This window comes from Pezoporus flaviventris, unplaced genomic scaffold (assembly GCF_033815535.1).
Source record: "Pezoporus flaviventris isolate CSIRO_AGI_PZ_B2104156 unplaced genomic scaffold, CSIRO_AGI_Pfla_v1 ptg000002l, whole genome shotgun sequence".
NCBI lineage: Eukaryota > Metazoa > Chordata > Aves > Psittaciformes > Psittacidae > Pezoporus > Pezoporus flaviventris.
In genome coordinates, this window is record NW_026892550.1 from 26,191,201 (window position 1) to 26,263,289 (window position 72,089).

Here is a 72,089-nt window from a genome sequence, read left to right on the forward strand (position 1 = left end):
CTTTCCTCAAGCAGGTGTGTCCTAGTTCCCACATTTTCCAGACATATGTAAACTTATTTGGACCCACAGGAGAGATTCATTGGCTGGCAAGAATTGTAAGTGAGAACTCATTAGCTGAAATGGTTATATTGCAACTTCATCAGTCTACATTATGGTAGACAACCATTTTAGAGGTTCTACAACCACAAAGGGAAGCATCTGACTACATGTACATGGCACATATGGTGTGTCACACCAATCTGGAGAGGAAGCAAAACTACAAAATGAGATATCTAAATTGAACATCCCAAATATTTGGGAGTTCCAGAACTAGGGCAGGTGGACATCAAAGATAGATCTCCATCTCCACCTCTCTGTCAGGACTCTCCAACATGTGGCTCAGCAGGTTACCTACCAATATTCTGCCAGTCTCAGTATTTTATGTCCATCATACAATAATACACGTAAGAACATTTTCATTAAAGATATTGGAGAATACTGGAAAGGAGGGGAGGTAAAGTTTGTAGCATTGGCTATTGAGCATACAATTATTGGCTAGACTCTTGCCTGGGATGCAAGATAAATATCAAATATATACATGAAAGTACAAGGCCTTCCTAGAAGCCCTTACAGTAGATTTATGAAACCTCTCCCATATTTTTCTACCTGACCTCCCAGTTCCTGCTTTCCTGGATGTAAAATGCTTCAGATACAGGAGAGGAATGGAGAGACATTTGAAGCTTGACATTCCACAGCCTTGTAGCTAGGATGTGCACATAGTGTGTAGAAGGTGTTAGTGCCATATTCAGACTGAGAAGAATTTAGCAGTGAGATCTCCCACTTACAAGAGAAGTGGTCTGACCATGCAGTATCCTACAAAGGTCTCGTTTCAAACTGCGGTGAAGTTGAATAAAGTCTGGGGTTTGTAGTTTAACTTCCCTTGATTTTTTTTTTTTTTTAATCATAAGCTGTTACAATACTTGAAGTCCTGATACCCCAGCAGTGGCCAGTCTTCCACTGAGAATGAAGGCCTGCACAGTGCAGAAGAGAAAGTCAAAAGGTGGACAACAGAGTGAAAAGGTGGGAGCTTTAAGTACAGATTTAAAATAAAGGTAGACATTGCTACACAAGAGCAGGGACAACATTTCAGTTGCAACAAGTGAGAGGGAAGAAATGCAAGTGGGAAAAGATGAATAAGCCTTTAAGGGAAACTGCTACTCCCAAGGCAAAAGTCACAATACAATTAGATCAACCATTCCCATTATTGAATATAATAAACTCCTTCAGAGGAGATTCGGTCTGTACAAGCAGTCTGTTTCTGTGCCCATTTCTCTGAAGGCACTTATTGCCAACTGCTAAAATCAGTGAAGCTTCTTTACTACAGGTAGCCACAGAAATGTTGATAGACCCGTACAATGGTATTAATAACTGGATTCATTAAATGGCACTTGAACTAAGTAGTACTTGACAAACCTCACTGTCAATAGAAAGGATATAGGAACATACATGTAAGAAAAGGAAACAGATCTACTCATAGCCCCCACCTCTGAATTTCCAGTCCCTTTTAATAAAGTGAAGTTTTAGCTATTAAAAGTTTTGTGACCCTTGTAACGCTACAGAACTCTGATATAGAATGTGACTAGTACAATAACATTATATAATATATATATTTATATTTTAATATATTACATTTATTTCTACATAAAGAGGCTATAAATACTGTATACGCCTTATATTCATGGTTCCCAGCATTTGACATTATAGTAAGTACAAACTGAAAAAAAATAATTATAAAAATACAAAAAAGAACTCAGTAGAAATAGCTTTACATTTTAAGATCTTGTAGCCGGCATTGTGTCTATCAGCAGAGCTCTGGTACTACAAGAGCACAGGTAAGAAGTTGTCCAACAATTAGGCACAATCTCACCACTCAGGGAAGATTGGAGCTGCCATGAAACCAGTCACGGATACCCAAGACTACATAAACCAAGATCTCTGCTATTGCAAACAGACTTTGAGTTTGCAAATTGAAAGAGCCAGACCTACATCTGAGGGAGGAGGGATGAGATGAGAAGGTAGGGTGCCTTTAGGATGCCCCATGAGGACCACAGGGCTCCCTGTGGTCCTAAGGTAGACTACATTGACTTTTCTGCCTGTTGCAGAGGCTGCCCTGGTGGTGATTCAGAGAGGGGGTACTTTCTGCAGCTGTTTCAGGCTAGCTCAGAAGCAGGCAGGCATGTGGCATGGGTCAAGGGTGTTGGGGACAACGTGGGCCAGAGCCATCCTCAGATGTGAGGCATGGCCCCTGCACCCCTGTCCCATCACTTGGCTCAGTGCTCTTCCTTTTGCCTACTGACCAGCCTCACCACACAAGTCTTGCAAGCAAACACAGCTCATGCTGCCCGGTACAGCAACTTTTTTCCTCTGCCAAGGACAGAGACCATTGCCCCCACCTATATTTAGCCCAGCCTATGTTTAGACTCAGGCCGTCAGCGACTGCCAGAGCCTTGAGCTGGAGGTTCCTTTTTTTGTTTGTGGAGGTACAAGCAAGGGATAACTCTGAGAAACAAGAAGCCAGTGCCGTGCTGTTTCCTTCCTGGAGTCCAGCCACAAGTGGAGAAACAACAACAACAACAGAAAAAGAGCAGGTCTGTGCCGTTATCTCGTACAACTAGAAACAGTTCGGTTGAACACCATGTCACCAGGGTTCCGAAGGCCACCATGCTGCCTCTGCCACTGGGTCGGCACAGCCCACACACTGCAGCCAGGGCTTTGCACCCTCAGCCACAAGCATCTCTTGAGGAAAGTGCCTCACAGCCCAGCATGGCGCAGTTTTGCTGCCAGATGCTCCTGCATCCTGTTCAGGAAAAATAAACGTCTTTTCTTAGTCTCATGGACGCCATCTTTCTGTGCATCAAACCTGAATACCACCGAGCTCAGGCAAGGAAGGCACATCGTGGGGGGACCTGGAGCTTCACCCTAGAGCGGTGGGGAGGCGAGCGGCACGGAGCTGTCATAGGCGAGCCCATGAGCACGGCAGAGCTGGGGAGAAGGCTCCCGGGCACACAAGAGTTCAGTCTCCTCGCTGGAGTACACGGTGGTGTCCATGTCATCCGAGTGGTACCCCGACTGGTACCCGCTCGTCTGGTTGGAGGCTTCGGACATGACGGACTCGTTACTCTTGCTGGGCACCAGCGTGCTGTGAAAAACAAGCAGAAACAGGACTGAGAGAGCTGTGGAGACTGTCTTCTGGAGGGCACTTAGCAAAGCTGGCTTCAAGCCTTTTTAAACATGCATTTGATTATAAAAGGGACCTTTTCATATGCCCTAACTTCACTAACACATGAAAAAGATATTTAATTTTATGGTGATACAAAGAGTTAGATTGTGAGCACAGATGAAATGGGCAGAAAACTTTGAGAAGCTTCACACATTTCAGCTGTGGTGCAGTTGTAACTGCAGTATACTTTTGTTTGCACTGAAGTTGTCCTGGCAAAAATAATTCCTGAGAAGCTCTCAGAGAGCATACGTGAGGCTTGAGCTCCATGAACGCTACTGTGCTTCCTGTGAACTACACAATGAACTCCCTGAACAATGCTCTGAAAATACACCCAGGTACATCCTGAAAACTCAAGAGTCAGCTTTAGAAAAAAAAGAAAGAAAAAGAAAAGAAAAGGAGCTCTTTGTCACTGCAGACAAGCCCTCAAAAATATGCTCAATTGTGTGCAACAGCTCAGTTCCTTTGAGTGGTGGTTGATGCTTTGTAGCTGACGAATACAAGTCCCTTCTGCATTGCTAGCCATTATTTCCAGTGGCTGCATACCTTTCCTCTCCTGGTACCAAATGCAGATGACCAGGGACACAGTGCACAATATTTCCTTGTGTTTTTAAAAATACAGTAAGACAATATTTTGTCTTCTAAAAAATTTAGAAACCAATCAGTTTTCTGACATCCTGTAAACAAAACGTCTTGTTCAAATCTACATGCAGCCTAATCCTTACCTAAAGGGTATTTTCACTTGTTTATCACTCTCTTCTAAAGTCTTCAGCTCTTCAGATGCAAGAACCATCCCACTATCTGTCTGGTTTTCCTGCAAAGGTGTTAGGAATGCATTAAATGCAAAGGGATAAATATAAAATAAATAAAATAAAATAAAATAAAATAAAATAAAATAAAATAAAATAAACAGACGGACAGAAGACATACAAATATCAGACAAACTCACCTCCTGAACAACTTTTACAGTGGTTACCAATGGGACATCTTCAAATGTTTTCACGCTCACAGGGCGGCTTTTTCTTTTGCTACCTTGTCGGTACTGACTGAAAAGAAAAGAAAACAAAACAATATTTTGTGTCCACTTTCCACAACTTGGCTGAAAACAGCACAATGATATCAGAATCCTTTTATCTCTCTACAGAGAAGTCAATCTTTTTGTTAAAACATGTTATGCAAACCTCAAAATATCCATTTATTGAGAAGGATGAACAGGCTAGAAAGTGACATGTTTCTGACCTTCTGCTCATGACAATCTTGATCTCTGAGCAAATTCTAAGAAACGGCTTAGAGAAAACAGCCTCTTTTCTCAGTTACACTGGAGGGCTTCACTTCCTGCAAGCTTCACTTAGAAGTATAATAAACAGAGGAGCCTGGAGCTCAGCTATGTGTCTCTTCCTTTGGACTGCACTTCTGAGACCCCTGGCTGGACCTAGGACAACAACAGCAGACTCAGCAGACTGCCGCCCTTAAACCGTGGGGATCAGGACAGGGAGTGCTACGTGTCTCTTGAAGGCTCTTCTCCAAAAGAAGCCCTCTGGTCAGGATGACATCCATAAAAAATATTGGACCAAAAAGCCTCATTACTTTCATGGAGGTACTAATACAGCAAACAAAACAGCTACCCTCAGCTTTCTGTCTTAACGGATGTGGAATAAAATGGATACTGTCCCAGTTAAACAGGACACATTTATGCTCCTAACAGCTAACGAAGAAAAAGCCATGGATTTAGAAAAGAAACCTGCATTCACCTGAAGCACAAAGCTGAAGGCAATTAAGAGCATCATTCATCCCATTTCCTAGTTTTGAGCCTAGCTATGCTGAGTCCTGCCTATCTCCAACAAGCACATATTTAAGCTGGTGGGGATTTTACAAGTTCCCTTTGTAGCCTGCCCTGGTGCTCAATCACACTTTAGAATGGTTTTCAAATATTAAACTCGAGTATTTGCTGCAAATAAAATTTGTCTTATTGCTAGGGACACAGAATAAACAATTAGCATCCTCTTTCAAGCAACTTTTCATTTACTGGAAACTGTTAATATGTTCCCTCTCCATTTGCTCTTCCTAGACTTAGCAAAACCAGTTCTTTCAAGGTCTCTATATTGAACATGTCTTCTACTCCTGTTACTCTGCAATGTTATCTAATCCACTCCCAACCCAACCCTGACAGGACCAAAAACATCTAATGGAGAATCTAGTCCACTTATCCTCCTGTACAACATCACCTTGAATGGTGATAAGTTCATTCACAACTTGCCTTCTTAGTCTGAAAGCTTCATGTGTGCTTGCATCTAATTGTCCACACAGTCACAGAACTGCATGGCCACGACTACAGTTACCAGGGTGAGGACTGGAAACCCCAGCCTCTTGATCTGAATAACCTCCCAGTTACGGAAGTCCTGTGTCTTTCTGCTCAACCCAGACAAGAATCAGCCTTCATGGACTACAACGAGCAAGATCCTCCTGGTTAAGCCAAGCTACTCTGCAAACAGGACCAGAAATAGTGTGCAGGCAGAGAAAGGCCACACGTGGAGTCTGACTCCTGCCCAGTGGCAGTGAGGGCTCAGATGACACACTGACAGTATTTCCTGACACATATTTGCATTTTATAATAGACTGTCCCATTAAAAAAGGGCCAAAAATCCCCCCGAGAAAATAAAACCCTGTCTTTCCTGCTATCCACCAAGCCAATTAATCTCCCGAAAAATGAATTGTAGATTGGTTTGACTTGATTTGTTCTTGACAAATCCATGCTGGCCATTTTTAGTTACTTAATTTTCTTGTAGGCATTTACCATTATTTATCTGATTGTTTAGTCTGGCATCATTCCTAGGATTCAGGTTAACCTGATTTAAGGTTACGCCTTTTCTGTTCTTTCTAAGAATGAAGCATTTACATGCATACCTTAAATCTTCCTTAAATCTTCTTTACCACACCTGACTGTTCTTAATGACAATCTTGCAAGGTTCAGAAATTACAGATCTATTTCCTAAGCTAAATACAGCAGCTATTAGGACGTCCTGCTGATTTGAATTTACCTCAGCAATGTAAATATTCTTTAATATTCTCTGTTTTCCCTGTGCTTGTTTTCTTCTTCCTGCTTTGATTTAGAGATTGTATTTTTCAGCCTTTCCTCATAGTTCAGACTTTTGTGATGATTGAAAAAGACATTACTGAACAGATCAATCTTTTCCACTAAATGTATAGCAGGATCCATGCCAACAAAATTGTTTCCAGCTACCAGAAGAATAAAGCTCCTAAGCATGTCTTAAGCTCCTCACTTTGCCTCTCCCAGAATGATTTCCACAAGTGCTTTCACACCCCTGTCACACTATAAGACAAGAGAAAGAGTTTCAAAGTCTTTTTAAAAGTTGACAGAGAGATTTTACTTCTGTTCATAACAGAAAATGGGGACCAGCAAAAATCATATAGGAAGTATTAGAAGTGGAAAAGTATGTGTGACTTTTCAGTGTTCAATCATGCTTTTTTGTCTTTTAAATATTTATATTTTGGACTGCCCCACTACTAAAACTCGGGGGTTGAGAGTTCAACTCTAGGACCACAAGTTCAACTGAAGTGTGAAATGCACTGTGTCTACCTAGGCTTTCCCAGGACCAACATAAAAAAGCCATCCTGTGGTACACAAAATAACTGGGAACTTTGTCTTTGGTAGATACAAGACAAACAGTGAGGGAGAAGGTTCCACTTTGTGGAAACCACGTGAACCCTGCCAACAGAGTCCTTCTCTGCTCTTATAGTTGGATTCATCTCCTTCTATCCTCCTCCTACTCCTGAGATTGCAGCAAGCAACCCAGAGCTTCTAGCATCCAAGTGGCTGAATTTGATCTTAGGCAGCACTGGATAAGAAAATACTTTTCTCCCTTACATCCCACACCTGAGGTCCTCACAAGGTCCAATGTGAACCCTTCTTAAATACACTAGTACAAACTCCTTACTGGGGAAGTCACCTCTGCCACAACACCAAACAGCATCTACCACTGTTGCTCCATCGTGGATGCCCCAACAGCCCACCAGAAACAAGCAGTGGACAAAAGAGCAGTGACAACATTTAGGTTGCATTCCCCTTGGCCATCAATTCATGACCCATTTACCAGCATGTCACTCTAGGAGGGGAAATGCCAGAGAGGTCACTAATGATAAATCTATTACCATTAATAATTTAGGCAGCTGCAATACAAGAGTGTGAACACAATTGTATTGGATCAGTAAGACTTTTTTATTCATTCTGATTCTTAAAAACTAACTTAAGTACACTTATGATTTATTTTTCTTTTTTTAAATGATAATACCAAATCTTGAAAGGGTAGTGAAAAAAAAAAAGTCATTGGCATTTGGGGAGATAAGAAACTAGTTTTTGCCTACAAAAGCTGTACAGATTCCTTCTTATCCCTGTGGAAGAGGTTAAATATGGACCAAGCAGCTGAAGTCTCTTCCTTTCATTTTCCCTGCCCCCAGCATGAACAAAACCTGCCCAGAGGCCCCAGTAGGATGTCCACCATATAAAATACCTAATTCCTGCTGTGTTGTCATAATGGAATTTAGGATCACAGACTTCCTCTTCCTCCCTACAGGAAGCAGGTGAAGTGGGGAGAGAGAGACCCGAGTCCTCTTCCACATTCAGCGATACTGACAAAGGAAGGACAACGTAGTCTTTACCGTCCTGCAGAATGCAGTGAAAAAATGCAAAAATTAAATTGGCTACAGAGATACACTGACATAAACAGTTACACACACATGTACATGGAGAATGCATCAGTCCAACAGTAATACCGTGGCTGCTTTATTAAACTATGAACATTATATCACCTTTGCAGAGCAGCTACATTAAAAGAAAGAAACTTAATGAGAATCACTGTCAAGTAATTTTAGATTCAAAAATGATGGTTTTATATGACATATTGTAACATAAAGAATAAACTGAATGTTTTTTATTGATGTCTTTGAAATAAAAATGTAGGGTTTAGGAATGTTTGAATCTCAATGACACAAAGAATATGAACCTGAGGAAAAAGATTACCTTAAAATGAATTAGGCTATGGAAATTTCTGGTATTAACCAGAAAGACTAAATTAAGTATAAGAAGTAAATTTAATTAAAAAAAAAAAGAAAAAAAAAAAAGTATTGATGGAAATTTTCCATCAACGCTTTGACATCAAACTTGATGTGAATAACAAGGATAACTACTTTTTCAATTTCTTCCACTTGCTTATATTTTTGCTCTAAAATAATAGAAAAAATGGATTATGCGTCCTTCAGTGCTGCATATCTATTTATAGTCCCAAGAGAAATCCTTTAGTAGATTTTCTAATCTAATTTTTTTCTTTTTTTTTTTTTTTTTTGCATCTATCTCTTTTGGATTACAATATGACACATACATATTTAGCTATTCGTTATCAGATAGTAAATCAGATTTATAGTCACAGTACACAATAGTTTATGACGAGAGGGTCTAAATCATTAGCAATCCAACCATATTAGGTTATAGGTAAATAACACAAAATATGTTTTGAACATACAAGGAAACACTTTTTTCCTGTGAGGGTGACTGGGCAGGGGCAGAGGTTGCCCAGAGAGGTTGCGAAGTTTCCATACTTGGAGATATTCAAAAGCCAATCTGGACATTGTCCCGGACAAAGAGGTATCAGTGGTCCTGCTTGAGCGGCGAGGTTGGACCATATGACCTTCAGAGGCCCCTTCCAACCTCAGCCAGCCTGTGGTGATGTGATACATGTGACACAAGCTGCTCTGCAGAAAAGTGAAGAAACGCTCCCCTTCCTGAGTCTTGGTATGCACAGACACAATAGTTTGGAAGGGCAGGTAATTCCTATTGTTACTAATAGGTCAGAAAGGGAGAACTTGTCTAATAGGAGAGCATGTGGCCAAATGCAGCCTCTCTCACCCAATGTGCTCACATCTGTTGCTCTGGCCTTGTCGACTTCCATAGTACATTAAGAAGGAGCCACAAGATGGAGAACCTGGGAGGGAGGCCCATATCGCTCACCTGGACACAGTGGGCTCCCTTACCAAAGTGCCTGCACACAGGACAAGTCTTAATACACTTACGTGCATTGAGCTGCTGACAGACAGCAAAACACCTGCATACTCATTTTCCATAAAAGTCATTAAAAGCATTGCTGCCCACATGCTCACATATGCCAAGATACCCATCTTTGGCACAGTAAGATCAACAGGGGCTACCTGCCGAAACGCCTCTGTACTATGCAGAGAAATCAGCAGCAGAGCAGCGAATTGAGCCCATGATGCCACTGCTGTCTGGCTGGTGAACAACTCCCCAGCATACCTACAACTCCCAGCCAGACAGCTAAGTAACAGCAGCGGAGGTGTCATGGGAAGCCCTTGCTGGCAGGGCAACACAGCTTTTGGTTACCATAACAGACCTCTGCAACCTTTCCCCAACTATGCCAGTCAGTAACTGAAGGGGTAGAAGAAGCCCAGGCTCCCCCACATCCCCAGTGGACAGTACCCAACTAGGAGATTTCATGGTGGCTGTCAGGATAGGAGGGGTTCAGCTGGTGGGTTTAGCAACCAGAGAATACATTCCATGTACCTGACGGACGTTGGCTTGCAGCAAATTTCCCAGGTGCTCCACCAGCTCTGAAAAAGTTGGCCTCTGCTTAGGATCCCCATGCCAGCAATCCAGCATTGTTTGGTACCTGGAAGAACAAAGCCCATTAAAATATCAGCATGAAGAAAACAGCACCTACTGCTTGCTCCAGCACCTGCTATTATTGTGGGGTAAATGCAGGCAACTGGAAGAACAGTTTCTCACATTTCAGGTGTTGTATAGTCTGGTGCTCTCATTCTTGTTCCTTCTTTCAGTCTTCTGCAAAATTCCTCATCAATTTTCACTCCTGGGTATGGTGATGCACCTAAAACAAGAGCAAGAGTAATTTTAATGCATTAGACTCTTAAAATCTGGGATTGATTTTCAAACAGATAATTCGCTATGGCCATGAGTTAATAAGGTAATCCACTATATTTGGATGTGCAAACAATTTAGATTTATGATGGAGCAGATGAAGCACATCATCACCTACAGAAATTGTATGAAGAAGCATTTCAAGTCCATGTTCCTATATTTGCATTTTGAAGGAAATCTGAGTATTTTATTTTGATGGAGAACATAAACAGGAAATTTTCAAGAAGTAAAAAACCCAAAATGCTACAGAGGATCCAAGAACACTTTGACTGTTTTCTGTTTTGACTGCTTGACTCTGTTGTTTAACATTTAAGAGTAACATTTAGTAAAACTAAAGTGACTTACCCAATGAAAATATTTCCCATAGCAGAACTCCGAAGGACCATACATCACTCTGAATGGTATATACTCTATCAAAAATGGTTTCTGGTGCCATCCATTTTAGGGGTAGTCTGGCCTGAAAGCATTTTCATCAACAAAAATGTATCACAGTTTAGCAAAACAGTTTCCAGAAACCCATTTAAGGGGGGTGGGGAAAGGAGTCCGGACTTGATATTAATTCTCTCTGAAACAGAGAATCTGAAACTTACATCTCCTTTCCTGACGTAATCTGGGTCTTTGTAGATGTCTCGAGCCAAGCCAAAATCACAGATTTTGACAACGTTATTGTCTGACAAGAGGATATTACGAGCAGCCAGGTCCCTGTGGATGCACTGCAAAGAGAAGTAAACAACTTCGTATGCTGCCTGTTGTCACAGCGCTGTCCACAGGGCTGATCTCTTTCACATATGTGCTCCCCGAGCCTCAAAGGCCAGATAATTCTTAAAACCTTTTAAGAAAAAGAAACCTCGGCATCAACAGTTACTGATTTTAAGTGTTTTTGTGATGGTCACAACTGATTTGGCTCAGGGAGACTTGTATTCCCAAGTCCAAACATACATCTGTTTATCCACTACGCAGAGAGGGCCTTTGAAGTTACCTAATTAATTATCCTAAGAAGCTGACACGAAACAGGTTCAGATCTGATTACCTTTAGATTTACTTAGGTTCACTCAAATCTGTGTGCTCTATGCTCTCTCTCTGAAAAACATACCGCACTAAAACATCTATTTGATTCCAACACAAACTAATCTTGACTACAGAGAAAAGTCCATGACTTTACATATGCAGAACAACAGCTTAGCCAACAACCCAAAGTCTTCAAAACTCAAGCCTCAGCAGCTTGAAGTAAAAAAGCCAAGCTCTGAAATTGGCTGCAGATATGCTTCTAGTATGGACTAGAACTGCAGATCGTTTGAAGACATGTTTTTACATATACATGCCAACCATGATGTATGAAATGTAGAGAAATGCATGTTTTTAGAAAGGACTCTCAAGTCTGGTTTTGAACTCCTAGCCTGCACTCTAGAACAGTTCTGTATTCCCTGCTTTTATTCCCTTTTCCCGTTTCTAAGTACTTTTTGTGTCTAAACAACTGCAGCAATTCTTTGCTCTTGCTGGAATTTACACCCTTTGAAACATGTGCTATACATATTTAGGATCAAACCACAGAAAGGCACTTCTAGAAAGTGAAAATGCAGGTGAGGTGTTACCAACTGCCAGGGTGTCTTTGGCAAGAGACTCTCCAGGGAGTCATCCGTGAAATTTCATAGATGAGCATCATCTCTCCTCACACTGCCTTTCCGATCCTGCTGCACAAGTTACAGGCAACCTCCTCAGAGAAAACTCCTTTACTCCTGTTCAGCTATGGTTACCAGAGATTTGTACCTAATTCCTTTAATCGTCCTCATAAGTCAGCTCCCCTCCTCCAACTACTTAATCATTCTTCTATGAATCAGTGACCCATAAGCCTTGTACATATCACTAACATTTGTGTCAATAAATGCATGGGCTGTTTCACTCTGTAGTATTAATGATTTGGTTATGTCTTAAAGCAAAAAGAAAATGCTGCGGATGACTGCTAGTCCAAAGATGAACATACTGTTTCCTTCTATAGACCTACAGCACTATTTCCTACAGTCAAATAAATAACATGCCACTCTTCCTGAGAAGTTCCTTACTTTGCGTGAAGCCAAGAACTCCATTCCTCTCGCCACCTGGAAGCTATAACAGATGAGGTCCTCCATGGTCAAAGGGTTCTTGCAAAGGTCTTCAGGACCAGCTGCAAAGAATCAGACAACAATCAAACATACCCTTTGTCACTGATTTCACCCATAACTGCTTCGTAGGTAAAAGTCCATCTTAACCTTATGCCACATTGAAATGGGAGGGCAAACATAATCCTTTTTTTGGCTGGATAGTTGTCAGTAACAACCCTTTTTACACGAAGTCGTGTGTAAAATAAACTTGGTTATACCCCAGCCCTCCTTGCTTATTTCCACAGTTCTCACCAGTGGAAAGATTTGCAAAACAATCCCAGAAGAAAAACAACCAAAAGTCAGCTCACAAGTTCCTAGGACAGGAAAGGCTTGCTGTGGTTTCAGCAGATGAATTTGGAAACCCATGAGAGGGAGGCCTCACCTAGTCCTTAGAGGGGAAGAATACGCCATGGGGAGAAAGGCTTGAATTTGGCAAAAAGCCCTGCTAATTTAAAGTGGAAGAAGCCTAACCTCATCCTCTAGTGACTTGGAGGAATAATACACTCAAGTATCCAACAAAGATACATAGGCATTTAGTTCCTGCTGAAACAAACAAATCAATGTCTTTACTCAGCTCTTGATTTTAAGAAGAAATCTTCCAAGAACTATAACACTGGTGGCTAAACCCCTCATCTCGAGGCCTCTTTATGTCTACATACTTCTTACAACATTCCAGCTCAGAGGGTCGGTTTTTACACCAGAGATGTCTGAGGACCAAAACAGCGCGCAAATTCATAAAGTGCATGCCTGACATTATTCATTAAGATCAAACTGAAACCACAAGATCATCCTCCCTGTTAGCATACTGATGTTTTTCTTTGCATTAAATGATTTTTAGTAGAAGTTGGGGTACAGGCAGTTGAGCTATGGCTTCCCTCTGGACCAGTCAGATCCCACCACTTGCTGCATTTAGCGGTCTCTGAAATATATTGGCAGCACTGAGCACTTTGTGCTGTCCTTGCCAAAGCTGAACATGGCAAATGCATCAATGAAACTGCTGCAGATGGTACGTATATCCAGGGGAGGCTTTGAATAGTGGTAATTCAGGTTTCCTGTTCCTGACAGACCACCTGCGCAGCAGGAAGGCAAATCAGCCTCTCTGCTAATAAGCTGATGGCATTTCATGATATTTAACTTCTGGGTAAACACTGAGGAAATTTAGTTAGCATCCTCTAACTGCACCCCCTCTGCACAGCCTTCTAAGTCTGTGCTCTGCAATTCTCCCTGAAGACAGTGGAGTGTAAAATAGACAGAAGCAGTGCACTAAAAATGCACCCTTTTAAGACAGGACAGTACCTTGGATTATGCTGAGGAGTTTGGGATGCTGAGCTAGATAATCCATAACTCAGGAATTTTGGTCACCCAGGAAATACCACGCACACAGCTTTGAGGAAGCTTTGGAAATCCCATAGTCCCCAATGTTCCTTATCAGCCCCCAGTAAAGACAGCTGTTCCAGCATGAGGAGAAGACATATCCTACCATCCTCCTCTTCCACATCACTCAGGGACCGCTCCTCCACAAAGCCAGAGCTTGCTGAGCTCTGGCTGCTTGTGATGCTGTCCAACCGTCGCTTCAGGTCTGCAGAGAGGTCACCAACATAGTTCTCCTTCCCCTGCCGGAATCTGGCACTTTTGTTCTAGAAGTGTGAGGGGAGGGTGGGAGAAATCAGAAGCAGAAAGCAGAAAGCATGCCACAGGTTTTCCCAGGAGAGGCAGTGATGCTCCCCGAAATCTGCCACTGGCACCACTGAGGGCAGGGAGGGCAGCACAGCACTTGCATGATCAGCCAGCTCTGGTTGTGGAACCCTAACTCATGGCCACATGGGCTCACCAGTTCAAGCACCCTCTGCCACTCCACAGCAAGGCTTTAGCCTGCTCCCATGGTCTCCCGGCTGCCCCCCCAGCAACATCTCCACACGCTTGGGGGGCCTCAGCCCCTTCGTGCCCACCATTTGTGAAGTACACACAGATGCTGCCAAACCTCCTATCACATACTTGAGCCTCTCTATACTGCTATGGCTTTACCTCCCACCATTGCAAAGGCCCCTCTGCTAAACCTCTGTTGGCCAAAGCCCTAGCAGCCCTAAAACTCTGATTTCCACCTTCCCCTAAGACACCAAATGCCTCTAGGGAGGATGCCAGCTCCACAGGTTTCCTCAACCACATCTCCATTTTCTCCTGCTTCAGTTTGGTGACCTTTCTCCCCTGGCAGGGCAGTCTTTTTCCACTGCCAATTCCCATCTCCACCACTTGTGCAAGGGTCAGCACCCTCATGAAACCCTGACTCTTCCTTCAAGGCCTCTCAGATATTTGTTTATCCTTCATACCTCACAAGAAGATGCAGCAAGTTGCCTTTGCCAACATAAAATAGTAAACAATGACTCCAAAGTTGAAGAAAAATAACCCCCTGGAGAACCAACAAGCAGTCTGAAGAAGCTCTGATCTAGGTACAGCAGCTGCAAGAAAACTCAGGTCTACCAGAGCGGCAGAGCATATCCCAGGGGCTTCCCTCTTGGCTGTGGGTGAAAAAGGATATGGTCCCAGGCATGATGCTCAGTGCTGGGTACGTGCAGGTACGCTCTTTATCCAGCAGTACAACTCTTGGAGGGGATGGATCCTCCCAACCCCTCTCCAGAAACCAGACCCCCTCTCAGAGGCATCCAGAAATGAGCTTGAATATGCCAGCCTCCAACTTCCCACTCCCTTCAAACTGAGGTGGAAAGAGGGGGTGCTGTGATGGAGCTCCCCTTTCCTAAGGACTTGGGAGGTACATAGCTCAGCATAAACTCAATTATACAAATGATTAACAGCAAAATATATAGCCTGGTTCGGCAATGAGCCAAGGGCATAGTGGAAAGGATAATCATGTGATAGAAGATACCTATGGATATCTGATGGATATGTGCACTAGGCAGGGTGTGCAGTTATTTAAGGTGGTCCGGAGCTTAACTAAGAAAGGAAAAAATTCAGGCTGATAATCAGAAAAACTTCCTGACAGATATGGCCAAGTGTAGAACAATCTGCCAAGGGAAACAGTGGAAGCCCAGTTCCTGTGCATTTTAAGCTAACAATAACAAAATAGCTACATTGCAGGGGCCAGGGGAAAGACTAGATGACCTCTGATGTCTTTGCCATCTCTCATTCCCATGGGAAGTACTAGATATTCAGCGTCCCCAAGGATCGCCACTTCAGTCTGCACTAGAAACAGAAATGTTGCATGTGGAAAAAACCCACCAGAACAAACATTCCAATGTAATGTCAAGTAACCTTGACTCCTTACCTTGTACGGGACAAACTCGCTCCTCCTGCTCCGTAGGTAAGCTGACAGATTTCCAAACTTGCAGTATTCCACAATGACCATGAGTGGGCCTGCAAAACACAAAGCCATTCCTTATTTAGACTATTTATATCCCACCTTATCTCAGAACAGAATTTGTGGCTAGAAATACATCCATTTCAAAAAGCATTCTCCTATCCAGAGGTTTTTAAAAATGCTAGTAATAAAAAAAAAAAATCTAATCAAAGCAGGGAAATGATTCCTTTTCTGCTGTATTAGGAAGGAAGGAAGAACACATGCTTTTGAAAAATCACAGGCCCAGTGTCATATGTGAAAATGTGCAGGGGCGTGCTTCTACTTAAAGTGCCAATAACTGCCTATGCTAATTGACATTGTAAGGATGAGACATAAATATCTGAATGAACTTCACTGCAATTAACCACTCCTTTGTGATAAAGTTACACACATGATTATCCATGCATTTTTCTGCAGGCAGTTTAAGTCCTAAAAATTTAAAACAGAAATCTTGGTTTCAGACAATGCCTTAATATACAGTGCAAATGTGGTATTTCACGCTCAAATTGCTTCATCTATATGCATATGTCAAAAGGATAGATTTCCATTCTAGGATCCAGATACTGGCCATCTCTATTCTATTATGGAATAAACAAGGTAAGAAATACTTATGGATTATGTTTCCCTCAACTACTACACTTCTGCCATGGAATTTACAAATTAAATTCGGACCCCACAGCAAGCCAACAAGTCAGCTTCCCTGAAAAATTATTACTGAGTTACTTTACACTGAATTTATTCCAAATTAGCATTCAGTGCTGGACTTGTTAAACAAAACATCTGTCCCCCATTATAAAGTAAGTATAAAGGTTCATCCACCCAGAGCTGGACTACAAATGGCAATCTCCCTTCCTACACACGCACACAGGCACCCACATCCCATCCAAAGCCAGAGAGGGAGGTCACAACTTGCAGTTTCACTGTACCCAGTGATGAGAATAAAACCAATTTGTTAAGTCTATTACTGGACTCGGACCCAAAGTCTGTCACACAGCGGGTGCCCACTATAAAAATGGATCTGAGATACAGAAAAGCAAAGTGATACAAAAACTAATAGATGGAGCTGGATGGAGAACTCAGGGCTTTTGAGCCCTTATCCATCTCCAGACCTGCTCACTCTTGTTCGAATATATTTTTTTAAAAAAGAAGACTATTTCTTACAGCCTTAATTTTGGAACTCAATTTTCTGTGCAGCAGAAACAGGGTTTTCACTAGCAGCTTCCACCCACTGAGAACTGACTCACCTCCTGGCTTTGTACAGGCTCCAAGTAAATTGACAACATTGAGATGGTGGCCGATATGAATGAGGATCTTCAGCTCTGACATAAGTGCTCTGTGCTCACTATGGGTTGCACCCTCTGCAGAGGCAAAACAACAAAGATGAAGAGCATCAAAGGCAGAAAGGTTTTCCCCTCCTCTGCATTTTCTCCTGTTATTTTTCCAGCTCATCTAGTGAGAAGTCTTGTTGGTAGCCTGGGTCAGTTATGCTGCACAGGACACTGATTAAAGCTGGGCAATTGCATGACAGGGTTGGTTTTGCTCTGCTTTTAAACATTTTCCAGTACACCAGAATGGGATCCAAACAATCCAGATTAGCAAACATCTTTTTTCCTACAGACCTTTTGAGCAGTTTGTACTCTACCATTTGACCTTTCCAACCAAGAAGAGCTAGAAACATTGTCCTAGAGCCACTGCTGGGGTCCAATGGGTCTAGGCGATATATGGCCAGGGCCAAACATGCCTGACCCTGCAGCCTCACCAAAAGCCTGGATATGTGGCTGGTGTCCTCATCTCACACAGATAGAAGGGGAAGAGGAAAGAGCTGAAGCAGTGGGGAGGAAGGAGCAGAGGAGGCAGCTCTCTGCAGGCTGCCTGAGCACTACGATGCTGGAGGGACAGGGCTTCCATGCACACCCATCCCATTCCAACCTGACTGCAACAGATATTGCCTGCACTTGTGAATGTTCACACTGCTCTGTCAGAAATCCCTGGCTTTCCCACTCTTCCTTCAGTACAGCACAGGGTGGGATACAGCCCCTGGATGCTAGCAGCCCCATTTTGCTGCCCCAGCTACATTGTCTTCAAGAACAGTATGCTTGGAACCACAGCTTACAACTTTTTTGTGGTGACTGCAAAGCACTATAATATGATTTAAAGTGAGGAGAAAGCTGTTCAAAATTACAACTCATTTTGGAGCATGCCTAAGCCATTGTCTGAGACTTGCAGAAAGCTCCCTACTAGGCTGCATGAGGCAAAAATGGACATGTGAAAATTGTATGCAGGAGCAAGTTCATATTCTGAACCTGAGTAGATATGTAAAGCAATGACTAAGAAACCACAGTTGATCCACTTATCAGTGAGGGAAAGGCATGTTTTTTTCCTAATCATTGCTTCATGACATCAACTGTTACGCTAAACTTGTTAATTACATTAACACATCACATTAACATTAATTACACCTTTGGTACAAATAGTTTGGTTTTTTTTCTCTTTCTACTGGTTATAGTATTATAGCTGTATTTATCCCTATATTCTGGATTCTAGGTGAAGTTTTAGTCATCATTTTTACCTTTAAGCATTTTGACTGCCACTGTTTTGCAGGTAGCAGTTTTGTCGATCCCAAACGCATCAGCTTCTATAACCTGGCCAAAAGCTCCACGCCCAAGAGGTTTACCTTGAAGTGAGAAGATGAACATACTCCGGTTTATTTCCCTGGCACAGTGGGCAAAAGATGCAGAATAAAGAGCAACTCAAAACTGAGTTTATGTATCAGAAATTAACAGAGTGTTGGTAATAAGGAGAGGATTTACTATATCCTACAAGGCGACAGAGACCATCCAGGGGTCCTGCATCAGGGCAGCCCCATGGCAAGCCAGGACCTGAAACACCTCCCAGCACAGGTATCACAAAATGCCTCACGTAATGAAGACACACCTAGCTTTAGCCGGTCTCTGGGAAACTCCCACTTGCTGGCATCATATGGCAGCCGTTCGCAGTGCTCATCTATTGGGACTTCATCAGGATCCATGACGATTGACAAGTACCCAGTCTTCATGTCTCCTCCGTTGGCCTGGAAAATAGTATTAGTTGAAGTTGCACAGATTTTTTGCTGGTGATGTGCGGGCAAAGTGCCATCTTCTCACTTTGTAGTGTTTCATTAGTTCCCAGAAATACCAGGCTACCATTTTACCCATTTCACCATGTCATCATGAGTGTGATCACTGTTAATTACTTGCACTTCTTTCTTTTTTTTTTTTTTTTTAATAAAACCAGCTGAAACATTTTTTCTCTTGTGAGGGCTTCTCAATTAAAAACAAATTTCTGTGCCCCAGGTTCCAGGCAAGAATGCTACAGCATGGAGAGAAAAAATGTGTCTGTTGATTTAAGAACAATGGAAAGAAGCAACACAAAAGAACTCAAGTCAGCTCTCATTTGTCATGCAAGACCAGTGCTGATAGGACAGTACAAGAATTTTTTCATTACCCGCTTAACGGTTCGGAGGATGATTACAAGAAGCAACCAGAAGAACATGGCAATCACTGCAGTGCCAACGAGGATAATGAGCTCCAGATTTGTTTTCTCTTCAGCGCCTGGGAAGAAATAAATGAGTATCTGAGTGATAGTTGGAAGCATATTTGTTTTGTTCATTCATTAAAGTAGAGAATGGAGGTCCTTGTTCTGAAGGTTCATTTTAAAAGTGCAACATGGAGCAAGGAAACGAAAGCAAAACAAAACTAAAAGCTTGGGGTTTTATTTTGGGATATTACACTTTGTTTTGTGTTGTTTTATGCAGCACCCAATTTTTTTGGCATCAGCTTTGTTCTAATGACAATATATGGACCTTTGGAAAAATATAATAAAGTGAAATCTCACATTTTACAAAGAAATCATTGTTTTAGAATACTCAAAATTCTTTCTCCAGAAACCAACAAACCCCATCATATAATAAATAAAGTACTGTGAGGATGACCCAAAGAACAGTCTCTTTCTTGTCTCTCTATATTCTTCAACTTTTTGGCACCAAAAAAACACAGTTCTACAAGAACCGTGAAATATGGTCTTATTTACAACAAAATAAGGTCTTATTTACAACATCCTTTTTCCAGTAAAATAGTCTCCAGCAGATACCACTCAAACATCTATTAATGTAGAAGTTTCAACTCCTGTTCATCACATCATGCTCTTGTATTTCATCCTTTGCATCATGCAGATTTTCCTACACAGTAGCACACTTCATTGCATGACCCAAATGAGCTGCACTATAAACTTCTTGGAGTGAATCAGTATGTCCTACACAGATTTCCAGCTTTTACAGACATGCCCCAGCCGTGTTTATCACATCAGCTGAAATCTGCATTGATGTCAGCTGCAAATAATTTCCACCCCATGTAAACATATTGGCCAACATCTAAATATCCTAATGGGTTCTATGAGAATAACAGGATACTGCTTTAATTACCTTAACGGAACAGACAGAACAACCACCCTGACTTATAAGACAGACATTTGTGCAGGATTCAGTGACTAGATTTTGCTAATGTACTAGCATCAAGGGCGAGGAACTTTTAGCCCAAGGCTTCTCATTGCAGCTCTTGATGGAAAGTCCATCACAGCTGCGGCTACTCAGACTGCAGGTTAACCTCTTGTTAGGATTTATTGTTTATCATTGTGAATTACATTTCAGTGTGCCACAATAGGACTGGAACAAGTGAGAGGTAAGTCTCGCAAATGCTATATCTTCAGAGCTTAGTGGACTAAGGCTGGAGTCCCCTAACCCAAAACTGCTAACTGTTCCTATCACTGAAATGCGATGGCAACCATAACAGACAGCACAAAGTCTTCACTCTGTTTTTCTTAGATGATGTGACAGCAATGACATAGTTTAAAAAGTTACAACTGTTAAAACACATACAATGACAATTACGTTACCAAGACAAAGAAATGCCCCAGGATATCTGCAGGTTTAGGTAGGCTCTATAGGTTTGCATGTAACATAGACTTGGCAGAGTTTTCTTTGCAACCACAAGTAAGATAGATATAGTTTTTCTTGAAAAGCACTGAACAACAATGTGGAGAAGAAAGCGCCAGTCTCAACAGCTGGGATTATGATGGCTATGATGGCACTCAATTTGAGCTTGATAGAAATGGTGAGGACTTTTCACAAATCTGATGGTATATTTTAAGATCTCCAATCAGGGTAGCCAGTATATTTTCCTTTTAGTAACTATAAAGATTTCACACACAACCTAGAAAGAAGCTAACACTAACCTTCCACTGAAAAAAAAGCCACTGCTTTTCTGCATCCGAGGACATTGCAGGCAAGGCAGGTGTACAGCCCCCCATCTTCTTTCCTCACTCGACGTATGGTTAGTGTTTTGTTTCCATCTTTCAAAACAATACCTGGAAAAAGACATAATTCTCAGTTCTGCTATTTTTATGCCACTTTGTGTTGAAAATTAAACTCTTTATGGTGAAAATCAGCAGTGAGTCCCATGAAAGAAAGCCCTTCAGTGATAGAAAACTCATAGCAAAGGAGCAACCATCACCTGAATCTTCGACAAGGGTTTCATTATTTTTAAACCACATGATGTTTGGAGGAGGAATGCCATTCGCTGTGCATGACACTTCTATGGTTTCACCTACGTTTGTTGTTTGATTTTCCAGATTTCCTAAGAGTGTGGGTGCCATGGGTTCTGTTGGTTAGAATATACAGCAAAATTACTGACAAGAACATTGTCAAAGAGCAATTACATTACAGAAAACATCAATTTTTTTGTTGTAACAGCACTTGATGGCTCAATAACAAAGTCTCAAATTCTTTTATAATACAAACAGCCACAGCATCCATGTTAAAATCATAGTTAAACTTCTACATGACATGAAAAAATTATAATAGCCAAGAAAATTTTAACAGTATTGATGCAACCTGCTTTAGACGGTTTAATGTGTGACTGGCCAGGCTGCTGAGGGAAGACAGAATAGGTGAGAAATTGCTTTCCTCACTTTTCTCTTTTCAGAGTCATTATGAAAAGTCTGATACTGCAGGTCCATCAAACGTCCGTTCAGAACAGCCCATGGACATAAACAGGTATTTTCCTGAATCTGCCTAATCAGCTTAGACATCCAGGTCCGAAACAAAGTCATCACTATTTGTTTGCAAAGCTGACTGATTACCAGCTTGCATTGCCTGTATCTGAATGCCAGCAGCACTTCATGATAGTTTAAATTACAGGCAACTTCAGACAATTACTTTAAACTCAAGTCAGTGACGCAAAGCAGTATCATCAATGCTATGAATACACACATGCATATACAGCTAGAGGGAAAAATGTGCTTTGAAAAGTAAAACTGAGAAGTTATTGAGCTAATTATGTGCTGTTACTTGTGCAAAAGCCAGACTCATCCCTTTGCACAGCACAATGGCCCCGTCAGTGTTTCCTCACTGGTACTAATGAAACAGTAAGACCCTACTGCTCAGACAAGCCCCAGACCTGTGTGTTAACAACAAATGGTCTGAATCTATTTAACAGCGTGCACCATTAACCCAACACATGCAAGGCCTGGAGGTACCAAAACCTGACACTGCTGCAGTTATTTTTGTGTACAACCACACATTTGGTTCATAATAAGAGATCTGTACCTTGAACAGTGAGGTGCTTCACCAGACAGTGCTGTGTTTTAGCCTTTTTGTCCTGAGCAATGCAAACATAGTCCCCTCCATCCTGCAGGGAGATGTTACGGAGGATGAGCTCTAAGGTGACATTTTCACCATTGGTATTTGAAATTGTAGCATTCAGCCTCTGGAGAGCATTTAGGTTCTTGCAGACAGGCATAGGCAGCCCTCCAAAGGGAGTCTGTGAAGCGTGAGCACTGAGTTTGTACCATGATAGCTTCTCAAAGGTGAATTTGTCTGCCGTGCATTGCAAGGACATATTATCTTTCTCTGTGAGCTGATTCCGAGGCTGGAGATTAATTTCAAGACCCCCTGCAAGTTAAAAAAATAAAACAAATTCCTATTAGGTATCACATTTTGTGGCCTTATCTTATCCAATTGTAAATAAGGAAACAAAACAGTGAAAATCAGTCAATCATCTAAACAGCACAATCCCATTAAAAGGAAAAGGAAGGCCTGTGTAATGAATACAGTAACTACCTGTGCAGAAATTTACAGCAACTTCAGCTGATTCTTAGAGTTACTTATAGCCAATTTTTAGATCTGGATTAAAATAATATTTCATCATATGAATATGGAGACTGATTTTTAAGAAGACAGAAGCTCTTTGACACTGTTTTTCAAAACGTTAGTCTTAGCTTTCACAGTACATCCTTGTTCTTTCTGCAACTCACAATTTCACTGTAGCTCTTTTAAGTGACTGCAAAAGTAGTCACTCTCAGGACAACAGTGCCCATTTTGCATTATTTTCATGGGTCCACCACTCCACAGATGCCAGCACAACTAATTATTTCGCTGAAGTTAGGTGGTGAATTTAAAGGCTGCCTTAGGAAACCTTAAGTGAACCTAAATCCTTAACTATTAATGGATTTAATAAAGGATAGGGATCAGACAATGGCACTGAAGAGCCTGTCATTAGCAAAACAGACAAAATAACAATAATTTACCATGGCTGTCCTCAACAGGATATACTTACTGGTCACATGAAAGGAGATAACTCTTTCACTTGACCCAGCTCTGTTTGTGGCCATACATCTATACAAAGCAGATACATTTGCTGCTTGAATCACAAGGGTGCTCACAGTCTGCAAAAGAACAATCAAGCAATTTCATATTGTGTCAGTCCCAAAGTACATACTTGAGCCTGATCACTCCAACAGCCTAGCAAAATGCTCTGCAGGTATTTGCACAACCAAAAATCCCTCAAAGCACAAATCCATGGCACGGCAGGAGCACAGTCACCTCCTGACATTTACATTTTGTCCTTAAGTGTGTAACAATCAGGCAAAAAAAAAAAAAATCCAAGAAAAAGCAGCCTCACAGAAGGCAGATTTTGTTTTATGTGTTAATAAATGCTGCTTCCACATTTTTCTGCTCTTCAGCCTCTACAGCTTCTCCTCATTACAGTTAAATAGGAAGTTTAACCCATGTGACTTCAGACTGCTAAAAGGTAAGCACTGAAATCTAAGTAGGTTGTGTTCTTCAAAGGAGACTCACTTTGGGTCCGTGTCTAACGGACTTGAAAGTGTGTATCTCTGTCCGTTGGCTCTAGCAGGAGTTTGCACAACCAGCTAAGAGTAGATCCATAAGTTTAACGATAGGTGAAGAGAGTCTCATCTCTAGTGATACATTTCCAGATATCTGAACTGCTTAACAGGGCCAATCATTCCCAGCCAATAGAAAACAAAATCTGCTCACCTTTGTTTTCCCAGCAATAGTAACAACTCGGTGCTTAATTTCAACCTGATTCCCACCCTTTCTCTCTGAGATCACTTTCCACTTCCTGCAGGCATATGGATTGGATCCTGAACGAACTTTCCTGAGGTTTTAAGTAGAGATATATGCATTAGATAAGATGAATATTCACCCTTCAAGAGAGTGGTTTGTGTTTTCTTTTTAATATGAAAATATTTATCTATAAATCAGATGCATCATCAGCCACAGCCTGTATCTGGGAGGGAATTCTGAAAACATTTCTATTAAATTGCACCCTATAACCTTCTAAGACCTTTGTGCTCTGTAAAATAAGGAACCCCAGAGCCTAAAGGTGAATTTCCTAATTAATCTGCCTGTGTCAGCTCAATCAGGATGCTTGGAGGGAAGCAGCTATTCTGGGAACAAACCTCCATTCATAAATGGATGATTCAAGTTAATTTAGTTCAAAGGAAGACAGACATAGAAATCGCTGAACTCCCTACAAGAATTTCTTGAGGACAGTAGCCATTGTGTAAGAAGCAACCAGGCACCAAAGGAAGAAACTAGTGGAAATCACTTTAAAAACAACAACAGGAAAGAAGAATGCTTTTTGTTGGTTGCTGGTTGTTGTTTTTTTTTTAAGGAAATCTGGGCTTATGGCAGGCCCAGATAAGGGAAGCTGCGTGAATCTCAGTCAGGCACTCTCTCTATCATTCCCCAACATCAGTCAGTGCACTTCCTCTGAGATACACTTTCACACAGATAAAGAGCATGGTCACACTCAGCACTTGAGCATACAAAAAAGCCACCACAAGGAACCGTAATTAACATAAACAGTAAATTTCCTCTGTTTGGGATGGAGTTTTGGTCCTGCGGGCTGATCTGAGGGGAAGGCATGCAGACAGCTGCAGTTGAAACCCCAGCAAGCCCTTCAAGAAGGCATGAGAGCTGCATGCATGCACTGCCAGTTCCTTGCTGCGGATGGTCCTTACCCCTCCCAACAACAATGGCTTTGGCAGAGCCTTCCTGCAATGATCAGCCTATTGACCACAACAATCTTTTCTTCATTAGCCATTGGGTCTGCATTTAGTAATGAGCCTGGACAAGGGATGCACCCAAACACCCCAACCCAACCATCCCACCAGAGCTATGTAAGCTGCAGAAGACAGCAAGGACTTGGCACTCACTGAGGGCTGAAAGTGCACTCCTCCTCCAGCTGCCAATGCCAGAGGATTGTGGCAGGCGGTGGGACGGCGTAGATAGTGCAGGTGAGCACCTGTGTCGAGCCATACTTGTAGGAGTCGACAGGGGCCAGTAACGCATTCTCACCAATCTGGGGAGGGACTGGAGGAGAGAGCAGCAGGTTACGCCTCCCCAGCAGCACTGCATGCATGTGTTAGACCCACAGCAACTAATTTATGCTCTGCCTCATGTGCAATTGTAACACAGAGAATCTCTATGAACAGTCAGGGAAGAGGTGAACCTGCCCAGCACCATGAGGATCAGTCCATCAAGATGCAATGCTTAGGATCATCCATAATATTTCCATTACCCACTGGTTTAAAATGCAGCTCTTAGACTCCCACCACCCCTTAAATGTCTATGATTCCCATTGCATGTAGCCCCACTGCCCTTCCCAAGACCTGCTGTCTTCAAAGCACAGGGGCTAGGTGTTTTCCTGGGGAGAAGACAGAAGGAGGAAGAGGAGGAAGAGGAGGAAGAGAAGAAAGAGGCACATCAGTACTGCACAGGGCAGGTCAGAAGAGGAGGGACAGCCTGCGTGAGGCAGGAAGGATGGGTGAGGCGGGACAGGCCAGGATGAGCGGGGTGGGGAGGACTCCGGCAGCATGGCCAGCAAGGGGGGCAGGAAAAGAGCAGGATGCAGAGGTGAAGAAATAATATACAGACCCCCCTGCCCCCAAACACACACACACACAAAGTATCATCACAACACCACCACCAGGAGCCTGCAGCCTCTCAACCAGGAGAGCCAGGAGAGACAGGTCACCTCTGCCCTCCCAGGGCTGAGGTTCAAGTGCTCTTCTCCCAGCCAACCCCCCCACTTTAATCTTCATAGCAGTGGGATTAATTTAATCCTAAAAATGGTAATACAGCACATCCACATGTGAAAGAAGGTACTCCTGTGGTACACCGCTTACCATTCACAAGCAGGGTAAACGTATGTCTCTTCTGCAACTTGTTAGTAGGGTTTGTAAGGACAACAGTGTAATTCCCAGCATCCTTCTCAGTTGAATCGGTGATCACTAAAGTGTAGCCAAGTTTAACTGTATGATTTGCATTGATGGCTTTTCCATTTTTATACCTGAAGAAAAAATAGAGCACTTTGAATACTTCAAAGATTTACCTTCACTAAGAACAGCTCAGTTTTTCAAACATGTGATGTTCCCATTCTTACCATTTTGCCTCTGGTGGAGGATATCCTTTAAACTTCACAGGAATTTTGACTGTATCACCTAGTCTTGTCTCAACCACATTCTCCATTCTCTCCAGATGAATAAAAGGACTTTCTGCAAAAAAGAATGAACTAAATGGTCTTTCCATGTGGACAAAAGTGTAAGTGCTCTCCATTTGGGATAGCACTTAATGACAGATGATAAATAGGGGCCAGTGACAGGATGCCACTGGTGAAGCACAACTGGCTCCAAACAGGGCTCTGGAGAGACGAACCCGCCATGAAAACCCAGCCCTTTCCCTTGCAGAGAGGAGCAGCCCAATTCCCACATCAAGGAGCTCTGGAAAGCAGAGACAAGACTCAGCTCTCCAGACAGTGTGCCAACTGTCAGACCTAGTGTCAGACCCATATATGTGTATATACATACGTATATATATATACACACACATATATATAAACGTATCATGAAACCATCTCGATCTACTCATTACAGGAAATAATAGTATTCAAAACCACAGTGTGATACTTTCACAGTATTTCACTCAGTTAGATACGTTCAGCCTCTTCTCGAGTATGAATCTGAACCACTGCAGTCACAGAATACATTGAATTTATTTACATTACTCGTTATAAATTATAAACTTGCATTCAAACTAACACAGTGATTAGGCTTCTGACTAATATTTAGAATAGTATGGACTTAACATCTGGTACAGTTACTGCAGCAAGTGATCTTGGTTTAGCTCCTGAAGAGAAATACAAAGAACCCAGGAGAAAATTGTTACTATCTTGAATCACTGTGCCACATAATTAGTTTGAATGTTAAAAAAAATAGTCTCCTTCAAAATATAAACCCCTTTTTCTGACTCAGTGATTTATAATGGGCCATTCTCATGCTGGCAATTTTTTCTAGAAGTACTCCAGTGGAGCCACTGGGGCTGTGGCCAAGAAGGGCTTGAGAAAAGGCTGTAGGATGTAGCCTCATACTTATCTATGCACTTAGCCAAAGCTGTTTCCTTTTCATCACTTCCGTACAACCAAAACTTCACTTGATTCATCTATTCATACTGTAAAAGCTGAAAGTTTTATTTTCCTAGCTTCACTGATGCTGACCCAGGCTCCTGTCCTGCAGAACCACCAGAATCTAGCCTAAGTTCACCTGGAGTGAGAACAAAGCTACCTTATAGAGCTATCTACACAAATTCAGTTGTACAGGACCTCAAGGAGGTCAACACAGAAGAGGACCAGAGGGTTACCTCAGTTTATTTTACTGCCTATTTTCCTATGGGATTCTACAGCTTTCAGTAACATACAGAGTCCTTTAAAATCTTATCATTAGCTAAGCATGCGGTATATATATATTTATATATGTAGGTATAATCCTATAGTGGGTGCAAGAGAAATACTGTAGATGCAGCTTGATTCATTTCTGTTACTTGATTCATCACCAAGGTACCTTCTGCATCCCACTAATGAATCCTAAATTTGCAGCAGCCAACAAAACTGAAGCAGAAGTTGCCATACCATGGATAATGAAGTAGCTGCTGTTTTTCATGTTCATACGACCGCTGGATGCTGCACAAGTATATCGACCTTTGTCACTTAAGGACACACTGTCGATGGTAAGAGTGCTCACAAACTTCTTTACTTCTCCTGTAGTGGTTTTTAAATCCCTTATGGTGGCATGTTTTTCCTGTAACAGATAAAAGACACAGGTGTTTGGGAGTTCTATTGTTATTCCTCCTTTGCACACCTGTATATACTGACCATTTCTTTGTGTATTATCACCTGCTTTGTCAATATTATAAAGGTGGGAGTGACATTATACGTAAATTTATTTCATTGTGATATTGGCACTCTTAATTTATTACAGATTTACCTTGATGGAAGGGTAGTCCCATTTAAAATCAATTCCTACATTCAGCTCCGTCCTTACAGTGCAGTTGAGAACCAGTTTTTCTCCCACTGCCAGCTCTACTTGGGAGTGTGGGTTCATTGTCAGGTCATAAATTCTGTATCCTAGAGGAAGAGAAAGGCACACAGAAACCTGGGGGTAAGAAGAGGGTTCTTTACAGCACTCAGCACCACATTTCCCACAAAAATTCACCAAAACTCCCACTGAAACCCCAGCTACAAGGAATCCCCTTGGTGTCCCAGTTCAGCATGATGACGGGTGTAAAAAGGAGCCTGGACGGAAGGAATGCAGCTGCCCTGAGCATTTCCCATCCGAGACCTGCATCAGACAGTGGCACAGCAGGATGTATGCGCTCGATCAGAGTGCCCCCCAGAAGTAGGAGCAGGCAGGATATGGTGACCCACATGGTTCCTCTGCCTTAGACACCTTCTTCTTATCCTTGTGAGACCTGAAACTTAAGGAGGTATTTCCCCTTCCTCAGCAGTAAGAGGGAATTTATTAAGAATAACAGTCTGATAATAGCAAAATCATCCAAATTTTAATTTGTGCAATAAAATTTAAAATATTCCAATACAGAATATTCTGAATGCAAAAATTCTGAATATGCTCCAAATCAGAGTCAGGACTGATGAGCCTGGTGAAGAAGCAATTGCCTGCTGCACAAAGTAAAGGGTGGGGAGCCGCTATGCCTTCCTACCGAGCAAGGCAAGACTGCCTTGGTGCCATTTGGCCACTTGAAGTGGTTACTGTGTCCTCAGCCAAAAGGGAAATAGCTGCAGTTTTAGCTCAGGCTTAAGTCTCCACAGAGTCATCACATTATTTCTGAGTTTTGTTGAATAACTGACAAAATATACCAGGGAAAGCATAAATCTCCATGAGAGTCAGGACATAGATCTGAGGGAGAAGAGACAACCTAGCTCATAATGCAACCCTCAGATCCCCCATTGCCTTGGTACCCCCTCAGAGCAATTCCTTTTCATCTGCTGCTGATGGATGCCTGTCCCCAGTTCCCTCCAACTACAATCTGCATCCTGGATAAGCGAATAAAGTACATAACTGATTTTAGGAAAAAGGCTTGCATTGTCAGGAAAAAAAAAATCCTTGGCATCTATGTAAAACACTAAAATAGAAGCACTTTTCCCAGTGATCAGCCAGAAAGAATACAATACATTGCATTTAAAAGAAAAGTAATATATCTCACAACATCCATTTTGCATTAGCTGCATTGTCATTATTGAATAACTTAGAGTCCAACCAAATGTAATTGGTTCAGTATGTTGTAGTGAGTAAAAGAACATTGGCTATAAAGGAAAAAAAACTTTGGCTTACCTACAACTGCGACTATATATATCACAGACTGGTAGCTTTCATCATCTATTTTGGCTTCACAGAAGACCATGCCCGCATAGTTGATTAAATGGCTGGGTATAGTGAAGCCCTTTTTATTATTCCATGAAATTGATTTACCATCAGGGACAAATATCTTTTCCGGATATTTCTGTTTGGAACATTGATAAAATACAGTCAGATTTCAAAAAAATCAAACAACCCTGAATATTCAAGTCCAATATTTTCCATAACCGCAGGGTCCCAGTCTTAACATCCTAGCTCAGGCAATCTCCCTTTCACAGGCAATCACTCCGCACTTTGAGAGCGCAGGATCACGGATGAGTACAGTTACAGCACTCACCTTGTAATCACAGACTGCAAAGTTCCCAAGGATAGAAAGAAGCTTTTAAGAAATGCAGTTATACTTCAAGCAAAGTATTTACGTCACAGTGATTTCAACTAACTCTTAAAATAATAGTGGTCTTTTTCCTTACCGCATGTAGAGATACATTGAGATTTGATACGGTTCCAAGGCACGGCACTACCACAGTTTTATTCTTAGTGATGTATACAATGCCAAGCTGATCACTAACTGAAGTCACAAACGGAGATCTGTAATCTAGAAGAATATTCAGTTGGTAAATGGGTACTGTCACATTATTATGGAGGAAACTTTTCCAATTTTGTTCTGTCCCTATTTCTTCTCAAAGCAGTTTTATTCTTTTCTATGTGGTAAAACATTTAAATGATGAGACTAAGTAGGAAGTACATATTTTGACAGACATCCCCCAGTTTTACGATATAATTACTCTGAAAACAGTTATCCACAGCAGTGTGCACCTTGGAGAATAGCTTCCTGTCATCACAGTCTTTGTGCCGGTAAAAATCTGATTTACCCTAGTGTGACTTTCCTTGCATAAGTACTACAGGAAATATCAGTCAGAAGCAGCAGCACGCTACATCGGCTCCCCCAGTGGCAGCATCCTCTTTAAAGTCAGACCAAAAAAAATAGTAAGCTCATGATCTTACAAAACAAGCTAAGCCAAGTAGATAATAACGTCTCATTTTTCAAGATGGTAACTATAAGTTAAGAACAAAAGGAAACAGGTTGTATAAGAAAATGAGTATGAAACCATCAGTGCAAAAAAGGCAGATGCCTCAGTGTACACATTCACTGAAATGAATGTATACCTGAATGCTTTGCAGTATCTGTGGCGCTCAGCTGCATTGCTACCAGCCTGACTGTGAAAACTTAGCTCTTACAGCCTAAATAGATTTTGCCGTCACAATCAGCAAATATATGGAAGTTTATGTTTTGGAGTTGTTTTTGTTTTTTATTTTTAATGGTATCAGATAGTACAAATTGTAAAAGGGATCAAAACCTGTAATTTTTAATAAATATACAATCTCTGTAATCCTTCTCCTGAGGTCAGTAATAGCTCACAGTGCAAAGCAGACATGTATGTTAAGCTCCAGGTAAAGGAGAATAGCAGACCAAGTACTGCATATGGCAGGTTGCTTCAAAATTACAGGCACAAGGGCTTTTCTACTGATGGCAACTAGCATATTGGCATGAAATCAATCAACAATAAAAGAAGAAAAGTAACAATTTCACAGAATAAAAAATTCAAGGATTGATAGATTTTAAAGTCAAAATCGTTTTGAGATACTTTTTCTCCTGAGGCTAAGGGAAGAGCCACCTAAGAGCTGTGTAAGCACTTACCTTGAACGTAGACATAAATGGTTGTCGCTGCCTGGTTGTCCTTGTAAAGGCACCTGTAGTCGCCTGTGTCATTGCCAATGACTTTGAGAAGAGTAAGTGTCTTGCAGTAGGGGCCATCACTGCAGTTTATCACCGAGATACGCTTCTCAACACTGCTCTGGTTGCTTGGCCAGGACCACTCCAGTGGTCTCTGTCCACTGGGGAAGCAAAAACGTTGGAGAGGTGTGAGCATGTGATGAGCACCAGTACTGATGCTAGGGTGGTGAACCCCAGACTCGCTGGTCTCTATGGCATTGAGGGGAACAGGCTTCATCAAATCATGTGGAGCATCAAGCCATGCAGGATAAATTCATGTTTATCAACTTATTGTTAATACCTATATGAAAGTTATTTGAGATTTCCATTCTGCTAAACCTGAGTGACACAGCACTCAAAAGGGAGCTTCAAGAGCATGATTTCAGGAGCATGGCTCACCAGGCTGGCTCCATGAGGACCCAGCTGATGCTTCCTTCTCTGGGCCACCCTGTGCTTCCCAGATCTCCCTTGCTCCAACCCCCTAAGATCATTTCCAAAGTCTGTAAGGGGAAAGCAAGGTGAGGGTCGGGGGAGGAAGGGGAAGCGCAAAGGATGTGGGGAGGAAGAACAGGAGCAATGATGGGAGAGAGACTGAATCACCTGTGATTCTATGCAAAAACTCATAAATTACCCCCATCAAAATCTTGCTGGATCGATTTGCCCTTACCTGCAGGTAATATTTAGAGTGTTATTTGCAGTTATTGTGAGGACATCTTTTTGGATACTAAGGGTTGGCTGATCCAGAGAAATAACTAAACCTGTAAATAATAATAACAAACACGTATAAAGCCCCGTAAATCAACCCAATAGACAAAGTACACATTACTTAATCAGAAAAGCATTATGTACAGGAATATGCAGTATGTTTTAAGAGGACGCTTTCACATCATCTATTTAGCAGAGAAGAGTAAATAATGACGTTTCACACATCCCAGAAAGTTCAAAAACTCTGTCATAACAGGAAGCAAAGGCAGATGGTCAGGAGCTAGCTGCAGAGCACTACAATTCAGCCAGCCAGGGTGGAGTTCCTGTTTTCTTGCATTGCCAACTTCAAGGTCTAACAAGAGGATGTGGGACATTGAAATGAAGCGAACCTTCATCTGATGATCTCACTCCCTGGGGAAAGGGATTACTAACTTTTCTTATAATAAATTGAATATAGTTGAGTTCTTCGAGACTACCGATCAATGAACTATATGAAGAAACTATTTTAAGTTTGTCAGAAATTCGAAATCCCATGAATTTATTTTGCCCCATGATTTTCTGAGGTTATCGCTTTCCTCCTAAGCAATCAGGCAAAAGTCTATTACTACCAACTCTGTTCACAACAGGGCTTGCATCACGCCTAACCTGAGTCCTCCATGCTTGCGAGGGTTGTGATCTGGGTGCCAGTGTTGGCTTTGAGGCAACAGCCCAGCTTATGCAACATTTGGGAGTACCACAGGGAGAGATTTTCAGCCCGCCCTGGCTGCTCCCATCACCGTCAGGAATCCCGCCTCACCCGGGAGAGCCAGCAGCCCCAACCGGGACAGCTCGGACAGCTATGGCAGGCAACAAGAAAGCGTGGCCAGACCGGGACCTTCCCTGCTTCCCTAGTATTTCCCCACACTTTAATCACTGGCATCCCGAGCAGGCTCTTCGCTGATGACGGGTTTCCCGCATTTGGCTCCAGGGACATTTTGCTCTCGGAAACGATGTCTGATGCTGGAGCCAAGAGTGCAGGACACTATGCCATGGCAGGCAGCCCTGTCATATGGGCCAGCACCAGCCAGAGAAGCGAGGAGGGAAGGTGAGAGGACAGGACAGGACAGCAAGCCCGTAGTACTGGGCATCCCGTCCCACCCCAGGGTTCGCACTGCCTCACCGTACCACCGTCCCTGACAATCCCAAGTGAAACCAGCACCCGCGCAGTTCCCGACACCTGATCATACCCGCGCCGCCTCTCCCCGTGGCCCCGTGGGGCTGCCGGACCCCAGCGGCTCCCCGACAGGCCGAACCCCGGGCAGCTGGGGCACTCCGAGGGCTTACCGGGAGCTAGGCACAGCAGGACCGCCAGCAGCCGCGCCGCACCGTGCTCCATACCGTGGGCGCCGCGGGGCGCGAAGCGAACCCTCTCCCCGACGGCGCTGTCCGTCCGGCAGCCGAGCCGAGCCGAGCCGAACCGTGCCGAGCCGAGCCGAGCCGAACCGTGCCGAGCCGAGCCGAGCCGAGCCGAGCCGAGCCGAAGCGGGCCGCGCTGCTCGGCGCTGCACCGCACCGCACAGCACAGCGGGGATGCGGGACCCCGGCGAGCAGCACCGCCCAACTTGAGCCAGGGGGCGGGGCTTGCCGCAGAGGCTCTGCCCACCTCTCCTTGGCCCCGCCCCTCGCCCCTCCCCATGGCCCCGCGGCGGAGCCCGGAGGGGATGGGATGCTCTGGTTCTGGCACGCACCGGGAGCAATCCGCCTGCTTGGCAAAGGCAGGAGGGACTCAGGGGCATCAGCACTGAAACTTCGTGTCACCTGGGGCTTCACCAGGGGGCTCTTCAAGTCCCCTCAACCCCAAAATCATCCCTATGAAGCACACGTATGAGACACATCCATCTTCTTGCTCACTGACTTCAGCCAACTGGGTTGGAAGTGTCTGGTGGTATCAGTGCTAAGTTCATAACATGGGAGTCCCTGAATCATGTCGAATGTATCCACCAGCCTAACGGGCCACATCACATCTAAGGGGATCCAACCAGCCCCATCCTTCTCCCTGCTGGATGTTCCATTCCCCTCTCACACCAAAGGTTTGATTTTTCCCCAAATGACCCACTCAGTTGCAACTATACCTTTTAATCAAAATTATTAAGCAGTGGCTGTTGAAAGAGAAGTTCATGAGGAAGTCCTTTGGGAAAAATAAACACATGGTTATTAATGCTTTAACCATACACATGACCATAAACGCCCCGAGGGAAATAAATACATCCTCATAGACAGATGCATAGGTAAATAGGTAGAAAATCAGGTAGATAGAAATACACAACTATGCACATAACTATGCATACATATACATATATGTATCTTTACATGCTATGTTTTTCTCTTTCCCTGCAAGTCTTCATGTGAGCTTGTCCACAAACAGTCAACTAAGTTAATGAGGCAGTGATTTTATTTTGCATGCTATGCAGTTCCAGCTGGTTTACTGTACTGGGGGATGAGCTTGAATTTCAATTTCCTTTGAAATTACACCCCTGTTGCTCACAGAAAGATACAGGGAGTGGGAGAAGCCAAATTCCTATGCTGATTTTTCCCAGAGATCCAGTAAAATCCATGAAAAGTCAAAAGGACTCATGGTTCAAGAGGCAGCAAGTCAGCACTGTGCAAATTAAATGTGTTCTTGCTATTTTTATGGGCTCTTAAACCAGAAAATTAGTAGCCATTATTAATATCTCCATCTCCACCATACTGCAGGTCAGGTCACTGGTCTTTCTAAGTGATTTGTGGAACTTTGGCAGTGATTATTAAATAACCAACTGTTGCTGAGACTAGGCTGCACGTAGGGTTGTATGGTAGTGATAAATACCTAGAGAGAACCAAGGGCACCTACTGCCAAAGAAACAGTTCTGATAACTTTATTAGTTGCGATGCTTGTTTTGTTTGGTTGACTACAAAGAGAAAAAAACTGATAGGGAATGGATGACCCGCAAGAACTGTTTGCCTTCAAAGCAGCTGAGCTAGTCAACAAAGCTAATTAAACTATAGGGGTTAGTGGAAAAAACGTTCACATGAAATTATTAAAGGATCCATAAGCACAGTAAAATCACTGGTAGCTCACTCTGGTGCCTTCTGCATTCCTACATGAGCTTCCAAACATGCAATCACTAGAAAATATGCCACTATATCAATTCTAACAAGTGGTTTTTTTTCTGAAATGTAGTCAGAGGATGGGCAAATAGAGCTTACTGCAATACCACTTAGCTTCTGTATTCATGCACAGTTGCTACTATCAAGTGAGCGGTTTGGAGGGGGTTGGTTGGTTTCACTGTCAAAAGTTATTTTGGTGCCTGAGCTTTATGGAATGAATGCCCACTGTTTGCCCTAAGAATATCTAAGCAAAGATAGATAAATGCTAGCCCTCCCCAGGCTCTTTGGCATTTGCCATGTCCCCTTCCTCCTTCTCCCCTGCAGTGGCCTGAGGAAGGGGAAGGAAGGAAAGGCTAACCCCACCAGCACACAAACCTCTTGACTGGTCTGTGTGCATACACTGACCTGAGCAGCCAGCAGTGAGGAGCTTGCACGTTGCTGATGTTGGCCATCTACAGGGAAGTGCACATTTCAAAAGCACAAAGTGCTTTTATCTCCCTGAGTGATCCCAGTGAGATCTCTTACATCCTGAGTGATCCTGGTGAGAGTCTTTACACCATGCTTCCTAAATGGGGCACAATCCTTCAGTACTTTGCCTGGCTGCTGGTATAATCTTGTTAGCTAGAATAATACTGCAGGAACTGCTGCTTCACTGTATGAATTGCCATCCCTATAGCACCAGGGACATTTGGGATACCAGTGAGCAAACTGTAAGATAATTTCTTTACACTCCAGACACTTGAATGGGGCCCTGACCCTGTAGACATTTAAATACAAGAATAACTTTACTCTAGAAAGTCATTCTACAGATGGTGGCCTTTTTATCTGAGTCAGATTACTTACATACGTGATGTTGGTGGGACTATTCTTTTAGTATTACCAAGTGAAAACTGAAGCTAAGAATCACTGGAATGGTAGGTGTCTGGGAAAAGTGAGAGCTAGAAAAGATGTGAAGTGACTTTACCAACACAGGATGTATAGTATCGTATGTGTCTTGCTACAAAAAATCTTTTATTTTGAGCTTTGATGGGGCTTTCTCAAGTGGAAGATGTCATGAGGAACCTCTACAAGAAAAATCAGCCTCAGTACAGAAGCCACCTGAAGTCCAAGTGAAAGATTCATCTGAATACACCGCTACCATAACAGTTATGGGACAACCGATGTCTGTTGATAAAACCAAAACTTCAATAATTCCAGTGTTGGCAGCTTTCTTACCCAGCCTTTTAGGCTGTAATCTCATACAGCCTTTGTATCATCCTTTAGACTTGTAGAGTATCTATCATAGCCTCGCTCGCACCAGAGACTCTCAGGGCTTAACCACAAGGAGACAGTGAGAGAAGCCGAACATATTAATGTCATTGAGCAAGGAAGGAATGGGATTTCCTATCTCCCCAGAGACAGTTTCAACCTGGGAAACTTCCTGGGATCCTGAAAACAACATGCAATGGCTTCCAAACCTAGCCCACTCTCTGTCCCAGCACCCTCACCTGCCTTAAATAACAGGCAATCCTGCCAAGACATTTCAAATCTGGCTCAGTTCAGAAAAGTGCCACTGCCTTGGACAGGCAATACCAGTAAAGAAATAGGGGGCTGGAAGAAGCTCCGTGAATGTTCAGCCTTCCTACTGCACTAAGCAGACCTCAGCCCAGTGTGGGACCAGACTTGGAAGTTTGCAGGAGAGCTGGTAGCTGACAGACGGGATGCAATCAGATCACGTGCATCACTCCCAAGTTTTGTCAGATCAGTTCCCTGCTCCCACAGGATCTCCCGGAGCCCCTCGGAGAGCAGCTCCCATCCTGAAATCAGTGTGTTCCCAGCCCCTGGGGTTATTTTCTTCCTTCCCTGCAGCCTCTTTCTGCCGCAGCCCCAGTGCACGGGAAACTGTGCTCACGGATGGCCCCTGGGAACGGGCAGGGCAACGGAAGGGGGCACGAAGCCTTGCCTTGCCCAAACGGGGCCAGCAAGCTTTTGTTTACGCATCTGCTCCTCTGGTCGCCAAAAGCTCATTAAGAACAAGACACAAAGAAGCAGCAGAGGGACCGGGTAGCCCCCCTCCCCTCTCCCCCCTGACCTGTCACGACTCTCCCTGGCTCTGTCAGCGCCTCCCGGGCAGCCCAGCAGAGGAGCTTGTCCAGAGCAACTGCAGCAGCAGGAGCAGCCGGGACACCTTTTGTTTGCTTAATTATTCAAATAACCTGGGGAGATAAGGGCTGGAAACACCGACTACGTGCCTCCTTCCTCATGTAGCTCAATGGGTTTGCAAGTGGGCAATGTCCCACGTAGAATACATCTGGGATGTGGCAGCCGGCAGCTGGACCGACCCGTGGTCACACCTCTGTGCCACAGCTGGGGCTGCAAGCACCTCAGCATCTAATGAACGATGGAAGCTACCTTCAGTTCTGTCTGCATTGCAAACTGTACCACTGCAAACCTGCATCCTTGCAACAACACTGGAGCCAGGCAGCACGGCCTTAATGTGCCTTTCATCATGCGTGATTTGCTAACACACTGATAAACCTTGCTAAGGCAAACGTGGAAGGAAGCACATTCAAGATGCTGCTACCAGAAGAAAACAAGAAGGTATTCATTTAACATTGGATACCATTACTTTTCATATAAACCACATACAAAATCAAATATATATTAAGCATGATGCATACTCCATGTGTAGACCCCAGAAAATGTGTTGGTTCACAAATGACATTGAAAAGGACAAAATCTATCTTTCCAGCTAGAAATGAAATAACTGTCCCAGGTGACAACAAGCATGGAAGTAGAAATGAGAAAGCATAAAACCACTCATTTTCAGACAGCGTTTCCTAATAGTAGAGGTCTGAATGACACTGCTTTCAGAGTATGCAAAAAATGCTGAAACCTTTGCTGGAATCTGTGAACATGTCACTTGTGATTGGCCTTGTCCAGCTATAAACAGGAGGTGTGAGTGTGGCATGTGTGGACATCCCCAAAGAAACTTTATTCTAGCTTGGCTGGATGCTCATTGTAACAAAACTGGAGGAGCAGGTTCACTGTTGTCAAGGTCCAGACTAGTCTAACTAGCCTTGGATACATCTCTCCACTCCTAGGTGCCTAATTATGGTTGGAGGCAGGTGGAATTTTAGGGACACACCTTTGAAAAAATCTATTTCTTCCATTGTTTATTAGCTTGACTCCATCATGTCCCAGCTCTCTGTATAACTGCTCGTGCCAGGACAACAGGGTCCTGTGCGCCCTCCATAGGAGCTGTTCAGTTTTCCCCACCAAGCTGGTCTTCCCCACCAAACCCTGTATGGGGCAGGAGCTTTGTGGGGAAAATGCCTTTACTTGTTTATGTGGCTGAAGCCTCTGGAAATTTCTTTCCTGCTTGAAGCAGGAAGCAGCTCTGAGGAGTCACTTTCTGAGCAGGAATCAGAGGGTAATTCAGTATCTCAGCCCCTGGCCATGTGGTCAGTCAGGCTAATGGATGGGCAACTGGTGACAGGGACAAACTGCAGATTCTTACATGGAAGTGACATGCAATCTTTTTTCTCTTCTCTTCTTTCTTTTCTTTTTTTCCTTATGTTTTCCTTCTTTTACAAAACTGCTGGTGAATGAAAAATCTTTTTTAATAGTTCACTGGTGCAGCATGCTCTCCCTACATCCCTTCCTGCGAAAGGATCTCGCAAGAATACCCTCACCTCCACGCTGCAGGAGTTGAAAGCAGCCTCCTCAGTCATTTTGGCCACATTTATGCTGATTCCCTTAATATCCACTGAAGGGGGAGAATAAGGGAGCAGCATCACACTATAAAGAGGGTCATGGCGGAGAGACCTGCATTCTCACCCTCACTGCTGCAAATACTGACGGATTTTGTTTGGTGTGGAACAGCATCACCAGGAAACCTAAAATGCCTATCTGCTATAGCATGGTGCCTAAGGGTTTCTAGTGACCTGAAGCCAGGACCCCCATAGGTTAAATTCCATGGTGGTGGAAGTCTAGCTGCTTGGGAAACAATAACTGCCAAAAATACATGCTACCAGTTTGCTATGAAATAAATAAAGATTATGAATGTATGTGACAGAGCACCAGCCTATCCAAGGTAGTCTTACAACAAGTAGAAGCAATACACCCCAGCTCCCAGGGAGCTTGTGTCCCCCCATATCACATAAACAGCAACCTCCATTTGAAGGTTTTTGGGTTGTTTGAGGCACCTTTCTGCCATGGAGGTGCCTTAGTGTCTGCTCATATTTTATCTGTTGCAGTCTTTCACTGGTGAGGGCTCTAATGAAATGTCTCACCTACATCCTACCACTTCTTAAATTAAATATATATAGACGTAATATCTTAGAGATATTTGACCACTGTCGCTTTTGCTTGAAACTGGCAGCAGGGTTAAAAAATTATGAGTCAAGTAGATAGAAAAATAAACAGACAGACATAGAATGTGATTAGGTGGGTCCTACTTCCCTAGGAAACAAATCCCTAAAATTTACAGGTCAGACCAACTACCAGCATTCCACAGGACAGAATTAGATGCTGAAAGTGGAGGCAACACAAAGGAGAGGAAAGCACTGTCAGAAATTGTGAAAACCCAGCCTATGAGAAAAAGCTGAAGGATTTAAGACTGTTCAATCTAGGAGAGATCAGGCAGACTCATGTGATAACAGCCTTCCAGTGGGGAAGGCTGGAAATGCCTGATCGGTTATCCTCACAGCCACCAAGGGTAAGAGAGGAAACAATCAGTCTAATTTTCTGGACAGATTTATCTCACATAACATGGAACGTTTTCTGACTTTTGGGGCAGTTAAGCACAGAATAAGGTGGTGTGGGGAGTCTGGGATAAGCATCAGTTGAGGTATTTAAGATCAGGTCTGTCAGGGATGAAATCTAATTCTGCTTTACAATAGAAGTAGGTATTAGATAGTTTTCTCAGGTTTATTCAAGTCCCACGTATTCATGATTGATAGGAATACAATTCGTGTTTTTCTGTTCTTTAATAAAAGAGCCCCTAAAATGAAACACTTCTTTACAGGGACAAGTGTACCAACCTACAACATTTCAGTATTTATTCTCAGCTGGGATAACTAATATGATCAGTCTGAGCTAATACCTCTTCGACTTCTTTTTTGAAAGGTATCTTGGAGTGAGTGGGTTTCTTGTCATTTTCTTCTGTTCACAAACAAAACCAAACTATTATTCACACAACACTAGTTCCAGCTAGGAACTGCTGGGAGAGACCTCAGAGCACAAGGTAATGGGGACTACTGAAGTGTATCAGCAGTTGCCAAAGTACAAGCAGTGCTTTACAGTGATGGCGCAAAATGGCGTCAAACACTTTTCCCAAATCAGTGACAATGGCAATTTATAGTGCATGGGTTGATAGCACATGACTTCTTTCTCAGCTAAAGCTTGCAAGTCCATTTACAGAATGTCCAGACTGGTTCCTTCCAGGTAATTCATTTTCTGCACAAATATTTTCACAACCAGGATAACTGGATGGTAACTGAATAGTGTCATGGGACATAATGTAGGGTCTCCACAATGTAAGCATGTAATAACATAAAGAGCCATGAGATCCAGAAAAAGGCACAGCAAGGGTTGTTATAGATACAGGAGGGACCTTCATCACTCTACCATTCTTCTAAAGACTTTTTGGGGTACTAGTACACCTGGGTCCCACAGTCCCTCTGAAGAGCAACCTTCATCTCAGCAGTGAAGAAACCTTGCTTCAAGTATGTTGCGGTCAACATTTCTTTGCACAGCAAATATCTTAAACGTGATTAATCACTTTAAAGTTGCAATACACCAGTTGATTTTTAACACTCCTATTCCCAAATCCCTTTTCTCTTCAATGTACAAAAGTTCATCACAACCAATCATCTATTTGCCTGTTATGCTTTTGCTTCTTTCACTTCATACCCACTTTAATGAGATATTTGCCATCATTTTTTCCAAAGAAAAGAACTGTTTCACCAGCAGCAAGTTCAATTTCTGTTCAGACTCCCCTTCGAGGACACAAACTAACACATTTTGAAAAGGGACAGGGAGAATGTCTCAGCTTATTTGCTGAAAAAAAAATCCTCTATTTACAGGGGTGCCAATCACCTTTCAGCAGTCTGGGGAATGAGACTACCTCAGTCCTCACAACCAGCATCTTCACCCCAAAACCATAAATCCTAACCTCAAACTCTGCTTTCTCCATATTTTGCCTTTATGAACAAGTTGATTGATTGATCACACTCTTTTTTTTAACCACCTGATTATTTTCCCACACCTCTCATCCAAACAGAAACATCACAGCAAATATCGTACCACCCTCACACTGTTTTCTGCTGTGGCTGTAGCTAAATAAATTCTCTAAACATGTGGTAGCTGATGTGCAGCACTGTGGCTCCCAGAAGAAAAGCATCAACAGGAAAGGAAAGGAAGCAACCAGGCACTGGCTGTATTCCCCACTGAGTTTGTCTCACCAGAAGCTGTCACCAACCAAAGATTAAAAAATACATTCTACTTGGTTTTCTGGAGGGGAGCATCTGAGCAAGACATGCACAAAATTCATGGAATCATCATTAAGTCCAAAAGGAAATATTAGGACATGTAGTCCGACCTTTGAAAACTGGAGGCAACACAGGGATCCCACTGGGACACCATTTTTCATTATTTAAGTGCAAATTCTACTAGAGGGAAGAGGAATATTTACCAGCACTGGAGCCTGACTGAAGTTAGAGCCAGATGGTGAAGGACTCAGAGCCTACACATTATCCAGGAGGATCTTAGGATCATATATAATAGCAACTTTAGCACTTATTCTAAAGGACAAATAACTGTACACTCATATATATGTGGGCTATAATATATACACATACATGTATGCATATATACATATATGTATGCACTTTTGGGGACATCAGGAATATTTCTGGAGTTCTACTAGTATAGCATTTATTAACTACCCAGTAAACATAGCTGATAAGCATGTAGAAATTATTCAATTTCACTAAATTGGTGATTCAGTGTTTGTAAGAAATGCATTGACATTCCCATTATTTCGGTTGTGGGAATAAATAAGGTGACTCTTCTGTGTAGCACTCATAGCAAGCAATGAGGACACTCCTTTCCTCCTGCTCAGACACAGGGAGTTGATTAAGGCTAACAAGGCCAAGGAAGCTCTAAGGAAATCCCAGTCCCTTGGGATGGGCTGGAAGGTTTCCTAGAGGCCCATCCTGCAGCTGAGGGTGCAGCCCTGGAGTGAGCCCAGCTCTGTTCCTTGCTATGGTTGGGATCATATTTTCCAGGCGAGTCCTGGGTACAAACCACCACAGACTGGGAAAAGTGATACACAGGAGGCCATGTGGTGGAACACTGCCAGGCTGTCCTCTGGGGTGCTGCTTTCTCTGCACAGGCTATGATTCAGTGGCTGCATTTCCCACTGAGACCAGCACAGTAGCGCTAGGCAGTGAAGAGGTGAGGCAGAACTATGAGTACAAGGATGACACAGGTGCAAAAGTAGACAGGGATGCCAAATCTCCAGGCTTAAATTAGTAGGAAGGACTTTCTCCTGTAGCCACAACTATCACCGTTAGAATGAGTAGTGTAAGCAACCATTTAGGGTGAACACCTTATAGGATTGTCATGGACCTCAGATTATCTGGTTTTGAACTTCTGTTCAAAAAATTAACAGGATGAGAGTCAACACGAATTCTCCATGAGCCTGAAACCAGACCCTTTATTGCAGGCAATACTATGCCAGCACTGAAGTGTTGGCACCACACACCACACACCTCCTTACTCTTTGACATCTGCTGACCATCGTGTGCCAAGGAAAAGGTAACTGAGCAGTTCAAGGAAGGAAGACATTGAGCTCAGAGTCACTGATACCTGCCAACATGACTTATTTTATATTAGACTTAGAAATACAGGAGTATTTGTGTCATAAAGACTGAGAACCTTAGCATAGAACTTCCATTTCTAAACTCTTAAAAATAGTTGGTTTTTTTAAACCCAGAAAACGTAGCAACTGGAGCCAGTGAAGAGCGAATCTCTCTGACATCCACAGATGTATGAACAGTCACTATGTTGAATAATCCTCTCTGTTTCCCCATTCCTCTCCCTCTGACTCATCCATAATGCCATTTACTTTATTCACACAGTTTAACTGCAGATGTGCACCCCCTTGTCATCATTTCAGTTTCTAGATATTTTTTTTTCCATGTGAACCTGTGAAAATATTTTGATTGAACTTGTGCAAAAATATTTCAGGCAAACCCAAGGTATGGATGTCAAAATTTGCTAGGTGAATAACATACCTATAATAACAATATCCGATTATTAAAGGAAGCAAGTGGGAAAATATAGGTCTATGGTTTCTAGGTTGTAGGGGAAAATAAATTACAGGTCCTGATTAAAAGTTGTTAAAGGACTCTGAATTATGCTTCCCTTCCTTAATCAATTTGACTTACTAAGCATTGCCCCAACCCAGCAGAGCTACGTAGGCAGGCTTACTGCACTCGCATGGTGCAGTCAGTGAAAGTCACTTTCTGTAGCCTTCAGCCTTCCTCTTGGATATGCATGTCATCAGGAACACTGAGGCCAGGCTCACTACTTTCTCTTCCGCCCCTTTAACTCCACATGTTTCCTGACCCTTGGCTTCTCTGCTGAGAGGGCTTGCCACCTGCACAGCAGCTCTGCTAGCACAATCACATCCTGTACCTTCACCGTGTCCAGGGTTCATTATTTTCATCAGCCAGTATGATGGTTGTGATGGGAATGTGCTTGGGTTCTAACCATTCTTGCCATTGGAAAACAAAGCACTGTTTCCGCTGTGCTGTGCAGCAGTGGTAGTTCACATAGCATCCCGCTTGCTGCCTCTTTGGGCAGGATGAAGAATGCCTCATGGGGATGGGGACCTTGGCCTTTGCAAAACTGGCATGCAGCAGCAACAGGACATGTGAAAAAGCAGAGTTCCATTTCTTCAGATACTTCTGTCCTTTTCTCCCAAGGGAGATGCTGCCATGAATGCTCACAGCTGGATCTCTCCCCTAGGCAGGACTGGAAGTGGTCTAATATGTCCTGACTTGCTGTTTCTCCCATGCCCAGTTCAAAGTGGGAAACAAACAAAATAGCTCAACCTACTGGGAGGGATTTCTGCACTTAAGGCAGCATTAGGCTGCTGTCCTAAGGAAATAAACTGTGCCATTACATTGTTTGTCCATCTGTAAGTCCCACTCTCCTTACTAGTTCTTGAATTCATTGGCCAATTTCTGCAAAGCTGAAAAGGTGTTAGAAATAGCACAGTTAATTAAGTCTGTGGAAAGACCCAGTTCACTATCCCTCTAGGGAACAGGTAATCTCTTTGACAGCAGCCAGATAGATAAAGAGCATGCACATATGAGCCTGCCCACTTCTTCCTGGCTCCTGACTACCTACAGCACGGATACAACTCCAGCCCAGTGGGCATGGAAATAGATGCAGGAGCTGGGGTGATGCCGAAGAGACTTCTAGAGGACGTAAGTCCATGGGGAACTAAGACCTGCTAGTTCTGCTGCTCAAAACCCTGATGCGTTAATGAATTACTGTGTTCAGATGTACATCAGGTGACAAATGCCAAAGCTCCTTGGTTTTATTTATCACGGCATAGGCAAATGAAAGACCAATGTCTTCCAAAAAGAAACCACAGTGCTTCCAAAGGAAGTATGCTTCTGTCGGTCCAGTTCTGACCTCCTTTGCACTGATGCAGACTGGAAAACTCTGCTTGAACATCCTTCACGGTTAATGATAGCTTGTATAAAATACCATTTCAAACTAAATCCTCCTGAGAGCACCAGAAAACACAGAAAAAATCTCCAGCATTTCTGATAGACTTATTCTGCTGCATAATTATTTTGACAGCAACCCAAATTAGCTTCTCTGAAGTCAATAACAAAATTGGCTCAGTGTGAGGAAAGAAGAAATGCCAAGTAATTCTTCATCTGAAATATGATCTTCTGGATCTAGAGTCCTCACACTGATACTTCCACCAACTAGTAAAAAGAATTTCACCCTTGAGCTGATGTCAGATCTATTTTCTTAAAAACAACAGTGTTACACTTGAGAAAGGACCTATGCAAAGAGGGACACTGACTTTCATCTGTCATGAAGCGCTCATGCAGCCTGTAGAAATCTGTTGGTTTTATAAAAAGAAGACCCACAACTTAAAAAGTTGTGTTCTCAGGACATGAACACATATTTGGAATTCAGCTACAATCGGATTGAATATATGCTAAGGTTATTTCAGCCTGTGGAGTCAATCTAGATTTCTTCAGTATGAACAGGTTCGATTCCATTCTTAATGGTTGGCTTTTATCAAGTATCTTTCTGAAGTCATCACTTCTATCAATTGGAGTAGAGAAAGATTTATTTCTCCACCATAAGTGTGGTGGGCTTTTTATGCAGTAGGAACAGAAAAATCATTTTCTTCCGTGTGAACAACAGCACTCAGTGATAGACAGGTAGGGTCTTGAGACAGGAAAATGTTTGTCTCAAATTTTGCAAATGGTGTTTGGGGACAATCTTAACCTGGAAGAGATCTACTTTGGGAGACGACAGAGCACAAGAGCAAACAAGGCAGATCCACACTTTATCCATCTCACTGAAGGTTTTGTACATTGTCCTCTTCCAGAGGCAGATGAAACCACCCCTATGTCAGGGGTCACTGTGATCATCTTTAGTGGTAGCCATATAGCACTTTGGGTATACAGCCTTTAAGCCTCAGAGGAATTGTAATGGACTACATGAGGAAGAGCTTTCATCTCAGTGTCAGACACCAGGAAAGGCTGTGCAAAACTAACTTTTATAAAGGCTGGAAATCTCTGTTTTTGGTGCATTAACTTTAGTGGGAGAAAAATGCTGCATATATGAGAGAGAATGTTATAGTGGGAAAAAGAGACAGTACCTGAACAACCTTCTGAACACATTACTGAGAAAAGTAGCTAATGAGCTCTCACCTTACTGATAAAAGTTTTATAGGCACATACGTTTTTCCTTCTATGAAAGTCTTCTCAAAATGCCATTTGTCAATCAAAAGGTCATGTTCTGTAAATATTTGGGGCTTTCACAGGTTCAGTTACACCCTGGAAGTCATGATCCAGTGTTAGCAACAGTTTTGAATTGCCCGAAAACCCAAGCCACCCACTTCTTGGGTATGTGAGTTGACTACTGTGTTGCATATAAAATGGGCTACTGTTGGAAACCTTTCCTGAAATAAAAACTCTCTAGTCATTTAATAGCGCAGTGAAGCCAGCATAGGAATAAAGACCACTTTGCCTAGTTTTGGAATCACAGTGGAGAGAGGAGAGGGGTATGAAACTGCTGTAACTCTCTGTGGTGGCAGCACAACAAGTGGGTCTGATTTCCAAGTCCAACCTCCAAACCAGCTCAGATGCTAGACTGAGGTGGTTGATCAGTGCAAGTTCTTTTAAATCTTTGGATGGAAAGCCCATGTAAATCCTGTTTGAGGTGAGTAAGTCCTTTTTGTGCTTCTGGTCCTTTGATGCACAAAGGATTTAAAAAGCAGCTGCGTATTTATTTTACAACGCATTCAGCATGTATACTTTTGAATGATAAGATGGTTTATCTGTAGTTTGCTTAATCTTTTCCTGTCATTCATGGAGATTAAGCACCATTTTCATTGTAAACATTCCCTCTGCTCCCTTCATGATTCCCTAAGGATACACCAGTTCAGACATCCCTTCAAATAATGAACAGGCAAGGACTAATAAATATTTCACACATAAAAGGAGTCTTGAAGCAAAAGGCTCTAATAGCTCCTTTCATTATGGGGGATATTTCTGTTTGATTTTTACTTCTTGAATCCTTTCTTAAAATTCAGAGCCAAACATGGATTTCCAGTGAAAGTGGCAAGCACACCTGGACCTAGATAAAACAAAATGACAGAAAACAAACTGCCAGGAAGCAGAGCTCTTATTTTGTACGCAGTTCCACCCCATCCCACTTCCTATAGTGCATTTTAAAGAAGGGGCTGCTCTATATCCCAGCCCTTCAAAGACTGCAATACATTTTTCCATTATCATCTAAAGCACAGTGCACTTTCAAGGCTAAAGATTAAGTAAGGGGAAAGTGAAAACATAATTTATGGTGAAATTTCTGAACTCATCAACTCTGTGTAAAAGTAAAGAAAGATAAATCCAGCCAGGGTCATATAGTTTTCCCTCAGCTGGATTTTCATCAAGAGTTGCCAGTCTGTTGTCTTTCTAGTCATCAGAGAGCAATTAATTAGAAAGTCATAATGTAAGTTGAAGCATCTCAAGGCTTTAAAGTGAAATTCAACTATCTAAGAACAAACCATTAGAGGAAGCCACGTGTGTCTAAACATCTTTTTAGCAAGTTTCTTTTAGTTATCTTTACTTGGGGGAAACAAATTCACAGATATCCAACATTTTATGTATAGTCTCTTGTTTTAATAGAAAGGTGAATGGTTAAGAAAACTGGGAAGTGATGTTTTTACTTTGCAAGAAGGTCTGATTCATGGGCTGGAAAAACTCGTGGTGATTTCTGTCATTCATTTCTCAGAAGCTTCTGCTTTTGCTGTAGGACATTTTGCCAGCTTCTGTGACAGCCTTTGGATCCTTGTGGTTTACAATCCAGCAAAATAAAATACCTCAGGATGAGTGCCTGTTTTGTGAAGATTATTAACTTCAGTGGTTCAGGAAGGGCAAGGCCCTTTGGGAAAGAAGACTAAACAGATGGGGACCTGGACACCTAAATCCATCACATCTCACCAGGTATGCATCCTGCTCCTGAGCTCTTTCACAACATGGATGTAGCCAGAGACCAACCAGCCATGTCATAGTCACACCTAGACAAACACCTCCAAAGGAAGACAAGCATCAGTGAACACAGAAGTGGGTTTGGAGCTTTCACGTCCACTTACATGCTGCTGATACCAGGTCATGCTCACCACTTGCTGATGAAAAATATTCACCAGTCACTGCCAACATGGACACAAGACCTCTGCATTCACTCAGAAGTATGCTGTTGGTGCCGTGGCTTGGTCCTTCATCTTCCTTGTACATAATAAGTGCCACTGTGCTCCCTGCCATGGAAAGGAACTTGCACATGAGTACAAAATGATGTCTTTTGGCAGCTAAACAGGTTTTTGACCACATAGCTGTAGCAGTAGCCAAATCTGCTAGATGGTCAGCTTTCAAAGTCTTGTGCTTGAATCATTTTCCATTACATGAATGCACTGACATTAATGGAGCAACATTGGTTTAGGACTTGTGTTTTACTAGTTGTATTCATCTCGACTGGAGACAGAAGCTTTCACCTACATTACCAACAAACAGCAGCCCTGATGTTGTGGCATCACAAATGGGGTGAGCTAAGACTGCTTCTGAGAAATATGGTCGCAGATTCCCTCAGACTCAGCCATGCATGCCTGTGCCTTTCCCAGAGCCAGTGTTAGCGCAGCAGCCATAGAGAAAACACAGCTCCTGCCCACCCTTGACACTGGTATCCCCAGACATGGCTTTAGGGCTAATCTGACCATCACTAGTCCAGCTGATGGCTCAGATATGGCCTCTGAAAATGAAGCTGAATATTTCACCTATGCCATCATGATCGAGGCTGCACTGAAAGGGATGAATAACATGCCACAAACCTAGGCATAAGTTCTTATTGCTTCTCTTTACAGCCATAACCACACAGTTACAGTGAGCTGATCCATTGAGCTCATCTGGCAGAAAACAAACCCACTGTAAGAAACAACTTTCCATCAGGTCAGCTTAACGGACCAATGCAACCTACAATCACCATGCAATGTGCAATTCTTTTTGTGATGAAAACTGGGAAGTGGAGATCACCCCCTTGTTGGCAGTGAGCACCTAGGTCAGATTCGGTAAATCATGTAATTGCACTGTAATGCTGTTGTCTGAACTGAGTCTAGTGGTTCATGTTCCCTGCAAAGCTTCCTGTTTTCCAATAACCATCTCCAAAAGTGGCATGAGCAGCAGTGTCACTTGCTTTTGCAGACTGCATCACATTCACAATTCCCTCTTTTACTCTCCTTTCTCTTCCTGAGGGCGCAGAGTTCGGAGAACTGCTCTGCAAACAGCTTTCACCAACCTTGACTTTGCACAAGTTTTGCTTTTCTTTCTGCCAGAGTTGATCAAAATCAGTTCATACTCCACTAAAAGCAAAGTCCTGATCTGATACAGTGACATTTCAAGACTGTGTCAAAATTTGATTGCTTGCAAGCACCTTGTCACAGTGACCTGGTTCAGAGTGCCAGCAGACTCTGAGAGAAAGAGGAAGCCTTTTCAGCAAGCTCCCAGCAAGGTGTGTGGGGATGGCAAGAGCAGATGGGCAAAGAGACAGCTCTGGGGCTCCCGGCCTGTCTGATGGAATGAAATAACATCAGCAAGTTTGTAAGAGCTGACTGAGGTCTTTTTCAAAGCACAACAGCTGCAGGCCTGACTCTGAGGCTGTCATCCTGTGCTGTGCGGTGCACTTTGACCACGCTCTCACAAACACCATATCCTAGTGACAGGCTCAGCCACTTTGCTGAAGAAAACACTGGGTGAAAAGAGACACCAGCACTGCAGAACACCCAGGCACTCTGCACGTAACAGTTAGCAACAAGATCCACAGTAAAAGTAATAGCAACGAGAACGTCCATGGTAATTAATAAAGGCAGCAGCATGACAGTACAGGAAGAAGAGGTGGGAGATGTCATAAAAATTAAAAGGGTTCTTTGACTTTTGTTTTGTTTTTCAAAAAGCCTTCTTTTTTCTCAGTAAGTAACTTCTTTCCCTAAAGAAGGGAATCAAGTTTGGACATCTAACAAGGTATGTGCTCCGATGCCATGCAGGTCCAGTTACTAGTGGTTTGTTTCAGGTCAGTCTCGCAAGGTCATGCGTGCTCAATTTTAAGCATATATGTGTCTCCCGTGCCTCCCATGAATGGGGAGAGTGTTTTGAGGCTGACATGCGCTATGTTGACGTGCACTCTGAGACTGCAGCTTGGACACTCAACTGCAGCACCTCACGAGACTAAGCCTTACATGATTAAAAGCTGCAACACAATATGTTGCCCTTCTAATGGGGTCTCACTGGACTCAGGGGGTTGACACTAGGCTGTGTATCATTTGGGGCAAAAGTGATTTTGCACTGGGAACAGGAATATGTCTTACAGAGTGATTAATTCTGCTGCGTGCTGCAGCTTCCATTACAGTGCTTTACTTCAAGTGCTGCTTCTTGCCTCAGGGAATATTTTCCCACTCTCCAGTTGTTTATAATAATGAAAAGGCTGGTCTTGGTTTGGAAAAAGCAATGTGCGTAGATAAGATAAAATTGCTGCTGAGGAACTAAGAGCGGTTCTTTCTTTGCATTACCGCTTGCTGAAGGCCTGCACTCTCGTATCCAGCCTCTATCTCAGGAGCAAGCAGTAGAGCTGTAGATGCTGCTCAGCCAGTTTCCCAGACATCAGGAAATGAACGTTTTGACAATTTAACCAAAATAACAAAATAGCTAAAGTTAACAGGATAGCAGCTGTGAGGATTTATTTCTCACATGGGGCTTACCCACAGCTGTTGTTGCATGCTGAGGTGGAATGACAGAACCCCAGGATCCCCCTTAATTTTATTCATTTATTAATAGAAATAACTTTTGCAAAAGAGGATAGGCTGACACCCGTGAAGTCTGGAGTCTGAAGCCCTCTGATTTCTAACAGAAAAAGACAAGGGCAGCTTTTCTCTACTGCAACACCAGCATTTTCAGTTGTCATCCAGGTGACCATGTTTGGAAAGGAAAGATTAAGTTCTGCTTCAGTGTAGAGTCAGTCCCAAACCTAAAGGTCCCAGCAATGTTTTTGTTTGTTGTTGGATTAGGTTTCTTTTGAAAAGGGGACAAACAGGAAGGAGGGATCTCTCCTGCCCTGCTGGGTTGTTCCACCCCATTGCACTGGGCAGGAGCAGAGCAGCCCCGGTTCCACACCTCCCCATGGCAACATGATGAATGATGAGTTCCCGGGGCTATGGCACAATGGGGGAGACTAGAAGGATCCTGCACCTCTGTGAATCATGAAGACGAGATAGGAGTGCAAAGCTTTTTTGTGGAAGGGTTGAGAAAGTTCCCGCACATCAGGGCTATCTACACCAGCACAGGACATCTGGCCTCCCAGACTTAGATAGAATAGGCCAACATGGTCTCTTGCTACGCCAGCCATCATAGCAGGATTTGTTGCTGTCTATCCTGCTGTAATGGGAAGCAGATCTGTGAGTGTATGGCATCACCATGAATGACCATCATTCCCACACAGACTGTCTGGACAGTGATTCACTGGAGCAAAGAGTTCTGCCCAGGAGCAGAAAGTTAAATTGCTGGAAAAGTGTGCAAGTGTTTAGCCTCCAGCTCTGGAATTAGGTGTCACAGGAGGGTGTTAGGGAGAACTTAGCATCTTGGGGCTGAGATGGATGAAGTAGGATGCAAAATGCTCCAGACCACCTCCTGATGAGCAGGTCTGCATGCACTGCCCCAGGAGATGGCTTCTAGCAGTATGCCAGGGGCATCCTCATTCCAAGGCTGGTCACACCTCACATGGATATTTCTGTACTGGACTCCAGAGTACAGCATGCTCCTATGTGCTTTTATAATGTCTATCATCAAATGCCTTCCCGAGGTAATCATCTTCAGAATGATTTCAGAAGAGAAGAGTGGGCAGCTCATTTAGAAGACCTGACAAGTGGAAGGCAGAATACTTAGCTGTTTAAGGGATGGCCTTTCCTTAGGAAATTCTCCCAACAATTCACAAACATTAATGAGAAATATGTTGACAAGCATTAACCTTGGCCCTAGCTATGCTGTAATACAGAGAGGAAAAGGTTGGTGCTTGCAATGGAGGGCTCTGCCCAGTCTACACAGGCTTGTTTCTGCTGCAGGACTTTTGTAAAGCAAGAAGCATTTCTGAAAGGGGTGGCTTGTACATTCTAGAAAGCTGCAGAAGCTCTCGTTAAGGCTTTGTAAATATTTATCATTTTAAATTGATAACCGTGGCTCTTTGAGTGCCTTGGATCTTAGGCTCTTCACAATGTCACTGCCTTTAAGACAAACCACAGCCCCTTTCATAACAGGCTGTTGCTTTGGTATTTTTCTCTACAAGCTCCAGAAGCATAAAACCATATCACATGATATGAAATATGATCCTGCACCAAGAGAAGAAAAAACTCTGGACAAGGCTATTACAAATAGAGGGCTTTTATCACCATGGTGTGCCCTTGAACTCGGTACAAGAATGAAGTTGTGTCTCAAACATCTCAGAACTACTCTGCTTGGACACAGCCAGGAGGATGCTTGTCTCATGCTCTCAGTGGGTGGAACTGGGATGCAGTGTTTTAGGAGTGATGGAGAAGGAGAAGAGGCCTCAGGGGTCAGGGAGCACAGCCCTCCCAGAGCCACTGTTTTGGTGCTGAGAAGAAAAGTGGGCCAGAGGTGGCTGGGCAGGGATAAAGGTGATCCTGACCTGGCCGTGAGCACAGGGCCAGGTCAGCAACAAGACTTGGGCTGTGGCATCGTTTGCAGAACAAAGAAGGTACACACATTTTTTTCATGATCATATAATCCTAAACCAACTTTACTGCTTTTTCTCTTACATGTGCTCAAATTAACTTTGGCTTGATGTCCGGGGAACTAATCTTGTCCTTGAAGTAAGAACAGGTACAGGTACATGTAATCTTGCATTCATTTTACTAAGTGAAAGCAACTGATGCTTTCACACTCATGATATTGGTCACCTCTAGTGAGGCGACTGGTACTGGGTCCCTGAAGTCTGGGATGAAGGATGGCTAACAGTACAACATGAGAAAATGAGCTGATGAGCCAAGGAAGGGTTTGGGTGAACCAGAAAACCAGTGTCTCCAGCAGTCCACAAGACCAATGCAGAAGGTGAGAGCTGGTTTTCCCAACCACAGTTTGAAATGCAGCTGTGATACAGCTGCATGGGAGGCTTGAACCATGTGAGGCTATATTTTATTACCAAATAACCCTGCTGCACTTTATGAGCAGTTGCTCTCTGTTGTTGACTTTGTGGTCACTTTCTGCTTCTTGGAATATTGCAGGAAATTTTAATAAATAGGGTCTAATTCCACCATCTTTCTCAGCCGCCATCCTTAACCTCAGTGCACGTCCACTGGAGGTAGCCTTGCTTACTGTCTGGCTATTGAGTGGTTGTTTAGTCATCACTTTACTGATACTTACAGGAAAGAGCTATTGTTCCTAGGCTTCCTTGTGAATAACAGAAGTTCCTGAATTTCTACTTCTTGTAAATTAAACAAAAAACCCCTGAAGAAAGCATTTGGTTCTGGTTTGTAAGCTATATGACTTTAATCTGCATGGATTGGTTTGATTTTTAAATTCATAGGAGCAAACAGTAATTTCAAAGACTAATCTAAGTGAACCTCTTTGGGAAAGATAATGGTGCATCACACAAGAATTAAAACACAGAAACAAAAGCAATCAGCAAACTCATGTGACTGCCCAGAGGACCCTTCAGTTTTAGAAGATGTTTGGCCCTGCCTCAGTGTTTGGAAGAAGAGAGCAAGGTGCTTCTCAAGGAGTATCTTCAATGTAGCCAATATAGCAGGTTGGCTCACGGGAAAAGAACATGAGCAAAAATGAATCATTTTAATTAATCAAGTCAATAAGCACAACAGTTGCCTGTTCCAACATAATATGGGGCACAAATCGTTCAGTCCTTTGCCAATACCCTTCTGGTACATTTGACTGGTTTATAATGTTAATATAGCTGTTCATCGGGGCAAGGAAAGAGGCTACATATTCTGGAAATGAGTTAGGAAGAAGAGAAATGAAGCATAGATAGAAATCTGGGGAGGCATCACTCTAAAACTCAAAAAATCACTAGGTCAGATGGAAATCTGGAAAGGCTGGGCAAGAGTCATTTTTAATAAAGCAGAATCTCATATGATACTGTATTTCGGAAAGAATTTTTCTGCAGGCTGTCTCCTAAATATACAGTAGGCTTCTTTATCTGGCTGACATTGGAGACATGGAATTCACCTAGTTAAACATGCTCAGATAACAAGATTTTTGCATGTAAGTGCTGCTTTCTAATAGACATGCACTTTGCTGAGATAATGAATGATTTGGATAAAAGACGGGCATACTGTATTGACTTTGATGATAAAATCTTCATCGGGAAATTTTGTCAGCTGAAACTAAATTACTCTTCTAATAATTGCACATCTCCAGGAACATTTCAATAGGTAAGTGCAACAGTAATAGCTGAAAGCTGTTCAACTCTTTGGCTGCTAAAAACGTGATCTGTACGACACCTACAATTGCAGACTCTTATCATTCATGCCAAGCAAAAAGGGGCAATAATGTTGTAAAATATTTTGGCGTTGCTTTGAGTGTTTTCATTGGTAAAGGTTAGGAGTTAAGTGACGATTTTACTATTGTCCAGCTTCATTATGTTAAGGCTTTTAGAGAGCCTGGTCATTGTTCTGAACGTATTTTCCTCTCATCTGTACAGCCCTGTGCACACAGATTAATAACACAGAGCAGGCACAGTAAATCTGGAACATCCAGCATGATTTATCTGTAGGTGTGCAATAGCCCTTTTTCCTGCCAGCTGCCAGCCTCCACTCCCAGGCATCAGGAAGAGTGGCCGGTTACTGCAAAAATACAGGAAAAGACATATCCTATACGCTTGTCATATGGTGCATGCGATTTGACTATGCTGTACAGGAAATCCTATGCAGTACAAGCAGCCCAGCAACCCTGGGACAAGCTAATAGGCCTTGGGAGTGTGTGTGTAGGGAAAGGGATGGCTGAGCCTGTGTTGCCAACCCATGAGCTCATGCTTTCAGGTGGCATTGTCCCTGCCTCTTCGGGGCCCAGCCATACCAGTGCCCAAGCGTCCTTCTCCCAGAGCCAGCAACTTACTCTGCTGCTCTCACTGGCTTGAAAGAAGCTACTCATATGCTTAAAATTAGCCCTGGAGCTGGGCCAGACTTCTCAGCACATTATGGGACAGAGCTGTTGACAGATGATATTAACTCTCTCGCTTGTGAGACATTTGTACACACTCTTAGCCGAGCTGCAGGACCAAGGTCTTGGCCTCACGTTCTTGCTGAAGAGCCCATGGTGCTTTTCACAGGAACTAAGATGTCAGGCTCATCAGTCAGATCAGTACTGATGCCGATGCCAGTAAAACTCTCCTGCCCTATGCTCCCTGGGTACCTATAAAACAACTGCAGTGAACCAGTCTGCCTTGCCCTCAGGCCCAAGCAGCTGGACTTTAAAACAAGTTGGCATTAATTTGCCTTTCATACTGAAAAGTGGCCACATGATTGATATTGCTGGCTGCCGCTTGAGTTTGCATGTTACATTTGTAGCATACGAAGACAAGTTGGAGAGTACAGCAGAGGCATTCACAGAACCCAAGGTGCTTACCTGATAGGATAGTGCCATCAACCAAGCAGTTGAGTAGAAAAGTTAAACAGGGACACGATTTCACTGGGTTGGTTGACAAATTTTTCTACTACTAATAATCTGTGCAGAATACTCTCTGGAGATGAGAGAAGAGGGACTTTGCCATATGAGTGGGAGTCTGTGGTCTCCCGTGGTGTCACACTGCATCCATAGCTACACTCAGGTTGAGAAAGAAGACCAAAGGAAGGAAGACAAAATGCTTGTCTCTAACAGGATAACAGTCTTTTGCCTTGCTAACCTTTCAAATTCATTGGCAATATAATAAGGTACCAGGCAGAAGTGCACACAAGGCAGCCCCTGCCAGCAGCAAAAAATAAGGCTGTCTGAATTAGCAGTATGAAGCCTGTTTCATTTCCTGGGCATTTTCTTATCTATATCGCACTTGGGTTTTTGATCTATGGGTGAGTGGGTCAGGAAGTGGCCTCAAGACACCTCTTTTGCCTCGTGTGTGGAAATTTTCTAATTATAGGGCTGCATCAAGAGGCTCCCACTCCTGCCATGACACTTGGTGTTGTTTATGTTGTTTAAACAAGAGAAGGAAAGAACCCACCTCCCCAAACCAGCGAAATAATGAGGAACAAAATGCACTCTTTTATCTTTTTGTCAAGTGAGGCAAGCCTATTATCTGCCCCAGCCTGTGGCTGGGATCACTGTCTCCCCCAGAGAAGCATTTTACAGGCTGATTAGTGTATAGCTTCCTGCAGTAAACTACCAGCAAGGACCAGAACACAGGAGGGAAAAGAGAAATTCAGGGACAAGATTTAAGCTGTGGCTTTAGTTTTTATTGCCTATACTGTATGTCAATACATATTTAACTGATAACCCCTGCATAGTATATGAACACGCACACACAAACATGCATGCAAACACAAAATAGCCTACACAGGCCTCGAGAGTCACTGCTGACTTTGCACACAGAATGATGCTAAATTAGAAGGGTTTGAACCAGCTGGCTTTGAGAAAAGGCGTCTCTGAAGCAAGTAGGTAGAAATTCCAGAGAAGTTTGTCAGGCAGTGCCAGAGCTGCGCAGAGGCATGGGCTTCAGGTTTGAAAAGACCCGGAGCCAATGCAGTTGGAAAGAGCTTCTGCTGCACTAAAGCAATTAGCTTTTAATATTTTGCATTCTTCGAAAGCCATTATGCCACCTTGAATTTGTAGAGCATTTCCTTTAATAGTCTTGTTATTATTCCATTAGAAATGCCTGTTAAAAATTGTTAACTGCAAAGATACAACCAGATAAACAGATCTGTGGCAACAGGAAGAACCAACCGTGCATTAAATGCCTAATTTTTAGGGCAGAACAGTGATATGAGTAAATTTCTTGAACCTCCAAATTACTAACACTCTATTACACTTGCTAGTGGAGACATGGGAAGGTGATATATGACTTTAATCCCTTAAAATTAAAATATCACCTGTGGGTTTTGGTGGTAAAATACGTGCCTAGCTGCTGAGCAAGGTAATACCTCTGTCTGCACAAACGTCAGGTTGAAGTGGGTGAGAGCACTCAATAAAGACACAAGGGGGTAGAATTATAATTTGAGGGGTTTGTAACCCTGTCACTATAGCAAATGCTTGGCTGCATTGTATAAAGCAAGAGAGATCTTAAAATCATCAGAAGCTTTTGATTTAAACCACAACAAATCTTTGAAAGTATCATAGAATAGTTCAGGTTGGAAAGGACCTAAAGTCTTGAAAATAATATTCAGTGTCAGAGTACAGACTGCACGGAGTCCGTAAGTACTGTAACAGAAGGACTGTCACAAATAAAGTTGAGGAAGAAAGTGGTATTACTACCTAAAACACTTTCCAAAGATGTCTCAGCAATGGAAAGAAATGGCTTGAAGACTATCTGGGAGCAGCTTGCAGTGAATGCTGATGCAAAGCTCACTCAACTCAACTCTGGTTTTGTGGATGTAGCTTCTTGTGAAGGTGAAGCAAGAGTTTTTTCTTCCCTGAAACCAGACAGATAATCAGCTTTTAGATTCCAGATGTGATCTTGTTAGGTGCATTGATCTTGATTTGGAGATACACTTCAAATGAGCCTTTGTAATAGAAGTTAAAGAGCCCAGAACCCTGTGGCCTTTTATTTATTTATTATTAATATCATTATACACTTTATTTGCTCAGATGTAAATGTTTAATCCAGGTAAATGGGATAACCTTGGAAGACCCTGGAGATGATACTGTATGCACTAACTCTGTGGATTGTGCAACTGGATTACTTCAGATGTTTCTGTATCATCTTCAATGAGACTGTCAAAAAAAAAGGAATCGCATTGGTCTCCTAGCTGAAGGTGGGTTGACATTGCTTCCAGGATACAAGTGAATCCTGGGCCACCAGGATTACAGAGGACACAGCCTGGGACAGCCCCTGGATCAGCTCCTCAAGCTCTCAGCTCCCAGGGAGGTGCTGAGAGATGCTGCCTCACAGAATGGAGATAAATGAAGAATGAGCAGTAAGATAGTGGGAAAGATAAAACTGCATAAAGCTTCTCCCTCACCCTCTCAAAGAGCTTTACATCCACTGACCTTGAGCTGGTCAGGCATGCAAACCTTTCACACACTGAGAAAGGAATGATGGACCATATGATCAGCGATTGTGAGGAAGAGTTGTTTTTCTAGATGAACTATTTCAGCTGTTTTGGATGTTCACTTCACATTCATTGTTGTTTGGCCTCAGTCTTACATTACATTGGTATTTTTCATAAAGACAAATCCAGGGGTATTTTAAGCATATAATTTTCACCAGTAGATTTTTCTGATGCAGAAAGTTTTCTAGATGCCCTAACTATTGCACCAGCAGTCAGTATTCTGCTGTCATTGAGATAACCTGCTCAGGGGTGGCTTTCACTCATCCTAAACCAGAAACTCCAGACTCAAGGATAATAGTTTGCCCAGCTTCTATTTATCCTTTTCCTTTCCCCCAAAGCAGGGCAAGATAGCTTGGGATAGGCTGGGGCTCCAGCAGCAGCCAGGCCATGGGACTGCAGCACAGGGGTCTCACCTCCATGCGTGCGGAAACACAACTCACTGCCTCATTCTCCCTGGATGCAAAACTGGAGCAGTGGTGCACACCCGGATCTGTGAAAAACAACCTTCAGATCTACACACCTGACTGGCAGCAGCAGAACGGAGAACTGTTCATTGCTTACTTCAGTGAGATGAGATTCTTCATGAAAATAACTGCTGAGCAAGTACAGAGGCTGACCAGAGAAATCAGGCTCCGTACAGCAACATCCGAAATGAGAGCTGGACCATACATTTGGCAGGGGAAAGATTAGTGGCAGTACAGAAGTATCTCCAAAGAATATTTAAAAGTTGTCAGTTCAGAAGTGTATAAAAGCCTAATTTTATGAGGGCAGAAGAGAAAGGAGGACATGTAGGGAAGGGATCATGTGTCAGTAATCACAAGGTGAAGATGAAATCCAGCCCAACAAAAGACTCATGAATCACAATGAATACAAAAAAGCAAACGCTACCTTTTCATCCTCTCTCACATATAAATCAGAAGAGGAAAGAAAGAAAAAATAGACATATCAGTCTTAAGACACAATAATTTGATCTACAAACTCAATACAATACGAAATTAAGTTAAGCTGCATCTGTTGTGTCTTGTTTTTTTTCCAATGGATTGAAGAAATTATTGATGATTGACTGACAACAACAATGGGGACTTCCAGAAAATGTGAAAAAGCTGTATCACTCATCAACCCAGCACTTGCTAAGGGAGAGGGTAGGAAAAAGTGTCTGAAAGCTGGATGAAAGCTGGTATAAAGTCATCAGAATGTGAACCTATGAAACCATTCTTAGCAACCCCCTATTTAATCAGTTCCTGCCCAATAATAAAGTTCATTACCTCCTCATTCTGCACATAGCCAGCAAAGGATTTGGGAATCTACAGTTCTTTGGAATGCATCCATGAATTACCTGCCTTCTTCATAGAAAATATATATGTATGCTAAATGTGTAATTTTTCCAGTCTTATAATAAAGTGGATTCCTTTCCAGCCTAGTGAGTAGAAGAGGCTGACTTGTGTCAAGTTATACTTGAAAAAGTGCCCTCACTTGCAAAGAATCTTGAAATTCAAAAAGGCATCTGAGAATGAGACTTTTCTTACCTAGCTCTTCCTAGAATGAGATGGGATGGCAGCAGAACAAGAAACATGTTTTTCAATTCACATGCTCATAGCACAAGGCCTCTATGTGTGTTAACTCTGTGTCAGGTTTAAGCATTTATGCCATAGCACAGCACTGAGTGAGGGAAGACAGAAATAGCAGGAGGCTTTCCTCAGTTTAATTAGTTTGTCATGGGTCTGGCAAAGGGACGAATATCTATCATATAAGTCAGTGTCTTTTTAGCACTTTAGAAAGGTCAGTGCTCACCGTGATACTCTGTAGTGGATGGAAGCATTGGTTTCCAGGGCTGGGAATACAGGCTCTTCACTTGTGCCCATATAGACTCCCTTTTAACCAGGTAATTGTGCAGAAAGCTGTCTCCTAAACATTGTGTTTACCCATCAGAGATACAAACTTTCATCTTGGAAAGTACAGTGGAAACAGGCTTTTCTCACATGGCTTTGTTCTGTCTTCAGTGCCAGACAGCGGCTGGTCCCAAAACACAAGTGTCATGCACAACATGGAATGAACTTTACTGAGGGATTCTTTTTCTTGTGTAGCTTCCTCATGTTCCCTAACCATTTTCCACAGGGACAGTATTTCCCATTGAGCAGTGAATTTATCTTTAAAAATACCTAATGACATGTCTTGCTCAGGGGAAATGTTCGTGTGCTTGAAGTCCAGCCAGCTACACTCTGCAGCTAGTGAATGGAAGGCTTGATGCCGTTCTTCTTAGGGGACCAATTTACTGACATAACAGCTGGTTCAATACATGCTGTAGAGCTCAGAACCCCGTATTTCATGTTTCACGGCCCGCATGTTTCATGGCCACTAGATGTCAGAGCACGGTGATGAGTAGCAACCCCTGAGGACCACGGAGCCCACCGCAGCAGCTGAGGCTGAGTTAGACTCCTCAGCTCAGCACAGGGATGAGAAACAAAGAGCTTTAGATAGTAACAGGTAAGGAGATGTATGTGCAACCCATCTTCCTCCTGCACAACATGCTGGCTGCTGCCTCATGAGGCTTCATGGAGAAGGTGTTTCCCTGCCAACATTTTGCAGCCTGCTGCCTACGGTGGAAAGCTTACACCCCAACATATATTTTGATGTCAAATCCACATTCAGAAATGCCTGGGTTTTTTCTACCCAGGTGTTTACATTGGCAGCCATCAAGGTTGCTGTTAAGTGGTGTTGGCTGCTTAACAATACAGTTTCATCTCTGTGTCATACTCAATTTGGATTAGAAACTGGCAATGTTTTCTCAAGAAAATGCTTCAGTCTCCATTGGGATTTCTGCTCTTTTGCATTTTAGGTACACTGTGCTTATGCTTGGATCTGATGATGGGAAGTGTACAGGATCCTTCTCCTTTTAAAACAAGATTAATTTAAGTCCAGCAGGAAGAGCTTAATTATGGAAGAGTCTATATTTAGAATATTATCCTTTTGTGTACAGCTGAGTGTATTTCCATATCCCCTGAGTGTCTGTCATGCCATGGGTAACTACAAAACATTCCCCACCTTGAAAGTCATTCCAAAGGCAGAAGGAGAGCAAGAAAATAATAATTAGCTCCAGTGATCACAAAACATAGGAAGAAGTCTTTTCTTTCCTCTGAACGCAAATACACCTTGTTTGACAGCACAGTTGTTAATCTACTTTCAATATTTTGTTGTGAGTGTTGAAACTAGCCAATAGAAGCACAAAACCGGTTAGAAGGGACCTTTGGAGACAGATAATCTAGTCCCCTGCTCAAAGCAGAGTCAGCTTCTAAGTTATATCTAGCATAAAAATTAGATCAGGTTGCTCAAGGACTTGTCTAGTCCAGTTTTCAGTATCTTTGAGGACAGAGATTACCTGAGTTCTAGCCAACTTGTTCAAGTGCCTGGTTAGCCATGTAGAAACATTGGAAAAATGGCTTAAACTAAATATAACAGAGAAGGACCGATTGAAATCTAAATAAACCATTTGGTTTATGTAAAGATTATTTTTTATTTAAAACAAGAGGTTTCTCCCTCCTCAAGAATGTATCAATGCCAAAGGCTTAAAATGGCAAATTTAGCGTTGTCATCAGCAGAGAGCTGCAACTTTTATAATTAAAACAAAAAGTTAATTCAGAACATACTCATGTTTCTGTTCTTCTTGAGTGCTTTTTATTTTGATCAGTCAAATACTTGTAGAGAATGAAATTTACAGTCTCCAGCAGTAATATTTTAAAGACCAAAAGCACATGAACAAATCTTCCTCTTCTCTTTAAGAGAAAGAGCTTTAGGATGTGATATTCCAGAAAAATGAAAGTTCCATTTTTGCTGAACTGAAATCAGTTCAATTTTGACTTGTGATTTTTATTCTGGTCTTTGTAGTTACAGTTTTCCAGGTGGATTTTCCTTGTATTCATTGTACATACATATCAGCGCTGTGATGAATAATAAAAACTACACTTGCTTGTTCCACAGTGAGACGCAGCAGAATAAGTATAATCTTTAGACATACTTATTTCAGACTCCATGAGCCCTTCAAAATCAGTCAAGCATAGAATGGGATAGTCAAACAGCATCAAAGATGCTGAACTTGTGAAGTTTGGAGGTAAAAATGTAATCACACACTTATCTTTAGATGGGTCATAAGTAGCCTCATGTAGAAACTCAAGCAACCTCATAATGGAGATGGTGTAAAAGATGACATCACATTCACTTCAAGGTGACCTCATTGAGAAGTTAAATGTCATCTTTAACATGATCTTCTAATTTAGCCAGTGCTCTATCACCATTTTTGTGTTATCTTTACTTGCATGACCCTAGCATTCTGGTTTTCATATACCATGCCACAATTATGGCCTTCAGGCTGCTTATAATCTAGAAAAAAATTAACTCTCTCTTTTCAAGAAGATGGGGAACATGGTACAGCTGAAAAGGATCAGAGTCATGTAATAACAAAGTAAACTGCCATTACTAGCTGGATCTGTAACCAGAGCAGATCCCTGGCCTACCATTTAAAAAACACAAAAAATAATGCTTTAGGAAGGAAAAGTGCCATGAAAAGCATTCAAATTATCCTGTTCCTGAGGAAAGAAAAATAATTACATTGCAGCCACAGGTTGAACCAGTAGCACCATTCACACAAGGTCCATTATGATTTGTTTCTGAAGTTCAAGCTTTCAGAAGCAAACGCTGATCAGCACATATATGTACGTAGTGTACAGGACATTGGCAACCACAGGCAATCAATCCCATACTGTCCATGCCTCTCAGAAGTGAACACCCAGCTCCATGCTTTGTGCTCCATGTGTGCTGCTGGATGGAGAAGTAGTTAATCTTAGCATTACTATAATTATGTCAGAAAGCACACATGCTAATTAAATACAGACTTAATGGGTGTAGTTAATAAGACACTGAACAATGTCTGACAATTTGCACAGCTGACAACAAGTTCAGGCTTAGTAAGCAATTGAACTACTAATGTGATAGTATATGAAAAGTCCAAGTAGGGATTAAATCCTCCTTCAGCGAGGTGCTGTACAAACAAATAACAGAAAGATAATCCCTCTCCTGAGTTCACCACCTTGAGCAGTGCATTGGCAATAACAGTATCATTTACAGCTGACACTTGGACACATTTTCTAGGTTAAGGAGCAGGGAAGCAGTATTTGGTATTAGATGGATTTTGCGAGAGATCTGGAAGCTGGCACTTGAGAGATAAGTACTGGTAAGCAAAATGTAAAGGAACAGCTTATAATATAGAATCCAACCATCACTTAAAAAGGGCCAAAAATCACATTAGGTTATGGTATGACCAACTGATAGTGCAGGGAGAAAAGGTACTGTGAGAAAGAGCATGGAGTGGCACACATTTAAGTAATTCAAAAAAGATTGGAGACAGGGGGGGTATTTCGGAACAAGGATACTACAGATAATGTTTTGTTCATTCTGTTAAACTCATAGATATTCTTGCAGGAGACACCTGCCTGTGCAGCGGGCAAGGAAGGAGGAAGCCCAGGAGCACTCAGTCTTGAAAGGGGCTTACTGCTTGCTCACTCCTTGCTGAGCCCTAGCTCACTCCTTCCCTCGCTGACTCCTCAGTCACCACAGGCCTGCCCCATATCCTGAGGTCATGCCCTGTGATGGCATGTCCCTCTGTCTGAACTAGAGCTGCTTGGTGCATCTCCCAGAGGAAGGTCACTGCAAGTATGACCAGTACAATTCCACCTGTGCTGTAAGGGATGCCATGTCTGGAGTGAAAAGCTGCAGTGGTAGAATAAAACGAAAGAATGAAACTTTGAGTAAATGGCAATGCATTTGCTCAGTTTTGTATCGGCCTCCTACTTCTGCCCAGATCACGTGCTCCATGTACTTTTCTCTTTCTCATTTTAAAGAGGCAACTGGACAGATCCTAAGGTCAATTAGGACTGGACCCATGTGACTTACGTTGCTTGGATCTTCAGTGCTCTTGCCAGACTGCTAGGGCTGTCCTGGCCACTGAACATCCAGCTCCATGCCCCATATTCAGAACTGTATTCACTGCCAGATGGAGACAGAGATGGTTTGTCTTAGCATTATTGCAATCAAGTCATAAAGCATATTCCAGTTCAGAAGAGCTGGTGTATTGGCATTTAAGCTCAATCAGAAGAAGGACATGAGGGATCTCTTTCTTAATCCCAGTAAAAAATATATGTAATGCTCCATGAAATCAAGGCATTTGTGGTGCATCTTTATCATAAACAGTAGATTTGCTCACTCCTTTAGTCCTATGTCAACAGTTCACTGTTCCATCTGTCCCATTTAATTTTATAGAAAATATTTTACAGACTACAAGTGCACAAATACAGTCAGAGCATTACCCTGTAGCACCACAAAACCCTCCAGCTAACACAAAGCCACAGACATCCGTCCAACAGGGGAACTACCTTGTAGTTCTGAGATTCAGGCTGTGCCTTCAGGGAGATGATGCAGGGATGGTTACACTACAGAAGTACCACGTGAAAAACACAGAGTCACAAGGAGTCTGCAGAGTGATTGTTACACTTATCAGCTTAATGACAAACAAAAGCCATTAGATGCGCACTAAAATTTCCTCCCTGCTCTTTGTGAGTCCTCGCAGCGTGCCACAGACACACGCCGAAGACACCGCATCGTGAAAGCCTGCCGCTCTGCAAAGGTGGAATCAATTAGCATGTAAGATGTGTGCTTAGGGAGGAAAAGCCTTGCTTCGAACACCCGACAAGAGGTATCAGCTGGGCTGTTTGCTCACATGGAGCCTGTTAGTTACACAAACACAGGGAAAGAAGATAGTATTACAGGTGAAATCCTGCAGTTCTCCTAATGAAAGTGAATTTGTTTCCCTTCCTGTTTTTCCTACTTGCCCCAGCTATTTGACCGTTGTTAGACTGTGGCATGGCATGAATGCCAATTTTCTCCCATTCAGCATTTTCTATCTCTCTCACCAATTTTAACTCCAAGAAAATGCAAAAGCAGGCAACCTGGTCTAACTGGAGATATCCCTGCTCATTGCAGGGGGGTTGGACTAGATAACCCTTAAAGGTCCCTTCCAACCCAAACTATTCTATGATTCTATGATTCTAAATATTTTTACTTTTCTTGGGAACAACACCCAAGGAAGCTGTCTTTGGTGCAGATGAGGGCTGTTTTAAGAAACAGCTGGGGAAAAGAAACCCTGAAAAATTGGATCAAAAATGGCAATTTGGGAAAGAAAAGCATGCTTTTTTGATTTGCATTTTTCAGTGATCTTTGACCTTCCCATTCACATTTATCTCCATGAGTTTAAGAAGAAAGCAGTGTTACCAACATTGGAAAAGTAAAGCCCCAAGAATATTAACCTCTGGGGAGGGAAGACTTGCTTTACTCAGAAATAGTTATTAGCTCCACAGTGAATGTTCATCTTAATGCAAAGCCAAGGAATGAGATTCTCTACCAGAAGATCCTGTGATGAATAAATATTAATTCCCACTGTCTTATTTGGTGACACCCCTAAGCACTACTCAGTCCATGTGAGTAGTGAGACATGAAACCAGTGTTACATTCCTTTTCTTATTTCTTATTTGTCCATGGGCAAGGAGAGATAACTTTGGCCTTAAGGGGGAACAGCAGTTTTCCACTTCTTCAGGCTGCTGTCTTGATTCCTAAAACCCAGGAGCTGACAGTCAATACATTGTGCACAATCTCTGCCCTGGCTTCTTGCTGTCAAGTGGCATGGGTGATGAGTGAATATGGTGTATGGCAAGAGCTGAAGCAGAGGTTAGACCAGTGACGAAAGACCCTTCAGAGATCTTGGAATAAATCCTAGATCAAATTTTCACATCACGGCTACTTTTCAATGATTTATAATTTGGAAAAAAGTGCAGATTTTTCCAGGAACAACATGCATCTTAAATTCAATTCCTTAAGGTAGGAGCAATAGTTTTCCAAACAAAATCCAATGTTTTAAAATTAAAAAGCAGAGTATTCTTATTTTTCGCCTCAAAAACAACTGAACTGTTTCCAGCCATGCCACTTTTCTAAAAGTACCGTGAAGCAAACAACTAGCATGAATGATATCAATTCAAAGGGCTGAAATCTGCAACAAGAAATAGCAAGTAACTTTAATAAGAGCTAGTAGTACCAAGCACTAAAACTGCATTGCTCTAACTTGTAAAAGTCTGAGACAAGTATGGTGGAGAAACCTGAACTCCTTCTCTCACCACACAAATAGAAATACTAGTAGTTTGCTTGCATTTTTTTTTCTGTAAAACTACATAAATTTGAAAACTCCACCGGATTTTTTTCTCTGAGTTATCAGCATAAGTGACATTGATCTTAATACTACCACATTTAAGCTTCAGTTTTCAGACAGCAAGGGAGAAGAGCTGAGTCTCTTGAACAGAAACCAAGAATTGAAAGTTTCAGTGTAAAAGATGAATGCATTAAATAGCGAATTTATAACACCAGCTCTTTTTATCCCTTCAGCTCTGTTACACACAGATATGTGGAGACTTAGGTGAAATCAAACTGAAGATGAGGGGCATAAGATCAACTCTCCTTTAAGCAGGATAAATGCACAAAATATTTAGGTTCTTGAAGGAACAGGAAGGGTTAAAAAGAGAAACCATCTCTTTAAATATGAGTTACCTGCAAGGGTTGGGATTGAGTTGCATGATTGCAGGCTCTAACTGAGACCTGAGAATGGAGCAGGAAAATGCTGAGATTTTTTTTGTCCTGTGTTGTTCTGTTTGGGGCAGTGGGGATGGGCTGCTTATGTCTAAATGGGTGTCTAAAAGAAGTGATAGAAAGGAAGGCCCAACCAAAACCACAAAAACATAGACCAACAGTTTGGTCAGAGATATCACTGATTGTATGTATGGCTTTTCCCTGAAACGAGGAACATTCTTTGCCAATGGGAAAAAATCTTGTTGCTTGCAGGGTACAGACTCCAAAGAAGCAATTACCTGCAAGCAACCAAAGTGGAAGTCTCTGCAGTGAATAAAATTTCCACTAATTACTCTATTAGAAACATGTTTGGTTTCTCTGACAGATCACAGGTTTTCAAAAGTTTGGAAGAAAGAATTCCCCTTCTCCCAGAGCTTTGAAGCTGTATTGTCCACTTGATGAAAATATGAGCCACGTTCTTCATGTGACAATGGGGGGGGGGGGGGGGGCGGGGAAGGGAAATGAAATAATACCAACTCAGCACCACAATTTCAGAACATTTTGGCATATTTTATTGTTTCCCCTTCAATGCCCCCTCCTTCTTATCTCATATATGGGCCCATCTACAATAATGTTTTAAATGAAAAGCTTTTTAGTGAGCCAACTGCACCTTTCTTCAGGGAGTTCCCACTGAAATTCCTGATAACACCAAACAATGGAGCTTTTTTCAAAGAGGTACAAAGTGTAATGAAAATGACATAAATTATCATTTAGAAATTTCATCCCTTCAAATACATTTTTCCTTCATTATTCATAGTGCTTTTTTTCTAGAAAAACAAGGCATGATAGACCTTTCCACAGAGTTATTTAATTAATCTAAAATATTAGCAGTAGAAGTGGGCTACTTCAACTACTAGCATTCTGTATTTCTATTTTAAACTGGTTTTTGTGAAACAAGCAGCTGGGGAGCTGACTGGCTCAGGAGCCAAAGCTTTCTATGTCTTTACAGCAGCCAACTAAAACTGTGGCAGAGAGGACACAGATTAAATTGGTGCAGGCTAGACGTTGCTGTCCATAATTTGCATTCAGCACCTTTGGATACCCTGGGTATCCCACAGGGATACCCTGTGGTATCCCACTGCTCTTGTCCAGGAAGGGATAAGTCTTTTGAAGATTGTCTGTCATAGCTGTCCACCAATGGGGGTGTTCTGGGTACCACCCCCCCAGTGTGTTTCAATGGCACCTTATAACTGAGCATAGGAAACTCAGTCAAGCTCTTAGTACCCACTGTAAGAGCATTCATTATATTATGCAGTCAAAGCCATAGAGAAGAAATAAATACGTTTCAATCTGAAGCCTAACTGAAAAACAGTCGACTTAATCATTCTCAATGCAGAAGAATAAACTGATGTGGAAACTGCGGCCAAAGTATGATGACAATATTCCTTCTGTAAGTGTGGATTTATGGGTACTTGGAAATGCATGTCAACAGCAAATTGACCTCCAAATATAAAACCTGAGCCCTGTTCATGCAGGTAAATTAATGTGTGGAACAAACTTGTCCCAACTTTCTTCATCTAGGTAGGTAGTAGTTGGAGGGGTGTAGTTGCTCTAACCTGTTTCTAGGCTTCCTTGAAAGCCATGTTGTGTGTCAGGGATGCAACTGGAAGCCCAGGGGAGACATAGCGAAAACACACCGAGATTAAAGGACTCTGTATGGTACATCTTCACGTGGTGGAAAAGATGGAGTCATTGCCATGCTTGACTTTATTCATTGCCTAATTTAGGTGCCTGACTTACCTACATGGTAGTAAAATAAAGTCCTCTAAATGTGTATAGTTACTTCACTTAAATTGTGCTTATGAAGAAGGAAGGGGTGACTTAGTCTTCTGGAAGTAAGCTCTTAAATTCACCAAAAAGGCCAAGGCAGGAGGAGTCTTTGACACCCCCAGAAGCAAATTTCACACAGTGAACTGGACCTCTCAGCTGTATGGGGGGAGCACTCCTGCCCAAAGGGTGATCTGCTCAGGCCAGGTCTGGTGTCCGTCCCTCTCCTGGGGTGCCCCTGAAAGGGGAAGCATGAGCCAGGGGATACCCCTGCCTGGAGGAAGAGGACCCAGACATGAGGGGCTGCTGTGGGCTGTGCTCACCCCGGGTGCTAAGCAGGCGGATGGATAGATGTATTCAATTGGATGCAGGCAGCGGGACTCCTTCAGTCTTGGCAGACAGGGACCCCATTTTTGGTGGGTTTTCTAGCAATTTGATACTTGCAGAAAGGGGGACAGGCCTAAAAGTGTGGATGTGGGTTGCTAATGCTATGCTTATAATTGCTGGCTTCAGTAGAGAGATTAGCCAGTCCAAGAAAGTATGATCAGTGTGGGATTTAGGCAGACCAAATCCTATCCCAGGTTTTATGCTATTTTGGTTTCTTTAGTCTCACGCCAGGCCAATACACAGATCTGCAGGGATCCCTCTTCTTCCAGCTTCACACACGCTCACAAATGCCAAAATTAACAAATCAAGATTGCATTTAATTCCAGATGAGCACATCTGAATTGCTCCATCTTATGATAATATTTTGCATCTTATTCAGAATAAATGCTTGCATACTTAAACTTGCATACTTAAAGCAAAACATTTCAAAATCAATTTCTACCTCACATCTCTGTTCCTGAATTCAAGACTATGTACGAGCCCTCCCTCAGTCAGTGTAACCTGGTGTAAGGTGGAGTTACGGAAATGGGCTCCAAAAGTGTCAGGAAATGGAGGAAAGCTACTGCAGGTAACTCATGGGTGAGCTATGGGCATCACAGGGTGGCCAGGACTGAGACCCTTCCAGACACTCCCAGCCATGGGCACTGGGGGACATGTGGTGGTGAAAGCTGGGGTGTCAGGGAAGCTGAGCACTGCATTCCTGGGCATTGGGGCTGGAAGTCCCATTCAGTCATAGGGCCCTCTGTCATTTACAGGCTGCAGTCCTGGGGGCTTGGCAGCAGCTGCACAGGAAAACTGAAGCCGAGAAGGTTATTGCACACATGGAGCCTGTGCTCAAGGATAATTTCCTACCATTGCACCCTCCTTTATTGTTTTTAATGCTTCTTCACTGTGCAGAACTTCTATTTTTCAAATTCAGGTGCAGCTTGGCAGGGTCTCCCTAGGGTAACACAGGACAACTCTTGGCGAAGCTCAGACCTGACCTGCACCAGCACCAAGTCATTTCAGATGGATCTGAGAGGAAGACTTGGCAGTAATTCAAGAGGCTTGAGTTCCTGGTTGTGGAGTCCGCTAAGTCTGTAAACCCACCCTTGAACACTTTGTTTAAGCACCCCCTGCATACCTCAGCCTTCCCTCTCCAACCATTGTAAAGGAATAGCAAAGCCGAAACAGTGGAGTTTCTTAAGAATAGTTCTCTTTTGTATGGGACTATGAGAAATACTAGGCAAATGACCAAGTGATGAAGACCTAAATCCCTAAGAGCTTATACATATGCATTAAAAAGAGTGGTTTGACTGGCAAAATAAATAAATATTAAGCTGATTTTACGCTACAGGATTACGCTTGGGAGGGTTGTGTCTTACACAATCAGACTTCAAAAGAAAACTCCCTGTGAAACGCTACTGGGTTTCTGCAGTCATGTGGAGGACTCAGTTGGGCAGGACAAAGCTGTTTTCTGTTGGAGGGTAAAGCTCCATTTGGAAGGTTTGGAAGCAATTTCTGCTCTCAGTTTGCAAAGTGCGAATCAGGATAGTTTGTAACAACACAGAGCTATTGAGATGCGCGGAACTATTTACATAAGTAAGGTAAGCAGGATTTGACCCAGCGCTGTGAGCCCTGCAGATAGCATTGTCCTGTCAATTTTCACTCCCTACAGCAATGAAGCCAGGATAAATGGCTTCCTGCCATATGGCATCACCTTTTTACAGGAGATCATGTGGACATTGCCACTGGCCCCTAGATGAAGGGAAGTTCCCACTTTCCTTCACAATGTAAATTCCAAATTTCCAAATCTACCATGTACTAAGAGTTCTCAGCTGAAATACAGAATTAATATATATCCTAGGTCAGAGTGCCAAGAAAAAGAAGACGTTCAGTATCTTCAAGCCTGGCTTGATGGAGCTCTGCATGTGATATGTGGGATCGTTCAGGGTCATTATCACCTCTTTTTGCTGGACAAGGTTCTGCATGTAGTATCATGAGCCACTTGTGATGACCTCAGTGAGAGCAGATATAGCACCTTTTATCGTAGGGCTTAGACTGTTAAATGAACAAAGTTTAATAGCAGTTTAGCCTGTTAGTCAGAGAAGATCTTCCTTGGTATTTCCCAGGCTGTGCTTTACCAATAGATGCTTCCTGTCATTCCTCTGATCCTGCCCATCAACTACAGACGAGCCAGCTGTAATGTGTTTCATGTTCCACCAAAAAAAAGTCAGAGAAAATAGGTGGTGTTATTCAAACTTGACTCAAGAAAAGAGCAAATCTCTAAGGAAAGCACTCCTCCCCTTTTGTTTATGAAATAAAACTCTAGAGTCTCACCCCTCAGGGAGGGATCGCTTTATATTCTCATCAAATATAAAATATACCCCACCAAGAAGCAGCTGATAAACTTGAATCTCTCCTCACAGCATGAGCTTCTTAATGCCTCTGCCTCATTTGTTCATCAGCATTTTATGAGAAAATAAACAAAAACACTTCTGTTTGCCCATTGTCATCAAGGGCATCTGAACACTTCCTGCCGGGAGAGGTGGTTGTACCACCCTTGGAGCAGAGGCGATCGCATCTTTCTTCTGCCTCTGCATTTACAATGGCCAGCCTACAAAGCCGGAATCCCAGGGAGCTTAATCAAAAGCCAGAAGACACCCCAGGGTATGTGTTATTGTCTAATAAGAGTAAGCACTGCACACTGTTAACACCATCATCAGGCTAGCATCAGCGTTTCTGCATACTTGGGCATCCCTTGGAGAAATCCTGCTGCTCTTATAGGGCAGAAATCAATACA

General features: G+C 42.7%; 1 protein-coding gene across 1 annotated transcript; it reads right to left on the bottom strand.

The window, feature by feature from the left end:
* Positions 1 to 1,635: 1,635 nt before the first annotated feature.
* KDR (kinase insert domain receptor) lies at positions 1,636 to 33,702 on the bottom strand. The gene is made up of 30 exons (XM_061472599.1): positions 33,559 to 33,702; positions 32,198 to 32,288; positions 31,456 to 31,652; positions 30,227 to 30,351; positions 29,733 to 29,901; positions 28,368 to 28,507; positions 28,013 to 28,181; positions 26,492 to 26,603; positions 26,235 to 26,398; positions 25,263 to 25,419; positions 24,079 to 24,199; positions 23,357 to 23,465; positions 22,348 to 22,692; positions 21,254 to 21,400; positions 20,976 to 21,107; positions 19,191 to 19,297; positions 18,642 to 18,777; positions 18,277 to 18,381; positions 16,952 to 17,065; positions 15,636 to 15,724; positions 13,836 to 13,992; positions 12,278 to 12,378; positions 10,808 to 10,930; positions 10,563 to 10,674; positions 10,068 to 10,167; positions 9,846 to 9,951; positions 7,786 to 7,937; positions 4,206 to 4,302; positions 3,982 to 4,070; positions 1,636 to 3,178 (listed from the first exon to the last, which is right to left on the bottom strand). Exons 1-30 carry the CDS (start codon positions 33,608 to 33,610, stop codon positions 2,959 to 2,961), a joined length of 4,038 nt encoding a protein of 1,345 aa, XP_061328583.1. The 5' UTR covers positions 33,611 to 33,702; the 3' UTR covers positions 1,636 to 2,958.
* Positions 33,703 to 72,089: the final 38,387 nt, after the last annotated feature.

What these genes read in the sequence shown, in the direction of transcription:
- KDR (XM_061472599.1), bottom strand. Translation starts at nt 33,610, where the DNA reads ATGGAGCACGGTGCGGCGCGGCTGCTGGCGGTCCTGCTGTGCCTAGCT. An exon ending in CCTCCACCAGAGGCAAAATG is followed by an intron (nt 26,399 to 26,491) that starts GTAAGAATGGGA and finishes TTTTTTCTTCAG; the next exon opens with GTATAAAAATGGAAAAGCCA. An exon ending in CTATTGCTGGGAAAACAAAG is followed by an intron (nt 23,466 to 24,078) that starts GTGAGCAGATTT and finishes GTTCTTTTGCAG; the next exon opens with ACTGTGAGCACCCTTGTGAT.